General features: G+C 53.4%; 4 protein-coding genes across 5 annotated transcripts in view; 1 reads left to right on the top strand and 3 right to left on the bottom strand.

Moving 5' to 3' along the window:
* The window catches only part of LOC121167230 (keratin, type II cuticular Hb1-like), a 5,837-nt gene extending 5,833 nt beyond the window's left edge, over positions 1-4 (bottom strand). The window contains exon 1 of the mRNA XM_040996635.1: positions 1-4. This exon is cut by the window's left edge and continues 362 nt beyond it. Within this exon, the coding sequence (XP_040852569.1) occupies positions 1-4 (4 nt within the window).
* A 21,979-nt stretch (positions 5-21,983) lies between these two features.
* On the top strand, positions 21,984-33,865 carry LOC121167238 (keratin, type II cuticular Hb5-like). The gene is made up of 9 exons (XM_040996647.1): positions 21,984-22,421; positions 24,445-24,653; positions 26,203-26,263; positions 27,772-27,867; positions 28,762-28,926; positions 29,068-29,193; positions 30,866-31,086; positions 32,571-32,602; positions 33,714-33,865. Exons 1-9 carry the CDS (start codon positions 21,984-21,986, stop codon positions 33,863-33,865), a joined length of 1,500 nt encoding a protein of 499 aa, XP_040852581.1.
* Positions 33,866-38,242: 4,377 nt separating this feature from the next.
* On the bottom strand, positions 38,243-44,399 carry LOC121167226 (keratin, type II cuticular Hb5). Of its 2 annotated transcripts, none has more exons than XM_040996630.1 (9): positions 43,977-44,399; positions 42,482-42,690; positions 41,893-41,953; positions 41,680-41,775; positions 40,890-41,054; positions 40,475-40,600; positions 39,895-40,115; positions 39,171-39,206; positions 38,243-38,429 (listed from the first exon to the last, which is right to left on the bottom strand). In XM_040996630.1, the coding sequence occupies exons 1-9, from the start codon at positions 44,397-44,399 to the stop codon at positions 38,243-38,245; spliced, it is 1,524 nt and encodes a 507-aa protein (XP_040852564.1). The 2 variants fall into 2 exon arrangements, with proteins under 2 accessions (XP_040852564.1, XP_040852563.1); XM_040996629.1 differs by having other exon boundaries at positions 38,243-38,436; positions 39,175-39,206.
* Positions 44,400-53,250: 8,851 nt separating this feature from the next.
* Positions 53,251-59,927, bottom strand: LOC121167225 (keratin, type II cuticular Hb4-like). The gene is made up of 9 exons (XM_040996628.1): positions 59,430-59,927; positions 58,123-58,331; positions 57,486-57,546; positions 56,926-57,021; positions 56,020-56,184; positions 55,735-55,860; positions 55,114-55,334; positions 54,632-54,663; positions 53,251-53,507 (listed from the first exon to the last, which is right to left on the bottom strand). Exons 1-9 carry the CDS (start codon positions 59,925-59,927, stop codon positions 53,251-53,253), a joined length of 1,665 nt encoding a protein of 554 aa, XP_040852562.1.
* Positions 59,928-68,333: the final 8,406 nt, after the last annotated feature.

Genomic DNA, 68,333 nt, shown 5'->3' with positions numbered 1-68,333 from the left:
TCATGGTGATGGTTGGGAGATGCCCGGACTGTAGTGAGAAGGCGGCAGAGGCTGGAGCCGAGGGCTTGTGCTCGCTGAGCTGTGCAGCAGGCCCTTATATGCCCCGGGAGCCGCTGGCAGTTAAAGAGGTGGCAAAGAGGCAGGAGCTGTATTTTATGGGCTTGGCATCAGCCCGGCCACTTAAGCGGCAACCTAGCTTGCATCCTCGGTGTGGCTGCGTCAGCAATCGCTGGCCACGAGCCCCGTTTCATCTTCAAAGCCCTTTACAAGCTTCCTCCTCGTGCAGCCCCTCCCGTGGGCACTGGTGTGAGAAAAGGGCTGCAGGTGGCATGGGTCAGATGCTAGGCTCTGAGTGGCAGTGACCTGGGTGGAGCCTGTTTCCAGATCCTTCTTCTAGAAGCTGGGATGAGGTCCCTGGACCCCCAGCCTGCTTCCAGGGCGAAGAAATGTGTGACCTGCCCCTTTCAGGGAGTGGGCTGTGCCCAGCACAGCTCCTTCTTCAGAATGATCTCACTTTTCCTGTCATGAAGTTCATGGGCCAGTGGGAAGCAGGATGGGTTTATTTAGTGCAAAACCTTTTGAGATTTATTTTTATTTGAAAGGCAGTTATAAAGAGAGGAGGACACACACACACACACACACACACACAGATTTTTTTCCACCTGCTGGTTCACTCCCCCAGATAGCCACAATGGTCAGAGCTGTACTGATCTGAAGCCAGGAGCCAGGGGCTTCTTCTGGGTCTCCCACATGGTTGCAGGGACCCAAGCATTTGAGCCATTCTCTGCTGTTTCCCAGGCCATGAGCAAGGAGCTGGATGAGAAGTGGGGCAGCTGGGACATGAACTGGCACCCATTTAGGATGTTGGTGTTACAGGCAGAAGCTTAGCTCACTGTGTCATGGTGCCTGCTCCAGCAAACCTTTGGACTACAGACCACATTTTCCATGGCCTTTCCTATCTGTAAGGTGCCCTTCCTCAGTGCCAAAGCCAGTTCCTTCTGTTCTATTCCAGAGTCTGTCTGGACAGAGCACCATCTCTAGCCTGGGGCAACTCCTCATGTAGGACACTTGCTAGGATCAGGAAAAACAGAGTGAGCGAGTTTAGGACAGAGGCAGGGCTGCTTGTCACGTTTCTGACTGTCATGGTTGGCTAGACACCCTAGAAATCAGGGAAGGCTTCTTGGAGGAGGGTGGGGGATCTGGGAGAGAGGAGTGTTGCACTGAGAGCAGTCCAGCTCTGAGTTAGGGAATAGGCTGTGTCTGTTCACTCACACATCCCCCCAGGAAGTACTGACCCAGGCCTGCCTGTGGATGCGCTGAATGGTGCTAGGTCCTGGGAACTCCTCAGAGACCTGGGGAGGTTGGAGGCAGGAAAGCATGGCAAGCACCTGGGTGGGTGCGGGGTGGCACTCTGCCATTTGGCCAGTGACGGAGGGGAGGAGAAGGGGCAGGAGTTGGGAAGGCCCTGTGGTTTCTAGGCTGAGGGCTTGTGTACTGGTGGGGAGGAGGGCAGGGGTAGTACTTTTGGCTTCTGCTTCTGCAGGGGAATCTCAGCAAAGGTCTTAAAAAATAAAGATTAATTAATTTATTTGAATCTCAGAGTGATGGAAGGGAGGGAGAGAGAGAGAATCTTTGATCTGCTGGTTCACTCTCCAACTGGCCGAAGCCAGGAGCTAGAAACTCCACCTGGGTCTTCCAGGTGGCTGCAAGGGCCCAAGAACTTGAGCCATCTTCTGCTGTTTTCCCAGGGACATCAGAATGGAGCCAGCTTGGTAGCGGGGTAGGCAGAATTTCAACTAGTACTCTAATATGGCAAGTTCCTGGGGCCACACACAACAAAGACTTGGTATGTGTGTGCCCACCAGTGAAAACGGAGAGCATTGTCCAGAGGTGCAGCCACCGGGGTCCTGAAACAGCACCACTTCCTTCCTTTCCCGGACCCCCTTGCTACGTGTGAGGGGTGGGTGCTCCTGTGGCTGCTCCTGGTGCTGAGCTCTGTGCATCCTTTTTGGGCCAGGGTGAGTGACAGCTTCAATGGCGGGACTGAGGGAGCCCACCAGGAGGTACTGAGCTTGGCCAACACTAGGGGGCATAGGCTTTTATGAGCCTCTGTGGTGGGGATGACGCTTGGATGTGTGGTGCCCGACCCAACCACCACCCAGCGCTGGCTAAAAATAGCCCTTTCCACACCCTCTGCAGCCTCACCTTTTGCTCTCCCTGGTGACTTCTGTGGGTGGGGAGGGGTGTGTCCTGCAGTGGGACCTTCGGTGACAGTGGAAGGACCATCTTCTGTAGGAGTTTAGGGGTGCAGCAGGTGCCACTGGGGGATTCAGTGGCAGAGCCCCACCCACCATGCACTTTGCATTAAGTTTCTGGGTCTCTGCACTCCTGTCTGGGCCGCAGGTGTGGCACAGGGACTTCAGGGTGGCGAGGGGGCAGTTACCACATACCTGGGAAGTTTGGGGGTGGCTAATTGGTTGAGTAACTGATCTGGGTTGGGGATGGGGAGGGCTGGTCCTTGTTGCTAAACCTTTGCCAGTTCAGACGTATGTCAGACATCGCAGAAAGAGCCGGTGTCTGCTTCTTCTTGTCTCAGTCCTTTCTGGAAGGTTCTGGGTGTGCTGCGGGTATGGTGTAAGTTCAGGGTCATGCGTGAAAACCATCCTCTGCAAGTGTTCCCATCACTGCATCTCTGTCCCCCAACCAGGTTCATCTGTCTCAACTCAGTGACCTTGGTGTAGGGCTGAGTGCAGACCCACACCGTGGCTTGGGGGAACTGTTAGGATAGGAGCCGGTGGCTGCATGGACCCCAGAGACACAAAGCCACGGTGTGAAGGCCAGCATGACCCCCTCTCTTCTTCTATTTCCTGTATCCTTACTTGTGTAGTTGGAACAGCAGAGCCACATCTGGCTGGGCAGGGGGAGGGATGCTACCTTGCTTTCTGTCCCCCGCACCCTCCCCAGCCCCTGTGACTCTGTACAAACACCATGGCTGGGTGTGGGTGCTAGGTGGCTGGCACCCAGTGTCCCAGGCCAGTAGGGATGTCTAAGGTGTCAGGAAACAGCCACCAACTTTACAAGGCCCCTGCGGTCACTCCAGGAAGCCCTAATTAGAGCAGCTGTTTGCAAATGGGCCAGAACAAAGAGAGATGGACAGGAAGCTGACAAAGGGCCAGCCTCAGCCACCTTCCACCCACTGGCTCCCGCCCTGACCACAGACCCATAAAGGCTCGGCCCGAGCCCAGGGCTGCTGTATTAGCTGAGCCCAGCACCCTGAGCCACACTGCCATGGGGGACTGGCAGAGTCCTGGCTGCCAGGGATGACTGTTGGCCCTGTTGGCCAGGGAACCTGACTCTTACCTACTGCCACAGGCCAGGAATGGGCCTTCTTTCTTACCATGTAGGGCTGCCTGTCTGGTTGCTAAGGGTTACTCTGACTTTTGTCATTTCATCTTGCCTTTCAAATTTATGGGCCTCAGGATTTTAAAATTGTTTATTCAGGCCTGGTGCGATGACTCAATTGGCTTATGCTCCCTTGCACACACTGGCATCCCATATGGGTGCTGCTTTGTGTCCCTGCTGCTCCACGTTCCATCTAGCTCCTGGATTATGGTCTCGGAAAGCAGTGGAAATAGACCAAATCCTTGGTTCCCAGCACCCACATGGGTGACCCGGAGGAAGCTTCTGGCTCCTGGCTTCAGACCTGTTTACCTCTGGCCTTTGTGACCATTTGGGAAGTGAACCAGCAGATGGAAGATCTTTCTGTCTCTCCTCTCTTTACATTTGCCTTTCCAATAAAAATAAATAAATCTTGAAGAAACTTATTTGTTCACCCATTACATAATTGATTTGAGAGACAGAGAGTGCTCCCACCTGCTGGTTTACTCCCCCACTTAGCTGCACAGTCAGGGCTGGGCCAGGCAGAAGCCAGAATAACTTGGAAGGCAGCCCAGTTCTCCCAGGGGAGTGGCCAGGCCTTGTCTACTGAAGCCATCCTGGCTGCCTTGGATCTGTGTTAGTAGGAAGCTGGGGTCAGGAGCCCAGGGACCCCAATGGGAGTTGTAGGGGGTACTTAACTGCTAGGTTTGACAACCACTCACTTGGTGAGTTTCTGATAAAGGAATGTGTGATGAACCCCAGTCATGCATTTTTGGGCATGTCAGCACATGTAGCTTCAAAATGCATTTCTGGAAGTGTGGAGTTGCTGGGTCCTAGGGCACAGTCTGGGACCTGGCTATGTACCTGTGCAAGGCCCAGCTGGCTGTGGACATCATGTGTACAGTGCAGGAAGGTGGCAGGCAGGGCTGAGTTCTCTGTAGTGGAATTGGAAGATTTGGAAGTCAGGACCCCAGGAGAGGGTAGTTCACCTCCACTAACTCTCGGTATTTTATGATGGGATCCCCAAGCTTCGGTGAAGGCAAGCTGGGTGGGTGCCCACCGGGGCTCCAGCACTGAGAAGGCTGGTGGGCCCTGGCTTCTTCCCACAGACACCACACGAGGGGTCCTGTGCCTTATCTCATCCTTAACCTCCCCACCCTGGTGCTTCTGGCTTTGCCTTCCGTGGCAGAGCTCACAGTACAACCAGGCTGACAGCTTGGATGTTCTAGTTCAGCGTCATGTAGTCCCTTAGTAGCATGGTATCTGGTAGAAGCTAGCAATGGCGGAGTGTCTTTGTGGGGGCGACCACACAGTGAGAAGTTGGGCTCAGCTGGTGTTTTCAATAATCTATTCTCTCGGGAACTGCCTCCTGAGAGTATTACCCCAAGGACCTCCCACCAGAACCCCCACCCCAGATGCAATCATTTCTCCTTCAAGTCTTCACCCTTAATTCATCAATTCCTTTTTTTTTTTTCTCTAAAAGATTTATTTGTTTTTTTGGAAAGGCAAATTTACAGAGAGAAGGAGAGACAGAGAAAGACCCTCCCTCCCATCTACAGATTCACTCCCCAAATGACTGCAATGGCTGGAATTGAGCTGATCCAAAGCCAGGAGCCAAGAGCTTCTTCTTTTGGGTCTCCTACATGGGTGCAGGGTCCCAAGGCTCTGGGCTGTCCTTTACTGCTTTCCCGGGCTATAAGCTGAGAGCTGGAGGGGAAGTGGAGCAGCTGGGACACAAAACTGGCCCCCATATGGAATCTGGGCATTTGCAAGATGAGGATTTGGCCATTGAGCCATTGTGCCAGGCCCAATTAATCAATCCTTAACCTAAAGCTTCAGAATTTAGATGCTGGCATGAGTCTGGGATCCCATCCTGCTCCACCCGTAACAGCAGTAAGGTATACCTCGCCCAGGATGGCAGGGGTGGAGCTGCCCATGGGCCCAAGGAGTTAGAAGCTCTTCAGGGGAAGTCCAGCCCATGCCAGGCTCGGAAGGAGTTTGTGAAGGTCTGAGGGTGGAGATGGGAAGGCGCAGGATTGCACACTGGGCATGGATGTGCCTCAATGCTGAACTTGAGGCACGCTCCAGTGAGCAGGACAAAGGTGACCACCTGTAGAGCCGTGTTGTGAGACGCTGCAATTCCTGGCTAGGTGTTGGGAGAGGAGAGCTAGAATGGGCTCTGCTGTCAGTCAGTGTAGCAGCTGCAGAGAAAGCCCAATGCAGGCATGGCGTGTAGCTTAATGGCAAGATACTCATTTCCCACATGCAGCTGCCTAGGTTCGAATCCTGGCTGTAACTCCTGACTCATGCACACCCTAGGAGGCTGTATGGATGGCTACTCAGAGGGAGGCTCAGATTGAGATTGTGGCTCCCAGCTTTGGCCCTGTCCTGGTCTCTGGAGGTATTTGGGGAGTGAGCCAGTAGGTATAGGAGAGCTCTCTTTCTCTACCTGGTTAAGAAATGAATGGAAATTAAAGAATGAAAGCAAAAAGAAGAAAATCAAAATCCAATATTATCCACTTATAAACTCTAGAAAGTTGAGTGGTGTTCCTAGCTACTAGAGTCACTTACAAAAAGCCAAAAGTGCTTTTTAAAAAAGTTAATAACAATCAGCAAGGAAGCAAATTGAAGATCACATCCTTAGGACAAACAAACGAACAACAACAACAAAAAAGGGATGTATTCATAATACTTACGCAATACCCTAGGAGCATGCTGTCTGTCGGGGACCCTGGGATGACATTGGGTGGCCATTCCCCATCTCTGGGTGCTGAGGCAGTTGGGTTGCCAGGAGCAGCCCTCTTCCCTTCTCTCCACACTTTCCCCAGATACAACAAGAAGGAGGGAGATTGGAAGCAGCTGTCTCATCCACTCCCTCCCACCAAATTCCTCGACCATCCTAATTGGTGGTCCACGTGGGCATGGGTCCTTCCAAACTATGTAAACATTACGAAAATAAAATGAATTTATTCTTGAAAACAGAAAAAAAATAATGTAAAAGTTCCATGAAAAAGGAGATAAGAAAACCTTGTTAAACAACATTGTATCACATTCAGGAATACGGCCACCTCATGTCTTGAAGATATAAATTCCCTGAAGTGAATTTGTAGGTTCGAAGTGCCATTCCAATTCCAGCTGGACTGAGTTCTTGGCTTCCAGCCTCAGCCTTGGCCGAGATGTGCATTTGGAGGGTAGAGCAGGAAGCCCAGGAGGAAGCTAAGCGAGGGTCTGTGTGGGCAGATCACAAAAGTGACCACAGACAGGTGTGGCTTGTCCAGGCACCTTAGAGAGATGTAGGTCAAAAGCATGGGGGAGAGCTCTAAGCATGCATGCGTTTATTATCTTTTGTTTAAAGGAAAACAGAGCGAGTTATCCCATTCACTGGTTGATCCTCTCAATGTCCACAATACTTAGGGCTGCAGTCAGGAACAAGGGACACAGCCCAGGTCTCCCACATGGGTGGCAGGAGCCCAGTCACTTGAGCCATGGCTATTGCCTCCCATGATGCACATTAGCAGGAAGCTGAAATGAAAAACAGAGCTGGGACTCACACCTAGGCACTCTGATATGGGTGTGGATGCATCAACAAGTAGACCAGATGCCTGCGCCCTGCAAGTAGTCTTCCTACCACCCAAATGGCAAAGGCCAGGGAGGCAACATCAACTACTGACAGGGAGGGAGAGGAAAGGGGAAGGGCACCTGGCGCGCTGTGGGAGAGTGGGGCTAGTGTCTCCCGGTGACATAGCTACACGGTGTACACGGTGTGGCTGTGAACACAGGCTGCACAGCTCCTGGCCCAGCAGCTACTCCTGGGAGGGAAGCAACACAGCACGCAGGCAAGGGGTCAGACTAGTGACTATGGCCTGATATGAAGCAGAGTAAGTTGGAGGCCAGCAAGGTGACCCCAGATGGCACGGTCAGGGATATAAGGTGGGGAGTGCAAACTGAGCAGGGTACAGAAGGTAGACAGGTCAAAATGGGTAGATGCACTTTAAGAACAGGTGAAACCCAGGGACAGGCTATTTCGGTTTAGTACCTGGCCCTGGCTCTAGCTCCTTGTTAATGCAGAGCATGGGTGGTGGGGAGGCAGCAGGGATGGCTCAAGTGGTTAGGTTTCTTGTCATCCCTGTGGAGACCCGGTTGGAGTTCTTGGTTCCAGCCCAGCCCAGCTGTTGTGGGCATTTGAGAAATGACAGCATATAGAATCTATCTCTCTTTCTCCATTCCTCGCACACACACTCATGAACAAATAAACAACAGTTTTGTTTTTAAAAGAAGATTTATCTGTTTTTATTGGAAAGGCAGATTTACAGAGGGAAGGAGAGACAGAAAAAGACCTACCCGCTGATTCACTTCCCAAGTAGACGCAACGGCTGGAGCTGAGCCGATTCAAAGCCAGGAGCCAGGAGCTTCTTCTGGGTCTTCCACGTGAGTGCAGGGTTCCAAGGCTTTGAGCTGTCATCCACTGCTTTCCCAGGCCCTAAGCAGGGAGCGGGATGGAAGTGGAGCATCCGGAATGTGAAGCAGCACCCAATGGGATCCTGGCACATGCAAAGTGAGGGATTAGCCACTGAACTATCGAGAACAAGGTGTGTATGCCATGGAACACTCTGGAACTGCTGCTACAATCTTTATACCCTTAAGGACTCTGGCATTTGTGTTCTGGCAGGGGCCACTGGGAGTAAGAGAGGAGGGAGAAGTGGAGGGGACACAGGAAGACAGTGCTGGACTCAGCTCTCTGCAACAATGTGAAGATGAAAGCAAGTGGAGAAACAAGAAGTGAACTAAAGTGTCCAAGGGCTGCTGAGAACGGCGGGGTGGGGATGTGGGGGTGCCTTCAGCTATCTCCCCTGAGCCCTGGGTGCCTGGGAACATGTACCCTGGAAGTCTGGGAATGAAGCTTGTCAAGGAATGGGGGTGAGTTGGCAGGTGGGCAGGAGAGTGGGGCCAAGTTAACATAAGGAGGGTGGTGGCTGAGGGCCAACCAGGGTAAGCCAGGAAGAGCCAAGGTATTGAACAACCTGGGACGGGCGTGGGGTGGGGGGAAATTTCTTGCAGGAAAAGGGCTTTGCCAGATGGCAGCTTGGGATACCTACTGACGGCAGGCAAGGGCACCCTCCAGTGGCAACCCTGGGGAGCTGTGACTGCAGCCCAGGGTTGGGTCTGTGAAATGGGATGTACAGTTGGCAGAGCGCCCGGAAGAAGGCAGGAAAGGGATAATTACAAGTGTTTAGGGCCAACTTTGCTTCCTGTTTGTCCGCTGAAACTCCTTGGCAACACTTCTACTGCAGAGGGGGAGTCTAGAGAGTGCCATGTCCCTCCTGCCACCTGCCCCTCCAGTCTGTGTCGTTCACCAAGGGCAGGGGACTGTAGCCACATCTGGCTCAGGCATGCAGTAGGTCCCCGTGTCAGATTCGGAGCTGGGTCCTTGCCATGTGGCATGATTGGTTCATCTCTATCCTCTGGCTTATCCTTCTGGCTTATCCAGTCTGACCCCCTATAGACTTTCTCAGCAGCTCACAGTCAGCCTCTTCCATTCGCAGCCCACGCGGATCCTGGACTTACAGCCAGACTGCTCTGCCCAGGACATCTGCGTGTTGTGCAGGTCTCAGAACTTGAGTGGGTGTACAGTAACCCAGTGGACTTGTCCTGGCCTGCAGGGACCCCTGGCAGCAGGGAGGGGGTTCTGACTAGTCATGCTTCCTCCTGTGGGGCGGGGAAGGGAGGCAGCATGGCCCGCTCTGGACTCCATGGGGCTGCGAGTATTGTGAGCCTCTCATTCCACATGTCCACCTTGCTTTCAGGACTGTCAGCGTGTACTGTGTTGGGGCAGGGACTGTCACAGGCTCAGGGGCTGCCTCTGCTATTGGCTGCTGGCCCTTCCTGGGGTGGTCAGCTCCCCCAGAGGTCCCCTACACTGCGCTGGCTCATGGCATTTGCGCCCACTTCACCTGCAGTGGAGTTTGGGGGTGTTACTGGCAAATCTGTGATCCTTCCCATCCCCATCTCAGCTGTTCCCCAGGACTGCCTGGGTCTGTGACTGCAAACAAGGGGGTGTGTGGCTGGGTCTAAGAGTGCTCTGTTAGATTGAGGAGTGGGGTGGGCACAATGTTATGTGCTCAGTTCTGGGCCTTGGCAGGGAAACTGAGGCCACACACAGGAAACCGCCCCTTGTTCTCACGTGGCTCACTGGGATCACGTGGGTCCCCTGGCTTATGGGCTGTGTGCCTCACAAGTTGTCTCTCTAGCGATCTAAGAGCTGCCACCTGCCTTGCTCTCAAGAGGCAAGATACCCAGAGTCGCTCCCTGCTATAGTTTTGACCTTCCTCTCCTTATGCTCCCCCATCCACATTGCGTATATGGGGTACTGGACCCTCTCATTCACTTGCTCGTGGTGTAGGAGGTGGGGTCCTTGGGAGGTGATTGGGAGAGAAGGGTGGGACCCTGTGATGCTGGTGGTAGTGGAAGGGAGACCAGGGCTAGCTGGCTTGCTCGCCGTGTGATGCCCTCCACCAAGCAGAGGCTAAGTGCTTGCTACCTGTCAGATATTTGCGGCCTGCAGCATCAGCAGCCGTGTTACCTTCTGTTCTTCACACATGCCCAGGTGTGGCCGTGTGTGCAAGTGTGCACTGGGAATGTGTTTGCCCCTGCAGCCAGTTGAGGTCTCCTCTCTGTGGGCGGCTACGCACCGCACCACACACTGTGCCCCTCGGAAACATGGCTTCCGTCTCCCACCCTGTTCCCCTGTCCACGTTTTGTCCTGGTTGGAGGTTCTTCTGCTCTCTCCTGTCTTAGCTGGTCTCAGTTCAGAAGCTTGTTAGAAGCAGGAGTCTAATTGACAGCAGCGACACTCTACAGATCTTGAATCAGGAAGGCCAGGGGTGTGGCACTTCATTGTACATGTGTAGTCTGACCCCAAACCTTTCTGTGTGGATGGCATATTTCTTGGGGTGACATTGGCTTCCAGTGCATTATGCACGGTGCGGTAGATTGAGTGATGCAGCGACCCAGGGGCTACAGTGCAGCCTCGATAGGCCTCAGGATCCATTCTGGTGCCAACCCCTTCTGTTACAAGGTGGAAGAAGGCTCAGAGAGGGTGCACATGGCTGTCCTAATGCACAACCAGCTCAAGGCCAAGATGGAGCCAGAGCCCCAAGTTCCTGTTTATTTCTTTAGTTGAGAGGGATAGGGGCAAGGGTGATCCCTTCTGTTGGTTCATGTTCCAAATGGCTGGGACTAGGAACCCCATCTGGGTCTCTGATGCAGGAGTCTGGGACCTGACTACTTGAGCCATCAGGGCTGCCTTGCAGGAAAGCTGGGGTTGGGAACTGGAGCCAGGGATTGAGTGTAGGCACTCAAAGTGGGATGCGGGGGTAGCAGACCCTAACTGGGACTAAGTCCACCCAGAGGTTGTTCTTTGAGGAGTTGCTGGAAGGTAGCAGCAATGTTTCAAGTAGCTGGGGGCCCTGGCACCCATGTGGGAGACTGGAGCTGAGTTCCCAGCCCTCAGACTTGGCCCGGGATGTTGCAGTATTTGAGTGAGTGGCCCAGTAGATGAGAACTCTGATTATCTCCTCCTTTTTTTTTTGTATCTTTTTGCATCCCCAATAAATAGACAAAAATTTCTAAGAAGGGATACATTTATTTTGGTGCAAAAAGTATAAATCTATGCATTTTTCCATGAGGTTTTGGAAGATCTTTTGCTTATCTTTGGAGAGTGTCGTCAGCCTGCCCACTGAACGTGTCTTGGTCTCCTCTGTCCCAGGCCCAGGGCAGGGTGGCCTTTTCTTGTCCTTTTACTGTGACGTTTTCTGGGGAAGTGATGTGGTCTGTTCCAGTCATGACTGTGTAATGCCACGGTTATGTGGGCACATGTACGGCCTGTGGGATGTCCTTGGCCAGCTCTGTCCCTTTGCTATAACAGCTAGACACGTGCTAGGGAGTGGGTCCTCTGCCAGGTTGCCCCAGTGTTCTGGGTAGGTTTAGGAAGGAACAGGACACTCAGGCAAACACAGTTATTCCCTGTCCACACAGCTCAAAACTGATCCGGATTGGTGATGAGGCTGTTGGAGGGCCTAGCGTCAAGTCCCAACTCCACTTTCAACTCCAGCTTTCTTGTAATGCAGACCCTGAGAGGTGGTGGCGATGGCTTAACAACTGAGTCCCTGACACCCACATGGGTGACCTAGATGGGGTTCCTGTGCCCCAGTTTTGACTTAGCTAAGGAGAGTTAACTAGCAGCAGGAGATCTCTGTTTGTCTTTGTGCGGCTTGGACTGTTTGTTGATGAAACATGGCCCAACACCCTGTCACACTTGGAGAACATTGGCTGATCACATTCTGTGCTTGGCAGGCCCGTGACAAGGGCAGTGCTTTCTTGTTTTCTCCATCTTGCTTTCCCATGGGCTTTGCTGAACTGGGCGTGTCCAGGACTGAGCTCTGGTACCCACACACAGATATGAAACCTGGACGTCTATTCTGCCTGTTTAGAGTACAGCACCCTTGGGCCCCTTGCACTGGGCGTCAACTCGAAAGCCGTCATTCAAGACGTCAACATGCTCTTTGCCATTTCTTGTATTCCTTTCCCCTTTTCTTTCCGTCTTCTCTGTTCCAGCCTTCTCAATGTCATTGCCATTCCTCTTTCTGTGTCATGGTGCAGCTTTGCTAACTGGAGTGTCCATGTTGTGTACTCACAACCTGTCTGTATCCTACTGCTTTGCTGATCTGGTCTCCGTTCAGCTACCCACCCACTATTTCACCCATCACCGTCATCCCCAGCCTACCCACTCCCACGTGTCCTTATCACATGGCACTGTTTCTTTGTTGGCAGTAAAAGAAAGTCTCGGCTTTCTGGCCCCAGCCCTGCCTGTGTTTGTGACCCCACTTTGTGTCACCTGTATTCTGGCCACTTTTCATTGGCTACCATCCCTGGATTGGGGTGCCTGCTCTTGCCTCCACTCTTTGAAACACAGTTTATTGGGAACTTTATTTTTGGTTCAAGGGCCATTTCCTTTGAATGGAGCCAGAGTCTTTGTATATCTCTACTGAGAGGACCCAACGCTTAGCACATTGTATATAAGGTATCTGATTTTCTGACTGAGCTAGTGGACTGTACGCCACCTTGGGGCAGGAACTGGCTATTGCCCACCTCGGGGTCACTACCATCCAGCATGTACAGACACTAATAGACATTGGATAAGGATGGGCAAGTGCATGAGCCAAGCCCAAGATCCTAGGACGAGAGGCAAAGATGGGCCTTCGGTGGCCGCAGCCGATGTGGTCTTCCAACTGAAGGATTTGGCCAGGCATTGTCCCTTTGCCTTTGGGAACTGAACGGATCACAGGATCCAAGCCGAGCTCTTCTCGGGATGTGATTCTGCTGGACACCCTCAGCCTGTTGCTGGTGTCAATGAGAAATGGGAAGCAAAGCTGAAAGGTGCATCCTCTTACCCTTCCAGTCCCTGGGGCCGAAGATCTTCCAGTTTTTTTTTTTCTTTTGATGATCTGTCTCACACTCTGCAAGGCTTCTTCTTGCAAATTAAGGGATGACAGTGTTTTTCAGAGCCAGGGGCTGTGCTGCACTGACTTGGTATGGCCATGTGGTGGAGCTGCCCTCTGGAGGGGTAAATGGACAAAGGGGAAAACACGCTTTGGTAGTATTTGAGCCCTCTGGGGTTTAGGGAATGAGATCAGGTGTGGTGGAGGCAGCAGGATGCCCCCTCTCTCCACCTCGTACAGAAAACAGGGGGTAAGTTTATGTAGACAGGTGGAAAATGAACTAAAAGTTGGTATGCTTTTATCATCAGCCAGTACCCCTAGTTCCAAACCATATCTGTGATAAGATCTTGCCAGGGTGGGCAGCCTCCGCTCACCCCTCCCTTCTTTCCTTCACCCCAGGTTGGGGGGGGCACACCGCTGGGGCTGCCATAATTGTCTCTTTGCTTAGCCACCATCCTTCTCTCCAGGGCCGGCACAGCGGTGTGCCCTTGACTGCCCAGGGTTCTTCTCTCCCTGCATCATGGCCCCTTTGGAAACATTGCATCATGAGATGCTGGCAATAGATGAGCAAGATGAGGTTAGAAATGTGTATTTGAGCTGCAAGTAACTGCAGCCAATTGGACTATCCAGGACCAAGCCAGTCTGAGCCAGCCTGGGCAGGAGACTTTGCCCAACAGGACTGCTCCCTGTGGGTACAGATGAACTACCTGACCCGGGCCTCTGACTTTGAGAACCTGATAATGAGGCCCGTTGAGCAAAGTAGACGGTCTTTCATTTGAATTAAAAAAATCTACTTTCATCTACTTGAAAGGGAGAACACACACACACACACACACACACAGATTTTTAATTACTGGTCCACTTCCCAAAAAACCCTAATCACTGGGGCCAACCCAGGCCAGTGCCAGGAGCTTCAAGTTCCACCTGGGTCTTTTGTGTGGGCATCAGGGACCCAAGCACTTGAGCCATCATCTGCTACCTGCCAGGGTGCACATTGGCAACCACCTATCCAAAGTGGGGGAACTTGGCCTTAAATTGCACCCCACTGTGGGTTGTGTGTCCCAAGCGGCAGTTTAATCCACTGCACCACCATGCCAGCCCAGCAGGAGCCACTTTTGAGGTGGAATCACCCTGGTCAAGAGCAATGCTGAGCCTTCTCTCCTGCATTTTTATACAACTTGGTACCCTGAGTGGGTGTTCTGTCTAGGGTCACTGCTCAGCTTCATGGCTGTCTCATATCCCTGCTGGCTGAAGGTCTTATGTCAATCCTGACAAGGGCCAATGGACACAGGGAATGAACCAGTAAATATGGGATGTTGACAAAGGGAGGTATGTGCCCAAGTTGTTGGGACAAAGAGTGCGACTTGGGGACAGTTCACTTGATATAGAAGAAACACTTTCAATACAAGGAGAGGAAGAGTCTCAATGAGATGAAGGCATTTGGAAGCCTTGAAATCAAGAGGTGGGTTTTTAAAAAGATGTATTTATGAAGCTGGCATGGTAGCATAACAAGTCTAGCTGCCACCTGCGACACTAACATCCTGTATGGATGCTGTGTTGTGTTCTTGCTGCTCCACTTCTGATCTAGTTCTCTGATTCAGCTCTCTGGGGAAAACAGTGAAAAATGGTCCAAATCCTTGGGCCCCTGCTGCTCATGTGGGGGACCTGGATGACGCTCCTGGCTCCTGATTTTGGCTTAGTCCTGGATGCTGTGGCCATCTGGGGAGTGAATCAGTAGTTGAAAGATTTTTCTCTGTATATCCCTTCTTTTCTGTGACTCTGACTTGCAAAATAAGTAAGCAAGCCTTTATTTATATATAATTAAAAAGGTTTATTTATTTTTATTGGAAAGGCAGATATACAGAGAGAAGGAAAGAGTGAGAAAGATCTTCTGTCTGCTGGTTCACTACCCAAGTAGCCTCAATGGTCAGAGCTGAACTGATCTGAAGCCAGGAGCCTCTTCCGGGTCTCCCATGCGGGTGCAGAGTCCCAAGGCTTTGGACCGTCCTTGACTGCTTTCCCAGGCCACAAGCAGGGACCTGGATGGGAAGTGAAGCATTTGGGACATGAATTAGAGCCCATATAGGATTCTGGCATACAAGGTAGGGATTTTAGCTCCTAGGCTACTGCACAAGGCCCATATGCAAGTCTTTTAAAAATATTTGTTTAAAAGAGAAAATGAGATAGAGAAAGAGAGAGAGGGACTGAGATACAGAGAGATCATCCATTTGCTGGTTCACATCCTAAATGGCTATAATAGCCAGGGCTGGACCAGGTTGCAACTAGGAGCCTAGAACTTCATCTTGGAGCTCCCACATGGGTGCAAGGCCCTGTCTTGTGGACCTTCTTCCTTTGCTTTCCCTGGTGCATTAGCAGGAAGCTGGATTGGATCTAGAGCAGCCCAGACTCGAACTGACACTCCGATATGGGATGCTGGCCTTGTGGGTGGCAGCTAAATCTGCTCAACCACAACATTAGCCCTGGAAGGTATTGTTTCAATGAGGATAAAAGGAAAGCGATAAAGGAGTTGATCCACACAGAAATAACCATCCTAGTCACAGATGGAGATGATGCTTTTATGATTTTAATGTGGCAGAGTGAAGTTTCATTTACTGGATCACCCACCAGACACCCGTATATGGATGCTAAGAGCAGAGAACCTGTGATTCTTTTAAAAAAGATTTATTAATATTTATTTAAAAAGCAGATTCATACAGAGTGGCACGGAGTGGTGTGGGGAGGGCTCAAATTTCTAAGTGCTGGGCCCGGCACAGTGGCTCAAATGACTAATACACCCTCTTCAATCACTGAAACCCCATGTGAGTGCAGTTTCGTCTCTCTCTTTCTTAAATACACACACACACACACAGCTGCACATGGACTTTTGGGTTAGAAACAAGACAAAGGAAGAACCAAGTGTTCTCACTTTGCCACAGACCCAGGCAACAAGTCCACTTGCCCACGGACGCTGGCACCGGGTCCACCAGGGGATACCAGATTCTGACACTAAGCTTGCCAGTTTGTGGATCCAGATACCAGGCTCACGTGCCTGTAAACCTTGGCATTGGCCTTCCTGCCTAAAGATTTTGGAGTCAAATCTGCCACTCACCATGGGAGGAGGGTATGGGGAGGGGTTGGGGGAATCCCAGAGCCTATGAGACAGTGTCACATAATGCAATGTAACCAATATATATATATAAACCAGACATCTTGGAGTTGAAGAACATACTGACTGAAGTAAAACACTCAGTGGAGAGCTACAGCAGCCAATTTGGTCAAGTAGGAAAAGTAGCAAGCTTGTAACGAGCCTGTCCATGAAGTACTATAACAAAACACCCAAGAGAAGCTATTCCTGCAGTTTGGGGGTTCGTTTTGAACCATGGTTTTGGAGGTTCACAGTCCCAGCCCCAGTTGTGTGCCTGACTGTCTGATGAGACCAGAAGGTCGTGGCAGAGACAAGTGGTGGGGGGACTGCAAAGTGAGCTGGAAAGCAGAATGAGTGGCTGATGTGTCCTGTGCTCTTGTAGGGAATGGCTGCTGTGTCCTGTCTTCTTGCAGGAACTCCCTCCCATGGACACGCCCCCAGCCACCTGTGACTTCTCTCTGGGCCAGGTCCATGGGCAGCATGATTGGATTAACATTCCACTCTCTTAGTCCCATTGGCTAATGATTTTGAGCTCTAACCGTCTCTGTAAGTTCAGGACCCAGAGCCTTCTCAAACTGGGGCAGGGAGGATCGCAAAGGAAAAAGAAAAACACAATATTAGGAACACTTGTTGTATTCAAGGGACGCCATCAGTAGCAAGCCCATACATGCATTATGGTAGTTCCAGAAGAAGAGGAAAAAGGAAATGGGAGAAAGTAGAAGACATAAAATAAGAATGGCTGGAAACTCTCAAGCATGAGGCAGGGGGAGAAAACAAACTTTCAGGTGGATGACACCAAAGTACTCCCTAACAGTAAAATCTGCAGTAATCCGCAGGGAGGCAGAGTGTGGTGGAATCATCAACAGGGACAGGTAAGGCTAAAAGTGGCCAGATATCAGTAATTCTTCGTATACAAGAAAATGCCCACCTCCTCCCCAAAACCTGGTGAGTCAAAAAAGAGGAAGGTGATAGGTTCAAAGTATGGAAAGACAAAATCTCAACCAAGAGTACTATATCCAGCAAAACTGACCAGGAAGAGCTAAAGTGAGCTCTTCAAGTTGAACACCAAAGGACATGACCAGCAATGGGAGCACACAGGAAGGTGCGAATATTCCCAGAGAGTGAGTGATAGTGCATCAACAAATACAGGATACACAGTATTAGATAGTAATAGTGCATAGATGAATATAGGATACCGTGTTGCTGTGGCCATGGTGCATAAGTCATGTTGTACTCTAGAACAGCAGTTAAAAAACATGAGAAGTAACCATGATCTCAAAAAGTGGGCAATGAATCCATAGTATAAATACGAGTAATTCTGGAGGTCGCTGGTACAGGCATGGTCTCCAGCACTGATCTGTGGTCCCCACAGCTGCCTCTGTGGTGGTCTAAAGGAGTTGGGTGTTGCCAGTGGTACCTAGGAATGCAACTGGACCTGGGGTAACTGCACTGGATCAAGTTTCTGGAGTGGCCAGATTTCAGAGGCCACAAGTGCCCAAAATGCACGTGCCCAATGTAGGGTGAGGTAAGGGCCCAGAAGGTAAGGACAGCAGGACACTTGGGTTCTGGATGGGGATGAGGGGTGAGACAGGGAGGGCAGGATGCATGGAATGGGGGTCTGCAGTGTCCCTGCTGTCCCCTCCTTGAGGCTCCAACTGTCCCTTAGCCCTGCTGTCCTCCCATGCTGGCTCTGAGGCTGGCAGCATCCACATTGGAAAGGAGTTCTGGAACTGAGACCCCTGCCTCATGTGAGGCCCAGATGCGCCTATCCCACTCCCAGGCCTTCCATGCCCGGTGTTTCTCAGATGAGTCCTGGATGTGGTGATTTTCACGAGCCCTGATTGTGTCTGACCTCGCCGCTACCCCATCACAGATCATACCAGGTTGGCCTCCTCATATACCCCTTTGATAACACACTGAGCTCAGAAGTCCAGTATGCTATGCGCAGCCTTCCCAACCTATGAGCATACCGCGGTGGAAGCGTTTCTCTATGATATACCCACACAGCGACTTGTCCGACAATTCCTGAGCTTGAGTTTGCTAAAGGACTTAAGGACCCTGTGGCCATTGTCATAGTCTAGCAGGTGAAGCATAGGATGTTGGGAGACCCGATGAAGCTCCTGGCTTGGCCTGGCTGTTGTGGCCAGCTAGGGAGTGAACCAGCAGATGGAAGCTTCTCTCTTTCTTTGTCTCTCTTTCTCTCTCTCTAACTCTGCCTTTCAGAAAAAGAAATTCTTAAAGGGATAGGAAGAAGGCCTACAATTTCTTCCCCATGTATCTTAAGTCATTACCTGATGCCCTCCAAGCTGAAGCCAAGTTTTAAGTAAATGTTAGTGAAATTAGTTTTATTTTTAAAAACAAAAGCCTAGGCTAGTGGATTGAGTAGCCTTTGAGGCTTATTTAAGTTGTCCTTTGTTTCAGTTGGGTGAAAGAGGACTTCTGAAAGTAAAACTTGTTGTAGTTGGGTCGTTGATGAGCCCCTAATGTGCACTGATTGTTGTCAATCATGTGAAGACGGTTTTAATTGTGAATTTGTGTATTTGTGTAATGTAATCAACATGATAATGTAAATTTTAAAAGGAATGTGAATTTGTGTGTAGCAACTGATTCTGTGTGCGCAGAAGGCAAGCACACATTTGAATATACATTCACCGTTTTTAAAACCTTTTGCCTCTGTCTTACTGGCAATCCAAAGCAGCTTTATTTTCTGATGAAGACATTTCTTTCACAATAACAAACCCATGGAATGTCTGAATGTATAAGCAAGAACTTGCTATGCATCTATTGATGTTCAGAACCCCTCTATAGTCAGAAAATCTCCTGTTTTCACCATTCTTGTTAACTTCACGTTGATGGAAACTTCTAATTTTCACTCCGATTTGGACTGTGCTCACTGATTTTGTGAGTGAGGGGATATATAATGGAAGTGTAGCAGAGGTGGATGCATTCAGATATGGAGACAAAGTGCTGTGTATATCTCTATGCATACAGACCAGAGATGGACTCCCAGTGAAAGAATTGAAACTATCCTAACAGTAAGATGATGGACTCCCTGACAATGTCCATGCCTACATTGTTGGGAAACACTTCAACAACAACATGATGGACTTGTGACTGTTCATGAAGGACATCCACTGTAAAACTAGAGGGGAAATCAATGTGTGGGGGAGGGGCCTGGGGAAAGGGGGAGGCCTGTTGATCTCCATATACAGTGCTGAGAACACATGAAAGGACATGCATCTGTTTGTGGCCGTGTCAAGGTCACTATCTGTCTGTCTGTTCATCCAGCATCTATGTATGTGCCATTCACGCACACACTCAACCGTCTGTTGGTTCACCCATTTACTCATCCTTATGTCTGCCATTCATTCATGAATTCTTCCATCTGCCCGTCCATTCATCCATCCCTTCACCCACCCACCCATCAATATATCTGCCATTTGTCCATACATCCATGCATTTATCCAACCATCCACCCATCTCCCTGTACATCCGCCCATCCACGTATATCTCTCATCCATCCATTCATCTATCATCTATCCATCTGTCCCTCAATCATCCAGCCATCCATCCCTCTCTCCAGCCATCCATCCCTCCATCAATTTATCCCTCCCTTCACCATGTCATGTCACCTCACCTCCTCAAAACCTTGCCCCACACGACCTCCTCTGGTCGCCCTACCGAATTCTACCCTACACGTCTCCCAGCTCTCCTGATTTTCCCGTGTCGACTTATTTTCTTGCTTTGTGTATCACCATCGCTTGTAATATTTACTTGTTTGCTTAATCCTGCCTTTCTCCCCCCTGACCTGTTGTCTTTGCATGGTTTGCTGATACATTCTGAGCTTGTGGAAAGTGCAGGCAGATAGCAGGTATTCAGTAAAATTCTAGCTGCAGGGGCCTCCTCCGGAGCACCGGATGTGGATTTGGTTTTGCTTCCTCAGCTAGGGCGATCCCTGGAGAGCAGCCTGCCCGCTCTGGCTTCTCAGTTCTTTTCCTGCCATGTAGGGCTCGTGTGGCACTTGTGCCACTGTGAGAGGCTAGCTGAATATGTGGCCACAGAAACATGTGTTATGGCCTTTGGAGTGGGCAGCTCCCAGGCTTCCTGCTGACTCGGGACATATTTAGAGCTCAGTACCCTACATGCAGAAGCAAAAGCATCATCTCACACCTGTGCTCCATGGGGCGCCTAGGTTCTACTTGTTCTTTTTCTATCTATCTATCTATCTATCTATCGAGGGGGAGAGACAGAGAGGAAGATCTTCCGTCCAATGATTCACTCCCCAAGTGACCGCAATGGCTGATGCTAAGCCAATCTGAAGCCAGGAGACATGAGCAACTTCTGGGTCTCCCACACAGGTGCAGGGTTACAAGGCTTTGGGCAGTCCTCGAATGCTTTCCCAGGCCACAAGTAGGGAGTTGGATGGAAAATGGGACCACCTGGATTAGAACAGGTGACCATATGGGATCCTGGCTCGTTCAAGGTGAGGACTTTAGTCGCTGCTCGGTCACTGGGCTGGGCCCTGGGTCCTTTCAATCTCACCTCTCCAGTCCCTCTTATACTCACTGCTACAGTCCCCACTGGACTGAGATATATGTGAACATGAATGTGTCCATGTGCATGTGCACAAGCGTGTGTGTGTGTGTGTGTGTGTGTGTGTGAGAGAGAGAGAGAGAGAGAGAGAGAGAGAGAGAGATTGAGAGAGAGGAGACCCTCACTCTCTTGCTGTATTTTTTCTTTCCTTGTGTTTCTTCTTCAAGCCTATCTCTTGGAGAGAGAATTCTGGAGACTAACGTGTTCACTCTGGCTCCATGTATGGACCAAGGGCTGTGTGCATGGCTGGTTTCATCACAGTGATGCTCCAAGGGCCAGGTGCTGTCCCACTGCTTCTCACCTCTAACCTGCTCTGGTGTGTCCCAAGTGTCTTGCAAGATGAGTGGGGAGCAAGGACGAGTAGCCCCTGGCCTTGGCTGCAAGGAGGATGTGTCTCATGGATTCACAGTATATTACAGTGGCTGGTGACTCCATGCCTGCCCCCCTGGTCCTGCCTGGATCTCCCCACCAAATCTGGTACCTGGCTTTGGACTGGCTCTGCTGTGACCCTCCTAGCAAGCCAGCCGCACACCCCTATCTCTCCCTGGCAGGGGCCTGTCCTTGTCCTGCCTGGATTCAGCGAAACCTGGATTCTTTAAGGACAAACTGTCTATGTCATTTCTTCTCTCTGCGTGTGGCATTTCAGTCGTTACCTGCCATGGGAAGCTACGTCCTCCCAGGCACAGCTCCCTCAGCTCCCTCGGGCTGGCACAGAGTGGAGGGCCGGTAGAAAACCTGCAGGCCAGGTCCAGTTTCTGTTGTGAGTTGCCATTCAATGTGTCTGAGGCTTTTCCCCAGGCCCTAACAGGTGCTTGTCACCACAGTGGGGTGGAAAAAAGGGCACACAGATAGGCTTTCTGTCTTTAAGGGAGCAGCACAACCACTGACCCGGGCTAAGGTGAGGATGTCACAGGGCAAGGCTTGATGGGGGTCATGCACATGGGACCTAGGGCCCTTCTGTCTCCAGAATGTACAAGGTCAAGTCCCAGCCTGCCTGAGGGTGATGATCCCTTTGCTTTTCATAAGGGTTCATGGGCATGGTTTGGGGGCTTAATAGCTGGGTGCAGGCCTGAGGTCCAGGTGGCAATGGGCAGGTACCCTATGATGCAAGATCTCCTTGACCTGCCCATTAACAGGTTCAAGTTTCAGCTTTCCTCTCCATCTGGCTTTGTCTCGAGGTTGGGGTGGGGGGTGAAAGGGTGAGTGGAGAGTGAAGGGGAGCGGGGTGAGTCTCACGCTCATAAATGGTGTTAATGACTTCCTCCTGCCTTTCATGTTGCCAGATGGGGGCCTGTCCTTGCCCTGATAAAAGGCAGGAGCACTGATGGGTCCCCGCACGACACTTGTCACTCACCAATCCTCGAAGCCGCATGGCCAGCCGCTCCTTCTGCGTTAATCCTGGTGGTGGCGGCAGCATGGTCAGGAACTTCAGCTCCTACTCGGCCGTGGTGGTGCCCAAACCAGGGGCTCATGGCTGCCTCAATGTTGGGACTTTTCATAGCAGCTCCCCTGGGTTGCTTGGCTATAGGCACCTTGGGGTGTTTGGCAGCCGGAGCCTGTGTGCGGCGGGGTCGCCGAGGATGGCTGGGAGTTGCAAACGGCCCCTCCACCATAGCAGGGGCAGCTTTGGTTACCGAGCAGGGGGTCTCGGTGGGTCCGGCACCCTCTGCATTACTGCCGTCACGGTCAATGAGAGCCTGCTGACACCCCTCAACCTGGGCATCGACCCCAATGCGCAGTGTGTGAAGCGTGAAGAGAAGGAACAGATCAAGTGTTTGAACAACAAGTTTGCTGCCTTCATTCACAAGGTGGGCTTGGGGCTCTGGCTTAGAAGGGGCAAAGAGCTTGGAACCTGATGACTGCTCAGGTTCAAGTTCTCTTGTTACTGAGCTGGAGAACACAGCTGACTTGGTCCTGGTTTTCTGATGTTGCTATGTCGGGTGATGGCCGAAGCTTGCCTATGTCAGGGGTTGTCTGTGGGCCCACCTTGGGGACCTTCCTTGCCCAGCAACAGCAGTTGGGCACTTGTGTGTGAGATGCCCTCTGGGCTTCCTTGGAGAGGGTCTGGCAGCCCTGGGGAGAAGTCAGGGGTTCCTTTGCCCCTTGTCCTTGGAGAGGATGATGAGGGAAGGCTGTGGGTTCTGGGAACTTCTGCCTGAGGCACCCTCCATTTCCAACAGTGCTGCAGCGAGCTGAGAGCTTTAATGGGGTCCTGGAAGAGGCTACTGAACTTCACTCTTTTGATGTTGCTGTCCCTGACTCCTTTCGTTTAGGCATAGCTCTGGTGTCCTTTGACCCAAGGATGATGTACCCTCCGAGGGCTTATAGTCTTTTTTTGGGGGGGAGGATTGAGTCCAAAGGCAGATGGGCTTGTCTCCCAGGGCTGTGTGTTGGGGCTCTGCCCAGGAACTGGGTCAGGAACACAGGAGCCAGGTTCCTGGTGGGTGGGCGAGTGCTAGATTCTCAGACCATGCTGCCCTTAGAAACAGACATGTCCACCAGCCACAGCACTGCACATCTGTCCCCAATCAACTGTAGGCTGTGCATGTGGGTGCTCAGTGCTTAGGAACACCCCGGAGACATGTGGGGAGGGGTTACCATGCAAACACCTGTGTGCTGTGCCTGGGAGCTGCATCTGCCTTGAGAGGGGTTTTTTCTCAATAGGCCCCAAAGCACAGTGAGGGTTTCAGATACACAGATTCCGAGGCATCTTGGCACTTGGCTTTGGAACGCTGCTGTCAGAGTTGAGAGATGCACATACTGCACCTGCAGTTGTCCCCTCCCCCATGGGTGCTGGTGGCCACCTGCCAGGCTCCAGCATCCTTCTTTCCCTGTGGGCATGCTCCTGGTTGTAACTATACGGATGTGGTGAGTTAGATCCTGCAGTAATCTGTGGCTGGGGTTGCCCCTGTCTGGCCTGAGGGTCTACACTCAAGGCAGACACCGTTTGGGTAACTGGGGTTTGGGCTTCTCTTGTGGCCAGCATGGACAATTGAGAGGTTTGGTTTGTTCTCCTCTTTGGAGTTGGCTTATGTTGTCTAGAGCTTAAGGCTTGAGAAGAAAGAAATATTGCCTACTTTAGAGCTGGAGACCACAGGGGCTTGGTAGCCATGGGAATGAATCCGAACGAGACACCAGCCTCCGCAGAGGAGAACCAGGGGTCGTGGCTCACCTGCAAGCCACCCACTTGACTTCGCCAGAGCTTCTGATTTGTCCTTAAGGTTGGAGAGACCCAGACTCAGGCCTGTAATCAATCAGTGATCATATTCTAGCAACAGGTCAGGTGTTCATAAAACAACACACAGGGCTGAACAAAGTGGGCCTGTAGGCCTGCTAGGGGAGCCTGGGAACTCCAGTGTGTCCCGGCTATTGTGTGCCTGCAGCCTTGGTTGTACGGTAGCTGAGAGAGAGGGAGGGAGGCAAAGAGGCCTGGTTGGTGGCAAGGTTGGGAAGTGAGAGATCTTGGGGTATCCCCTCTGAATTCCAGAGCTGCAGAGTCAGAGTGTGAGATACCAAATGGGGGTATCGTTTTCGATAGCTGCTGTACTGATACCCACGGACCTAGCTGTTCACAACAGCTTAATCTGACTGGCTGTGAGGCTAACACCAGGGGGTTGGCAAGGCTGCAGGTGCTACTGGAGGCTTTCAGGGGAGAAACTGCTTCCAGGGACTCTGGGGCTTTGAGCAGAATAGAGTGCCCTCTCTTCCTTTGCTGGCTGGCTGCGGGGGTGTTCTTAACTTCTAGAAGATGCCACAGTGCTTAACTCACCTACCCTTTTTCCTCCATCCTGGGCTCCCCTGGAACCTTTTTTTTCCCACCTTAAATGACAGGTCTGCTTCCTGGAGCAACAGAACAAGCTGTTAGAGACCAAGCTGCAGTTTTACCAGAACCGCCGGTGCTGTCAGAACGACCTAGAACAGCTGTTTGAAGGCTACATCGAGTCACTGCGGCGGGAGGCCGAGTGCCTGGAGGCTGACAGTGGGCGGCTGTCCTCGGAGCTCAACCATGCACAAGGAGTGCTGGAGGGCTACAAGAAGAAGTGAGTGTGGTTGGGTTGGGAGGGTGGCTATATTGGATAGGATAGACCTTAGGTTTGTGGAGGTGGAGGTGGCCGAAGGCCAAAGGGACCATGACTCACTACCTATTGAATGGTTCTGCAATTGGCTCCTGGGAAGAAGTGGTGAGAATAACTTGCTCTCTGGGAGGGCTGGGACAGTCATACCAATCCCAGACTCACATAGAGACACACAGAGAGAAACCAAGAACCAAATACAACAGGGAGAACAGACCCCAGTAGAATGAATGGGCAGGGAAAGCTCTGGAAGAGGTGTCTTAGGGAAGCCCTGGTCAATGCCGTACGCCACACAAAGTTTTCTGATGAGCTCTGGATTCCTTCTTTATTTTCTCTACAGATCACCAGGCTCTCTGTAGGCTTCCACTATGCAAACATTGGCTTAAATTCTTTGCATTGGCCTGGTTGGTGGGGTCTGGCCATGACCTGGTCTACACTCTTTCCCTTGCAGAGAGAGCTCAGGGTGATTTTGGCATTACCCTCGTTCCAACTCTGATCTGGGGACATCAGTCTTACTCTTTGGTTGCACGCGGAAGTGGGTCTTCTCTTTCCCTGGGGGTGAAGCAAATTGCAGACATGGGTTCTCAATGTGCAAGTGTCAATTTCTGCATCCTACTCTGGGACTGTGGGGGCTGGTAATTAGAGAGCGAGAGTTTACCGCAGATGGAATTACCCTGTAGTTACAGACTTGTAAAAACTGTGCTCTGGGAATTCTGGATCATCTCATTGGTGGGGGTAGGGCCACTCATCATTTAGGGGAGAAAGGCTGGGGAACTGCCTCCGTGCTGTGGTTTGCTTTCTGGAATGTTGGATGTTGGGAGATGGGAAATTGAACCTCACAGCGCCTGTCTTCCTGGGGCTTCATGTTCTGCAGCTTTCAAGCCGAAAGGCCACACCTGCTGCATTTTGTTGCATCTGGGTCGAGTCATCCTTTGATGCCCAATGCATGAATGGAATCTAGGGACCCCTGTGGATATCAAAATGCACACATGGCTCAAGTTCCTTATCCAAGATGGTAGAGTCTTTACAAGGAACTCAAGGCATCTTATCGCATACTTTGAATCATCCCTGTTCGGCTTATAACACCCAGTACCGTGTAATCAACAGCTGTGAGCACAGCTGTTAGACTCCATTGTCTAGGCAGTGATATTCTGAAAGCCTGTACATGTTCAGTGCAGATGCATTTTCCATTCTTGATTGGTTTACTCAATGGGCTCAGCACAAGTGGGGCTTGAACTCACAGATGTGGAGGGCTGGCCATGCTTAGCGTCCTCCCGCAGTGCCCACCGGATGACTCTACCTAAGAATAAAGTGGGCAAATTACTGGTCTCAGGTGTTGCAGTAACTTGCAGCCAAGACGGACAGATGCCAGTGAGGTGACCCCAGTAGCCAGGAAATCTACAAAGGCACCCAGAAACTGAAGGGAAATCCAGGGACTTTGGCTGACGTGGGTTCAGGCTGGACAGTCCCCCCCATATCCTGGAGCTGCTGTTTTACTCATGTGCTCTCTGCTTAGGTTTGAAGAAGAACTGACCTCCCGGGCCACAGCAGAGAACGAGTTTGTGACACTAAAGAAGGTGAGGGGAAGGAGGCCGCCTGCAGGGCATCCTCCTATGGATCCATCATCAGTCCACTTGCTGGTGGCACTAAGAGCCCAAGCAGGTGAAGGTGGGCTGGTTTGGCTGGGAGAAGCCAGAGTGTGTTGAAAAGAAACCCTCCTGGAGATGCCTTCTGACTCCAGCTACCTCCCTGGTCAGTGGAAATGTCCACTTCTGAAGTTGCTTTGGCCTCATGTGGATATTGGCTCTCCCCACTGTCCCAGATGGCTGGAGGGCCCTTGGTGCTCGGCTTGCTAATGAGGTTGTCAGCATGGTCTCCTTGTGGTGAAACTGGAGGGGTTGGGGAAAACCTGTTAGCAATGTCCCTCTTGTTGCATACATGTCAGTGCTATTCAACAAACACCTCATGGTCACCTAGCGGTTCAGATGTCCTGGTGCCTGGGTTCAATCCCACTCTTGGCTCCTGGCTCTAACCTCCTACTGATGCACACTCTGGAGGCAGCAGTGATGGCTCAAGGAGTTGTGTCATTGTTGTGCCTCCCTCTCCACCCCCAAGCATGAGAGACCCACTTTGGTTCAGGCCCAAAACCAGCCGTTGTGGGCCTTCGGAGAATGAAACAATGGATGAGAGCTCTGTCTGTCCTGGTGTTTCGTTCCTTCTCTACAGTAAATAAATATTAGAAACAAAGCAGGACAAATAGGGTGCTTATCATCTGCTTTTTTTTTTTTTTTAACTGGAGGACTCTCCTGCCATGGAAAGATGGGTTGCCACAAATCAGCCAGTAGAAGCGTGACCTCCATCACAGGGAGTAGAACTCCTCTTTGGGCGGGGGTTTGCCTAGAGGGATCAGATCTCTTTTCCCTTCCTTTCCCTAGGTGGTCCCACTGATGTTTCTGGTGTGGAGGTAGTGTTAGAAGCAAGAGAGCCAACCACCCTGTCCCTCTTGGAATGACCTGGAGGATTAAGGGCGAGAAGTACAAGGGTATTTTGTTACTAGAATGAACTGCCCAAGACGCCTACATCACAGAGAAAAGAGGTTTATTTTTGGCTTGTTGCTCTGGAAGTTCACAGCCAACGCTCAGTCGGCCCCACTGGTTGGGTCTCTTGTACAGCCCCGTTGTTGGCAGTCATGGTGCAGAGCGGAGCACTGCACAACCAGAGGCAGGGTGTGCTGTGCCTATCTGTCCACCCGCGGTCTTTCTTTCTCCCCTAATAAAGCACCAGATTCAGTTGTGGAGGCTTCACCCTAATGACTGTCTCAATCCCTTTCCAGGGACCTGCCCATTCAACAACACCATTAGATCGATTCCACCCTCTTGGTTCTGTTAGCTTACGGTCTTGTGGTTGAAACTCTTCCATTATGCATTTGGGGTCCGAATCCTGTGCACACCTGAGCAATCGCTGGGCCTTGGCAAGTGCAGACTGGATGAGCAGTGTCAGGTCTGAGGCAGAGAGCTGGGCCGGGATACGGTGGCAGGGGGTAAGGCTCACTCCCCTTCTCTCCGGTGTTGCTTGTCTCTGTCAGGATGTTGATGCGGCCTATCTGCGCAAGGCGGACCTGGAGGCCAATGTGGAGGCGCTGAGGGAGGAGATCAGCTTCCTGCGGCGCGTCTATGAGGAGGTAGCTCTCTCCCCACTTCTGGAAGAGCAAGCAAAGGAGGAGGTGGAGGAGCATGTTGGCTGCACCCTGGCCAGCTTCTGGGTTCCAGGGGGATAGCTGTGCTTCCCACTCCTATGAGTAGACGGGGGTTTTCTCTTGCTCAGGCTTCCTTTCAAGCAGGAAGTAGCACGGCAGTTGAAACACCAGTTGCATATTAGAGAACGTGGGCTTGGGTCTCTGCTCTGCCTCCTGACTCCAGCTGCCTGCTGGTGGCAGACTGGGGTGCAGCTGTGCTAATTGTAGGAGTTGGGTTCCTGGCAGCCCCAAATGGGAGTCCTACGTTGAGTACCCAAGGCTCCTGATTTTGGCCTGGCCCAACCCTGGTGGCTAAGGGGATTTGGGCAGTGAACCAGAGGATAGGAGCTCTCTGTGCCTATCCAATGATGGTGATGTTGATAAGGAAGTGGGTGATACCCTTCCTTAGGTGATCTGAAAGTCTGTGATTCATTCCTTGACTACACAGAAAGACCTAAAATGGAGCTATGACAGATAATTTATGACTGTGAATAATGTGAAAACCTAACGAGTTCATCCAGGACTCTAACTACAGTTCCAGCTAGCATGGAGAACTCAGACCCCCCGTGGGATGACCCAGTGTGTGCCCGTATATGCAGATAGGCCTTGCTTATGTGGGCATTTGTCAGGAATATTCCCATTCTGACTCCTTTTCTGCATGCCATGATCCTGTGCCAGGTTTTCCTTGGAAAGTTGCATGCCTTCACTTTCCCCAGACTTCTTGTTGTCTAATTTCCTTGCTAAGGTGCCCAGTTCGGGGACCTGGTTTGGAGATCACCTGCAGAGTGAGGGGTATGGGTGTGGGATATGGAGCTGAGCATGCTGCTTGCCCTCCTGCAGGAAATCTTCCTTCTCCACTCACACATCTCTGACACCTCGGTGGTGGTGAAGATGGACAACAGCCGGGAGTTCAACATGGATGCTGTGGTGGCTGATATCAAGGCTCAATATGACGAGATTGCCAGACGCAGCCGGGCTGAGGCCGAGTCCTGGTACCAGACCAAGGTGACCTGGAGGATTGGGCAAGGAGGAGAGTAGTGGACCTGGGGAGTCCCTGGGGGCTACAGTTGAGACCCCAGGCAGAGTGTGGCTTGTGCAGGGCAGCCTTGCCGTCCAGCCAGTTAGCACTTGCCTCCCAACCCACAGTGTGAGGAGATGAAGGCCACAGTGACCCAGCAGAGCGAGAGCCTCCGCAGAACCAAAGAGGAGATCAACGAGCTGAACCGCCTGATCCAGAGGCTGACAGCCGATCTGGAGAATGCCAAGCAGCAGGTGTGTGTCTAGGAGGTGGGCTGGGGGAGTATGCTGACCTCATTGGGGGTCCTGCCACCACCCACCCAACTTGTGTCCCGTCCAACCGCAGAAGCTGTGAGCTGCTGGAGAACATCCACCTGACTCTTCTGTCCCAGCACCTGTTCTGACCATGCTTTCAAACCCCTATGGAGCTTGCATCTAATTGCTATCTAATTATCACTTCTTCAGTTCTTCGGTGATAGCGAATGCCTCCTCATAGAGTCACTAGCCATATGGAGGACTGTCACCCCTTCTAAAGAATTGCCTGTTCCTGTCACCTGCCCGTTTTCTATTGTGAGCCCTTCCTGCTTCAATGGTGACACGCAGCATTTCCTGGTCCATTCAGTCCAGATCATCACCCATGGTCAGTTATCCACATCGTGATCACTCTTCTTTCAATCTTGTCTATTGGCTTTGCTTGGTGGCCTTTTTAAAAAGATTCGTTTATTTTAATTTGAAAGGTAGACTTGTAACAGAGAGAGAAGATACAGTTGAGAATGAATGAGAGTATGCTGGTTGATTCCCCAGATGGCCATATCGGCCTGAGCTGGGAAAGTTCGAAGCTGGGGGCCAGGAGCTTTTTCTGGGTTTCCCACGTGGGTGCAGGGGCCATCCTCTGCTGCTTTCCCAGACTTTAGCAGGAAGCTGTGTTGGAAGTGGAGCAACTGAGACTAGAACCAGTGTCTGTGTGGGATACTGACATCACAGGCAGAGGCTTACTCTGCTTAACCAAGGCACTGGCCCAATTTGCTGTTCTTTATTGATTCATCTCTTTAACCCACATGTGGCCAAGTCTGTCAGTTCTGTGTTTCATGACTGATGCTCAGGAAGTTTCAAGATACAAAAAGCAATCACTTATATCTTTGTTCTCTAATAGTTTTGTGTTTTTTTTCCCCTCACATTTAGGTCTCTAACTCATCTGAACTTTATTTTTTGTGCACACACTAAGTAGGGTTTTAATTTTGCTTTGTCCACAAGATATAGAATGTTTTGCACACTGACCCTGCCCATTTGTGACCTGCCTCTGCGGCAGTGCTGAGTCTTGACCCTTGCCTGGCTCAGTTTGCTTGCTCTCCCTTCTGTGCTGCAGTTCTTGGCTGCTCTACGGAGTGCCACCCAAGTAACACGATATGGGTCGTAGCTGAGGGCATAAAGCACAATAGTTTGCAGACAAAAAATTTTATTTAATTCAGAGCTATGGCATAGCAACTTAAGTTACTACCTGCAATGCCAGCATCTCATTTGGGTTTAGAGAATTGAGAGAGAGAGAAAGAGAGAGAGAGAATCTTTCATCTGCTCATGCATTCCCAAATGACCATAGTGGCTAGGATTGGGTCAGGCTGAAGCCAGGAGCCCGGAATTCCTTCTGGGTCTCCCACGTGGCGAGCAGGACCTGAGTGCTATCTTCTGCTGCCTTTAAATGCATTAGCAAGGAAGCTGGATCAAAAGCAGAGCAGTCGGGACTCGAACCAGTACCCAAATGGGATGCTGGCATTGCAGGTGGCTCACTATGCCATAGCTCTGACTGTGGGACATTCAAAAAGGCAGTTTCAAACACTACCCATTCTCAATAGAAGTGGAACAATGACTTGATAGGGTATCTCCTGCCACATTAATTTCAAATTCCTTCCCTTACCCACCTTCCTCACAGCGCGCCAAGCTGGAGGCTGCTGTGGCTGAGGCCGAGCAGCAGGGCGAGGCCGTCCTGAGCGACGCCCGCTGCAAGCTGGCAGGGCTGGAGGAGGCCCTGCAGAAGGCCAAGCAGGACATGGCCTGCCTGCTCAAGGAGTACCAGGAGGTGATGAACTCCAAGCTGGGCCTGGACATTGAGATTGCCACCTACCGCCGCCTGCTGGAGGGCGAGGAGCACAGGTGAAGACATAGGCACGGTGGGGGAAGGGGGACCTCAGCTCTGCCTTCAGAAACAGTGGGCACATCCTCCAGGCAGAGGATGATCAGGCCGGGCAAGATCCTAGCCTCACCACATTTTCCAGACAGCAAAACAGAGTCCCAGAGAGGAGAGCAAGGGCTTGTATGTAGATCCATTCAGGGCCACTTGACTTGGGAAGCACATGAACAGAATCCCGCTGACCCTGGTGCCTAGTGGCGAGATGCAGCAGTGCAGGGTACTTGCCTCGCAGGTGACAAGGACAGATGCAAAAGGAACCAGCAGGTGGCTGTCAGGAGGCTGCTTGGAGAAGGAGCAGAAGAGTAGAGGGTGGGACTGGGGCAAGCATCTGAGGCTGTGCTGCCAGCTTGAGCCAAGAGATGCGGACAGCGGGGTGAGCATGGTGAGAAACATCATGGATTTAGGACAGAGGGCTGGGGTGGTGTATGGTGGCTGCACTGTCCCCAGCTAGGTGCCATTGGAGGGACCTGGCTGGGCTGGGGAGTGGTGCATGGAGGTGAAGAGCCCAGGTTGCCAGCCAGATTTTCTGGGTTCAAGTCCCAGTTTTGCCATTTCTTAGCAATGGGACCTCTTTAAAAATAGGGTGTGTTTTTCTTTAAAAATATTAGTTTTATTAATTTGAGAAGCAGAGAGAAAGAGAGAGAGAGAGATCCTCCATCTACTGTTCACTCTTCAAATAGCTACAATGTCTACATCTGAGCCAATCCAAAGGCAGGAGCTTCTTTTGGGTCTCTCATTCTGGGTACAGGGTCTTGAAGAGAGTCATGTTCTGCTGTATTCCCAGGCCACAAGCAGGAAACTGGAAGGGAAGTGGAGCAGCCAGGCCATGAACCAGCACCCATAAGGGAAGCTAGTGTTGCAAGCTTCCAGTTACGCACCAACACCAGCCCCACCAAGGGGACCTCTTTACTAACTGAGTATCCTTAGCCATAACCCCGAGGTAGCCAGAACCCCACATCTTCAGTCTGTTGGGAGGGGTGCATGAGTTTTTACTGGATGTGGTGAGCAGGATGGAGGATATTGTCACGGTGAGAATACACTGGGGTCCGTGACTTAACCATTTGTTGTCTTTACGATGGTGTGAAATATGGGAAATATTCAAGAGGAGATGAGCTCTGAATCACTCATTTGGAGCTTTTCTCTGGGTGGCCCCAGGCACTCCCATCTTCTCTTAAGGGACTGGGTGTGACCCAGCCAGAACCCGCATGCCCTGCCATGTGTTCTGCCCTGCTCAGCTAGGTTGGTTAAGTCCATGAGGTTCCAAAGGCACTGAGTGCCCTTGTGGATCCTGCCATCTGACACAACCCTGTCCCTTTGGGACCCACCAGCAAGGCCAAGCCTCAGGACACTGCATGCCCCAGGCATAAAGCCAGCTGCTGCCACTGTTGCCTCCTCCTGATGCCCAGGGACCTGGTTCTGAACTTCACCTCCTTTCTCTTCCCTGCAGGTTATGTGAAGGCCTTGGCTCCGTCAACATCTGTAAGTTGGGTTCTTGTGCATCTGGCTTTCTCAGTGTCAGTCATCTCAGCATCAGCTGCCATCCACCTGGGGTCTGGGCTCTGTCTTTGGGGTGCTGAGAGAGTGGACACCAGAATCAAAGTCTCTGGGATGTGTACAAATGCTTGGCCCCAAATCCTGGGCTCCTAAATGGATGCATCCAGGACTTTCATGGAACTTGTGTGGTGGGTTATGACCCCCTCATTTGTTAAAGATTGAACCAGTCAGTGACACACAGAACATGGCTCAGATCGTCCCAAGTTTTCAGTTAAATGCTTTTTTTCTTTTGTACTCACTTGCGACTTCTACAGGCAACTTGAGTCCCTTTTTCTTGAGTCACGGTGGGATGCACAGTCCTGGGGCTAGATGCCTGCTTCTGACTCACCTGCTCCTCTCTCTGTCCCATGCACCATAGTTCTAGGTGATTTCTTCTAATGGGATCCAGAAGTGTTTGCTCGGAGGTGGTGCAAACCACACATCCAAGCATTAGTCTGCCCCAAGTGTCCGGTTTGTTAACCATACTCCTGTAAGAAGAATGTGGTAATGGGTTTGGGATAGCCTCTACTTTTTCTCTCTCTCTTTAAAAGATTATTTTATTTTAAAAGTGGATATCAGAGGGACAGAGAGAGAGAGAGAGAGAGAGAGAGAGAGAGAAGAGGAATAAAAGGAGTACACACACACACACACACACACACACACACTACACATATCTTCCATCTGCTGGTTCGCTCCTCAAATGGCAAGGGTGGGGGGGGCCAGGTCAAAGCCCGAAGCCCAGAACTCCACCTGGATCTTCCATATGAGTGCAGGGGTGCAAGCACTTGGGCCATCTGCTGCTATCTTTCCAGGTGCATTAACAGATAGCTGGATTGGAAATGGAGCAACCAGGACTTGAACTAGTGCTTCCATGGGATGCTGGCATCACAGGCAGTGGTTTAACGCACTGCCTCCAACCCTATAGTTTAAAAAAAAGACTCATGTTTCTGTTCCCTGAAAGCACCAAAGGAATGAATGAGTGATTGGTTCTAAAAGATTCTGTTTCATGTTATACCTGGAACAGTAGAGCATGCTAACCTGGTGTTTTCGTCTACAGGTGTGAGCCGTTCCCAGGGAGGTGTGGTCTGCGGGGACCTCAGTCCCACCATCACGCGTGGCCTTGGGGGTTTGACCATCAGCCCTGGAGCTCTGTGCCCCCTCTCTGTCACAGGGGCCTACTCCAGTGCCAAGTCTGTGCGGTTCACGTGAGGAGGGCAGGCACTCTAGATGGAGTGGGTCTGCTGGGAACCGCTATGGGGCATGAGGGGAGGTTTTGCTCCTGCAGGCCCACCTTAATGCCAGGAGTTCCTTTTCATAGGGGATGCAGAACTAACTGTCCAGTTTCCTTCTTACTGTCACCAGGAGTGATACTTGTAGTGTCACCTGGCTCTGCCAGGGAAGCCAGGGAGAAGGCTGACAACTGTGGGGGCATCTTTGAGCTTTGTCCAGGATGGGAGAGGCTGCAACTGTCGCCTCTGCATTAAGGGAGCTGATGGTGAGGGTGGGCCAGGAGCTCCCAAGAGCTCCCCCCATGTTTGGGATCTGACAATTTCTGTGTTCCCCAAGCCCTCCCAGCTGCTTGGAGGCCAGGCCTGACGGATTGACGGATTCGTTGTTTGGAATTGCATGATGCTGGCCTAATTCCTCCTGCATGGCTCCTGCTTTCTTTTCACGAGTCTGATAGATTAAATGTGAATAGCCAAAGGCTTTCTCCTGTCCACCCAGTAAATATGGCAGGCCTCCATCATGGTGTTCTTCATTTTTCTGAAGTTGTATTCACTGGCCCAGGAGTGGGCACTGCGTGGGGCTGTGCTCGTTGCTTAGCTGTTTGGAGAGGATAGAGGGAAGGTGACATAGCAGAGCTCCCGGGAGCCTAAGTAGACACATCTCCCCTTGTCCTTGCTTCTAGAGGAGTGAACATAGAACTCCCAAACCTGAGTCCACCCCCCAGACATGCAGAGGAAGTCAGTCGCTGACATGCTGGGGTGGGGTGGAAGAAAGGAGGCATTTGTCAAGTGCACAGCTTGCTGCCCAGGCTCCCTACGGAGGAGCGAAGATTGTTCTAGATTGAAATTGGAACTGAAAGGTGCATGATTGGCTCTTGTCCAAGTTCCTTTGTGACCGAGGTCAGTGGTACTAATGGCGTTCCTATGATGGGTCAGCAATGATATGCTCTTGAGGGAATTTTTAGGGTGGCCAAGTGGTTACCTTCTTCCCCCAGACCTGGGATTCTCCGAAAGAGACTTCTTGCAGACAACACCGGCCAGCGGGGTTGTATCTGCTGGAGAAGCGAATGAGTTGTATGTGGTTGTGAGAGCCACTGCTGGATTTGCACCTGGGGCCAGCTGTACCATTCTCTCAATTCAGCAGGTGCCTTTGGATGTGCGGTTAATCCTGAAGGACAGTCGAGGACACCGTGGACTAAGGTGGAGGTCCAAGAGGCTGCATTTTAACCTCCACATTTAGGACGTGTATGTTGGGGTTCTGTTTCAACTTCATGATGAGGCAGTGAAGATAGCACCCCAGATTTAAAATCCAGACCCCCAGCCTTGGGGCAGACAGAGGCAGCTGAATGGTGCTTTCTGTCTCTGGCCACTTTCCTGAGTCCTTGTGAAGCTTTCTGCTATGGGCCCAGGGGCGCCGTGGTTCAAGGAGTCAGAGACAAGCTTAGACTTTCCCTTGCGTCCTTGACTTGAGTGTGGGGAAGTGAAAGGATCATAGATGCACACACAGAAAAGCAGATGTGTTTATCAATGTGCACAGATGCATGGGGGCCACACACAAAGGACGAGGCTCAGAGAACATTCCAGATGGCTGAAGTTGATCTAGTGTTTTGAGCCACAGAAAGAAATAGGGGCTGGAGGATTCTGACTAAGGCTAGGTAAACCAGGTTTTAAGAGGCTGCTGAGGGACAAGGACTGGAAACTGAGCTGTCTGGTAAAGCGTAGGAAGTCTGCCAGGGAATCTGAGAGCTGAGAGAGGGTGGCCGGGGGAGACATATTAATCCCGAGGCTGTTTCTTGGCTCGGCTTGCTAAAGCATTGTATGTTGGGATCTCATTCTCTGAGTGTCAGTGCAAGGCCATGGCCCAGGGTGACCATGCCTCTCTTAGGAGTGCAATGAGGGCTGCCCTTGCTTCCTGGCCACACTGCATTCTGGGAGCCACCACATTTGAACAGGGATGTAAAACCAGCATCAATGCGGGCTTTGAGGAGGCACAGGAGGGAGTCACATGGGGCACTCAACACCCGAGAGGGCAGAAGATGTGATGGAGATCATGAGGTTGGCCTAGGGAGGGCAACTGTGTTGCTTTTCTTCAAAAATTAATCTATGAATTACTTGATTTTCATTTTATTTGAAAGGAGAAGTGGGATAGAGGGATTTTCCATATCTGGCTCACTCCCCAAACGCCCCCAACAGCTGGGGTTGAGCCAGGCTGCAGTTGAGCGCCTGGAGTGCCATCCAGAACCCCCCAATGGGCTCGCAGGGGCCCAAGCATCTGAGCCACCCCTGCCGCCTGCCAGGCTGATCATGGGCAGGAAGCTGGATCAGAGGGGGAGCAGGCATGCCCACCTGGCCAGTGAGCATCCTCAGCAGTGTTCTACAGGTGCGTTGAACATCATTGCCTCTCGTGAAATGATTGCCACCCCATGCCTCACCGTTTCTGAACTTGGCATGGTTTGCAGGGTTCATGAAGATTTGTTTAACAATTAAATCCCAGCAGCATGTGTGTGGGCCTGAATGGTGAGGCTGCAGAGCCATAGTCCCTGGGCTCTCACCTCCCTCCATGGTCTCACTTGCCCTCGGCTTTCCTTCCCCTCTGAATTGCACACCGCCTGACCTCCCCTTCAGCTGCCTCCCTAGTTGCATGCCTGTCCTTGGAGGACTATGGCCTTGGTCTTCCAGAGGGATGGGCTCACACATCAGGGGAGGCTTCATGACCCCCAGGAGCCTTGGAACAGTTTGCTTTGGGTTTTTGTCACTGATTGTAAAAAGGGATAGGTTCACGTATATGCACGTATGTAAGTATTGCGTATATGTACCTGAGTGTGCATAAGAGGATATGTGTAAACAAGTGTGCGTGTGTGCAGGTATGCGTGTGTGGGTGTGCATGTATGCAAACATCTGCACATACATGTGGGTGTGTATGTGTGTAAGTATGTGTGCAAGCATCTCTGTGTGTACATAGGTGTGTGTGTATTTGTAAGTGTGTATGTATGTGTGCGGGTGGGTATATGCCCTCAGGAGCCACAGGCATCTCTGGCCAGCTCAGTTGGCTGCCTACTCTCGGCACGCAAAGCATGGAGATGGATTAAAACACTTCTGAATGCTCCTCAGCCCTGTGGTTTGACTCTTTAATGCACAGTCCTGTGCTCGCTGGGTTTGTGGTGCATGGCTTGCATCCATGCAGACATCCACCAGTTCTCCCCAAAGGCAGCCTCTCTTCAGCCCCTCGGCACCCCAAGGAGGCAGTAGGGCTGGAATGGGCTCACAGATTTGGGGTGCTGTCCGAGGGCTCCCGGAGACATGGCTGTGTAGGCAGGATTGGGTCTCACATGTCTGATCCTTTAGCCTCCGAGACCAGCCCTTTCTGCTTATAGCATTCCGCAGGCCTCTGCTTTACCCAACTCCCAGCCTCCTGTCCCTGAGGACAAGGTCATGGTCATCATAGGCCACTTTCCATTAAGAGCCAGCAAGCCGATCACACAAAGGGTGGGCTAAAAGGTCAGGAACTGGGGCTGTGTGAGTGGATGGTCAAGTATATTCAGATCCTGGCAGGCAGCAGGAAGGGGCGGGGCCACTGGGGACTGCAGAGGGGGTAGGGACACGGCGTTCACCAGACCACGTGGCCTTGCATCGCAGCAGCATTTATTGAAACACAGCTTGATTGAGTCAACCCAGAAGGCAAAACACTGTAGACAGCCACAAAAGAGGGGGACCCAGGCCCACCTTCCCCATCCCACCCTTCCAGAGGGCAGCCCCTGCATACGCAGGGGCAAGATGGGCGCTTCCGCAGAGGCTTTGAAATGTATAAAGGTGTTCTGAGAGTAAGACCGGCCGGAGTGCCCTGCCAGGCAACCTAGGCCAGAAGACTTTCCAGGGAAAGGGGCCTTGGCTGCAGCGCTTAACCCAGGAGTCGGCCAGAGGCACAGCGAAGTGCAAGCAAACACAGGCTGCCTAGGGGTCCCCAGTCTTCCTGGCTAGATGGGCCTGCTGGGAGGGCTCCTGGGTTGCCGTCTTAGGCTGCAGGAGGCCTGACTGGACAGTTAGGGTCCTGGCTTTCCCAGCGGAAGCTTGCATGCTGCCCGGCCTCTCTCTCTCTCTCTCTCTCTCTCTCTTTCTGGAGCCGGGCTATGGTTGGGTGAGGGGTAGGGAATTAATCTAAGTTGAAGCAGAGAGGAGAATGTAGAAGACAGCCCCCCTAATATAAGGAGGTGGAGGAGAGCGGCCCCCGGGGTCTTGTCCTCTGCAGGAACTCTGGAAGGTTCTGGAAGCAAGCACACGTCTTCCCATTCACACACCAGTCAGTGCCAGGGCGGGAGGTGCGGGTCCGCAGGGGCAGAGGCACTTGGCGGGTCATCCGGCTCTAGGCAAAACGCACAGACCGGGTACTCCCACAGCTGAAGCTGGAGGCGCGGGGTTGGCAAGGGCTGCAGGAGTCAGGTGCCATCACTGTCATGCTGCCACCCATGGCTGAGGGGCCTGACGCAATCTGGCGTCCTGGGGTGGAGCTGTAAGTGAGACCGCCACAACTGACTCCGCCGCGGGAGCTGCTGACACCTGTGGGCAGAAAGAGATGTGGGGCGTGGAGGGGTGAGGGACTGATGCTCTCACAGCTAGCTCCAAAGCCCAGGGCCTTGTAGGAGCAGTCGCCACTTTAAAGGGTTCAGTTAAACCAGGGAGACTAAGATACAGGGAAGCAAGATGGTGATGGTGGGGGGGGGAGGTCATCGATGTGGCACAGTGCGTTAAGCTGTCACATGCAGTGCCTGCATCCCATATGGGTGCTGGTTTGAGTCCCGGCTGCTCCACTCCTGCTTCAGCTCACTGCTGATGTGCCTGGGAAAGTAGTGGAGGATGGCACAAGTGCTTGGACCACTGTGCTCACGTAGAAGACCTAGAAGAAACTCCTGGCTTCTGGCTTTGGATCAGCTCAGATCCAGCCATGGCGGCTGCTTGGGGGAGTGAATCAGCGGATGGAAGATCTCCCCCTGCGTATGTGCGTATCTTTCTCACACACTCTCTCTGTCACTGTCTTTGAAGTAAATCAATAAATGTCTTAAAAAAAGAGGTGAGCCAGGAACTCTGGACCAAGGGGGATAAAAGTGGTCCACACCCAGCCCCTGTCCTGTAGCTCACTGTCACCTCCAGAGACAGGTGCCCAGCCAGGCCTTGCCCACCTCCCACAGAGGGGAGGCCAGAAGCCCTCTCTCAATTGGGAACACTTGAGGCTCAGTGGGTTCAACCCTGCCCTTTAGGAGGGTCATTTTCCTTGGGGTCTTCGGAGCAGATACTTACACACGTTCACGGAGCCCACGCCCTCGCACAGCCTGTGGGCAAAGAGCACTGTCAGTTTCAGATGCTGAGATGGATTCCCAGAGACCATGGGCTACCATGGGCCAGAGAGGGTCTTGGCGCCTGCAGGGTCTACTCCCCAACCCCGAGAGGCAGGAAGAAGTTCCCTCAAATCCGCAGGGTCTCTCTGAACTTGTAGATGAGCCCTGACCTACGGCAGCCCAGGAGGAGGACGCAGGGAGAACCTGGGGCTAAGGACTTCTGATTGGTCTATCTTGGAATGGAGTGGGCAAGCTCACAAAAAGGGTGGTGAGCTGAGTGGAATGCATCTGCACAGGGCAAAGTACTTGTTGCATGCTTGGGGGTGGGGACGGGGGGCGGGAAGGGAGAGGGGATGACTGAGTTGCCACCAGAAGCGCTTGACAGGAGCACATGCTGTGGCCGCAGGTGTGAGTCCCACTGCTGAGTAACTAGGCAGCGGTGAGAACGGAGCTGAGGCTGATCCATTAGGAAGGGAAGAGTGGTTGTTCCCCATGCCACCGGGAGGAGTCTATAAGAACGCTGTGCACAGGCCTGGGACAGCACAAGCAGTGGGCGGATGGGTGTTATTGGGAAAGCCTGGGCTGTCCCAGTGTGCTCTTGGCCACAGCTCATACTCAAGCTCAAGGTGGTTCACTCCCAAGGGACCCAGACCTCTACCGTCTAAATCCCTCCCTGCCCCACCTGTGTTCCTCGCCCTCCAGCAGGCGGCGGTAGGTGGCGATCTCAATGTCCAGGCCCAGCTTGGAGTTCATCACCTCCTGGTACTCCTTGAGCAGGCAGGCCATGTCCTGCTTGGCCTTCTGCAGGGCCTCCTCCAGCCCTGCCAGCTTGCAGCGGGCATCGCTCAGGGCCGCCTCGCCCTGCTGCTCAGCCTCAGCCACAGCAGCCTCTAGCTTGGCGCGCTGTGGAGGTAGAGGTGGGAGAGGTGAGGTCAAGGAAGGATGGGTTCAGAGGGGAAGGCCCAGCAGGGCGCACCCAAGCTGACAGAACTAGGCCACAGGGAAGAGAGGCTGGGACCTTGCCATCTGTGCAAGGAGGGAGGAGGTGAGTGGACTTGGATGGTCCTTGCACACTGGCCAGGGCAGGGGCTCGATCCCTCCTGTGAAGTTAGTGATGTGGCTCACCCCATTGCATTTACTTTGGGGTAGGGTGGAATCTCTTCCCCCTCTCTCTGGGATCCCTGCTGCCTCAGGTGCATGTCATAAGGACACATTAGGATGCCTACCTATCCTGGGAGCCTGAGACCTCCCCCTACTTTTACCTGGCACTTGGCGTTCTCCACCTCGGCCGTCAGCCTCTGGATCATGCGGTTCAGCTCGTTGATCTCCTCCTTGGTGCGACGCAGGGTCTCCCCGTGCCGGATCACCGTGGCCTTCATCTCCTCGCACTGGGGAGGAAGAGTAGGGGTCCCTGAGGCTCAGCATCCCATCAGGATGGCTCCAGGGGACCAATGCTCAGCAGGTGCACCCACACATATCAAGTACAGCCACGTACTTAGCAGGTGCACCCATACACTCAGCAGGCACACTCACACATTCATTAAGTTCCTCGCACATGGAAGTCCTGACTCCTGATGGCAGAGATGCAGCTCTTCCCTTAATATCCAGAGTTCGCAGTGGGTACCTTCCACTGTCCCCAGTGCCATGTTGAGGAGGCAGGCCCCCCTTGCCGCTCACCTTGCTGCGGTACCAGGACTCAGCCTCAGCCCGGCTGCGGCTGGCAACATCATCATACTGAGCCTTGATCTCAGCGACGACGCAGTCCATGTTGAGGTCCCGGCTATTGTCCATCTTGACAATGACCGAGGTGTCTGAGATGTGGGCCTGGAGGACGCGGATCTCCTGCGGGACCAAGGGTTGATACATTTGCATCTGGGGCCTGGTCTGGGCCCAGTCCCCGGGTGTGTGTGTGTGTGTGTGTGTGTGTATCACATGGCTCCTGTCCCCACCCCTTTTGTTCACATATGGACTCAGGCTACATCAGAGAGCCGGAAGGTACGTCTAAGATCAAACAAGCCCTTCATTTGACAAATAGTAATGTCAAGGCCCAGTGTGTTGAAGAAGGCTTGACTTGGAGATGCCCTGCAGCACCTCCTGCAGAGGGGCTGGCTTGTTCATTAACACCTCTCTTTAGGTAGAAGCCCATCACCCTGAGCCTCCTATCTCACTTCTATATGCATCCACACACCTGCACTCGCATAGTTCAGGGAATGAGCACAGCACTCCTTGCCCAGGTGCTCTCACAGAGTCCCCAGCACATGTGCACACCAGCATCCTCATGCATGCAGATATGGGCTGGGCACATACAACCCACACAGCACACATCTGTATGTTCTATCACGCACTGAAGAACACACATACAAGTGCATATATATGCACATGCATCTTCACCCCTCTCCCCTGCCTCCCCCAGGGCTCCACACCTCCCCCTGCACCTGCTCCACCTGCCAGGCAGGTGCCCCCTCACCTCCTCATAGAGGCGCTTCAGGAAGCTGGACTCCTCCACCAGGGCCTCCACATTGGCCTCCAGGTCTGACTTCCGCAGGTAGGCGCAGTCCACGTCCTGGTGGGGGGACAGGGGAGAGGGGCCGTGCGTGTGGGAGGAGCCCACAGAAGGTGTCTCCTGTCAGTGTGGGAACTGTGGTACCCTCCTGCCCCGCCTGGAGGCCAGCCCCCTCACCTTCTTCAGAACCACGAACTCGTTTTCTGCTGTGGCTCTTAGAGCCACCTCCTCTTCATATCTGGACATGGGAGAGAAAGGGTTGGAGTGTGCGAGTTGGGGCTTGAGTACTGGCCCCGCTCCTGGGCCAGCTCTTGCAGGGCTCACAAGGATAGGCTCTGCCTGTCCGGCCTCTGCTACCTCGTGTACCCAAGTCCCAGGAGCTCATGCTTGCTCCACATTACCCTCCGCCAAAGCAGCCCTTCTACCTCTAGAATGAAATTGGGACACATGTCCTGGCCCCTGCACTTCAGGGTATCCTACGTCCACAGAGGGCAGGTGCTACGCATGGTACACCGCACAGGTGATTGGGGGGAGGGCAGAGCACACAGACAGCTGCTGGCCACCCTTGGGATTATTTGCTTAAACCCTAGGAGGCCACATGGAAGGTTCAGAGCAAGGAATTGGAAGACACTGCACCCATCATTTTCCCACCAGACATCTGCCCAGGGGTCCCAGGCAACCCCCGGTAGAGGGGAGCTCAATGCAGCTGGCAAATAAGGGCTCTTTTGGCTTTCTCTGGGCCCTCTCAGCTGGCTGGCACACTCACTTCTTCTTGTAGCCTTCCAGCACCTCCTGCACATGGTTGAGCTCTGAGGACAGCCGCCCACTGTCGGCCTCCACACACTCGGCCTCCCGCCGCAGGGACTCGATGTAACCGCTGAACAGCGGCTCCAGGTTGCTCTCACAGCAGCGCTGGTTCTGGTAGAACTGCCACTTGGTCTCCAGGAGCTTGTTCTGCTGCTCCAGGAAGCGCACCTGCCAGGGAGGGATAAAGGAAAGAGTGGTTGGGGTGGGGGCATGGCAAGCCTGGTGGGCAGATGCCTGGTCCTCTCCTCCCTGTCCCCCACAGCCGTCTCTGCGTGTCCTTAGCTCTGTCCCGAGGTCCTCCTCCTCCCCAGCCTTGCCACTTTGAGCGGGAGGGTTGTTTAACCTCTCGGGGCTTGGTTTGCTCATCCCTAAAGTGGAGATAATAGAGGTAGGAGTTACGGTGGTGACTGAGGCCATTAAGATACTCCAAGGGCTTAGAACAGTCCCTAACATGCAGGGACTATTAACATAACTACCAGGTACCGCTGGTTTACTCACTGTTACAGCAAACACGTGGACTGTTTACCGGCTCTGTGGGCCTGCGCTGACGCCCACGTGTGTCTGTCCGTGTCTGAATCCGTCTCCGTCTCTATACCCACGTTTGTTCCATCCCCCCACCATCACAACCCTGGGGAGTAAGATGGCATGTGCCCTGAACTTCACATGGGGAGGGTCAGGGTGGAGTCAGCATCCCATGTCCTGCAGGTCCCTGTCCCCTGCCATCCTTGCTCGTTCACTTTGCATATCTGTCACACAGCAAAACCCTTCTACTCTAACTTGCCGTTTGGAAAATGCAGATGAGCACACCTACCCCATTGCATCTTGAGGGTTGTGAAGGAGAAAGAGACCAGAGGAAGGTCCCCAGTGCTTCACACCCCCATGCCCTGCTATCCCCGTAAACCTGAGTCTGGACCTTCTGCTCTCCTGGGAGGCGGTTTCTGGCCGTCCTGTGAAGTGTCCTCTCTCTGCCTGAACCGGGGACCCACTGCCAACCTCGCTACCTCACTCCTCCAGCCCCATCCTTCATGCGTGAGGAGGCTGCCCTCTGGTTGGCTCCCTGTTGCCACATCCTTTGTAGTCCTTGGAAAGCCAGACTGGACCAGAAGTCACCCCCACAGGCAGATGAGGCAGGTGCTTTCAGCCAAGTGGGTGATGTGCCCAGGATCTCACACTGCTGGGGTTGGGGAGGTGGCATGACCTGGGGTGGGACCCAACCACCGATATGTGCTGCTTGTCCCCGGGTCCCCTGTCCATCACTCCCCAGAGCCCCTGCAGTTGGGTATGTCAGGGACAGACCACAGACTCGATTTCCAAACCCACCCCCTAGACCTCAATCAGCTCCTTTTTTTTTTTTTTTTTAAATGAACGATGCAGAACAATCCTGCTTTCCCTCGCCAGTGTCCCCCGAGGAAGGATGGGGCCACAGTCTTGCTTGGCACTTCCAGGGCACCGACCTTGTCGATGAAGGCAGCGAACTTGCTGTTGAGACACTTGATCTGCTCCTTCTCCTCGTGCTTGACGCACTGCGCATTGGGGTCGATCTCCAGGTTGAGGGGCGTCAGCAGGCTCTCATTGACAGACACTGTGGTGATGCAGGGCGCGCTGGGCCCGCACACGCCGCCCGAGCGGTAGCCGAAGCTGCGCCCACAGGAGCCGGCGCGGAAGCCCCCGACGGCCATGCGGGGCCCTCCACCTGAGCCCAGGTTACACAGGCTGCGGCTGCTGAAGCCAGTCAGCCCCCGGTAGCAGGATACCCCCCTGTAGGGGGCGGCGCTGATGCAGCAGCGATTGCCAGTTTTGGGGGCCACTGCGGAGCAGGAGCTGAAGTTCCTGGTGACCCCGCATCCTGAACTGATCCTGTAGGAGCGACAGGACATAGCGGTGTTGGGAGGAACGGCGTGCGTGGAGGCTGCGAGGCTGCGAGGCTGCGAGGCTACGGGTGCGAGGCGTGGGGAAATCTGTGCTTCTCTGATCCTGCCTGCTCCTTTTATTGGTGGGGAGAGCTGGGCTTGGCGGCATAAAAGCAGCGAAAAGCCATTTTATGTTGTTTATTGGCTTGGGGAGTTTGCCAGCAACTCCCTAGAGACTCCTGTTAAAGGTGAGCTCAGCGGCGACTCCAGGGCCCCCGAGAAGTGGTGGGGATGTTATTAGGGACCGTGTTTGCACTTTTCATCTTCAAAGCTCGTTTACATATGTTAGGTCATTAAGCCTCCTCTCTCTCTCTCTCTCTCTCTCTCTCTCTCTCTCTCTGGGACTTGGCCTCAACCCACACCCACTTCCGACAGAGTTGAACTCACGAGTAGTCTGGGGGTGGCTGGGTTGGGGATCTGGGCAAGAGACTGTCCTCTTAAGGGCAGGGTGGGAGCAACCCGGGATCTTTGCCACCTGCCTGGCTCTCAGTGGGACCGAGTGTGCCTCACTGGTGATGGATCAGACGGGGCCCACGGTGCGGCCTGGCAGGTGGCTGGGGACCATGGGAGTCATTCTGACCATAACTCCCTGCCCCCCCTCCCTCCCCACCTCCTACCAGAGGGCTGGAGCAAAATGTTCTCTTGGAACCTTCTGGATTCCAGCCCAACAGGCCCTGTTCCAGGGCGTTCACTTTTCAACCAGTCAAAATGCAAGCCGCTTGACTCCTCGTGGCTGCGGTAATGACCGCTTGCGAGGCTCCTCTTGAACCACTTTCTTCCATGTGGTCACCAGGATGGGTGAACCTGGTCCCAGGACAGCCTGGTGGCTGTAAACCTGCCCTGGGCACCTTCTGCTTCAAGAGGAAACGTGCTCCCAGCAGCCCCTTTGTCCCAAGAGCAAGACGGCCTGCCCCCCCAGTGGTCCCTGGCTGAGGAGTAGCCTGAGGCTGCTGGACACAGAAACAGGGCCTCTTGGGGATCTGCAGCCACTGTGACTTCCAGCTGCTGGAGGCTACGGGAGCCTCTTGCATTGACCATCCCTGCTCCCCTGTGTGACCTGGGCCACTTATTAGGATAATGACTGCTATTCGTGCCCTGTTTCCTGAGCACCAACCTTGGGACCTGGTGCTCTGCCCCCAGGGAGGTCAGCTGCACTCCCACGTGCCAGACCTCATGGTCTTCCTCCTCCAGGCAGCCCCCAGAACTCAGCACTGCCACAGCTGGGTCCTCCAAGAGAGGCTCTGGACTCTGTCCTGGGACTTCCCCTAGGCCCAAGAGCTGCCACCCCACAGCCCATTCCTCTTGTTCCAGGGAGACAAGGTAGCGAGACCAGGCCCGGCTGGGGCAGGGAGAATCGGGGCCCCAGCAGCTGGTTGTGGAAGATCTCTAACTCACAGGGGCCACCTGTGCCAGTGGGTCAGCAAAGGGTATTGACCTGGTTCAGGGGCAGCCTAGACCTTTCCACTAGCGTGGCCTGGGCTGGGGAGGGGAAGGGGATGTTCTCCACTTCTCTGAGTCTCCATGAATTTGAACTTGGCTTCCACCATGCGTTAAGGACCCTAGGCCCTGCTTGGAAGGGAGGGGAGGGTTGCTTCCTGCTGAAGGTGTCCCAGTCAGCCTGCACCCACAGCGTGGGCCTGCGCCTTGCTGGCCTCTGCCCCTTGCTTCCGGTGCACATTTACCACCCCCGGCCCTTTCAAGGCCGCCTTTCATGTTCACTTGCGTAAAGGCTCTGGGGGCGGAGAGAGGAGCACAGTGGGGAGATTCCCCAGGCTCCACCTTTAGTGGGGGTGGGAAAAGGGGCCCTATGGCCGGAACTCAGTGTGCACGGGGAGGGGGTGCGGAGGATGGGGGAGAGCTCAGGGCAGTGGGCTTCCGGCCCACTGGGCTGGGGTGTGCTGGTGGAGGCTGAAGGGGTGCCTCCTCTCAGCAGGGCTGCTCAACCCACCCCATCTCTCCAGGTGGATGGAAAGGGCAGAACCAGATCCACTTCCGTGTGTCTCCTTGGCAGGGTGGGGCATGAAGGCTTTGCCTTGTCCAGAAGAAACACACCGCGCTCACACACACACACACACACACACACACACTTGAGTATGCATATATTGAACATGCATACATATCTGTACATATCCCCCTTCCTCACCCCAAGCCTTCCCCTGGGCCACATCTTTGCCTAGACTGTTCCTGAACAAATAGCTGCCTCTTCCAGGAAGCCCTCCCGGGACAGGTTAGAGGGAGGCTGGGAACTCCTTTCTGGCACTGTGCCCAGGTGACTCCTGCATTTTCCTGCCACACCCTCTGGTCCTGTGTTCCCAGCCTTCACCTTCTTTGGTCTGGTTCCCACCCACCCAGCATCAGGAATGTCCATCCCAGGCTCCTTGACCTGCCCGGAATATGGAGACCACCTCATCTGAGAAGCCCTCAGGAGCTCACTGGATGGGAGAGGTTCCTTACCCCGTCTGCTCTGGAAGTTGAAGCAACTTCCAGCACCCCTCCCTATCCCCAGAATTGGGCTCTGCACTTGCCTCTGGCTTGCCCCCGGCTTTCCTGGGAGGCCTCACCTGTCATCCCTCAGCCCCTCCTTCACTCTGTCTGAGCTGGAGTGCTGGGGGGGGGGGGGTGGCTGGTTCTTTTCCACGCCAGAAGCTCACTACCTCCCTTCCTTCCCTTTTGCTCTTTGTCCAGGCATAAAATCCCCCCTACTTCCAGGAAGACTTCCTGGATTTGTCAAGAGAGGACACTGACCCCTTATCCCTGCCCGGCTCTGCCCCCCCGTCACACCCTGCCACACCTTGCCCCACCCTGCTAGTGGGCCTGCCCGGTTTCGCTCTTGTCTCAGCCTGGGCGGCCATGGTTCATCCTACCACCTTCCCTGGACAGCTGGTTCTCCTGAGTTAACCCAGATGGGGCTGTCCAAGGGGGCTGGAGTGTGGCCCTGGGGGTTGCCTCCTGGCTGTTGAACGTCACCCCACGGGCCCTGCTGGTTGGCCATCTCTCCAGCTTTTACAAGACCAGTGAGTGACTGGGAGAGCCTGTGGTTGGAGCAAGGGTAGGGGCCACAGAGAGCAGCTGGATGAGCCAAATCTAACCTCTGGGGGTGGTGGGCGGGCCTCCCCCCGCTGACCACCAGCCACTCCCACACTCTCCAAGCTCCTACCCAAGGGCTGCCATGCTTGGCCTCCCGGGGCTGACTCTTCCTCCCTGCACAGCCTCTGGTGCCGGAATCTATCCAATTTAGGATTTCAACATTCTTCACTTCTTTTCTGTTTTGGTTATAGGATCGATAAAGTCGCTGGGCTGGAGCTGGTGCGTGGCACAGTGAGGGAAGGCTGCTTCCTGTGCTGCTGCCATCCTGGCTGGAGTCCCAGCTGCTTCACAAAGCAGTCGAGAGTGGCCTAAATGCTCGAGTCCCTGCACTCCTGGCTTTGGGTAGGCCCAGCTCCAGCTGTTGCAGCCATTTGGGAAGTGGACCAGCAGATGGAGGATCTGCTGTCCGTCTCTCCAGTTTGCACACTCTTGGCTCAGCCACATGGCTTCCTTCAGGGTCTCTACTCTTATGCCACCTCTATGACCCTCCTGGTTGAAGCCACAGCGTACCCTCCCACCCCTACTTCTGCCTGCATCCAGCTTTCCTTGTTCCAATCTGTGTCTTTACCCTATGGCATTTGCCACCTTCCAACAGCCTTAGCATGGACTCTTTCTATTGGTCTATTCTGGTCATTCCCTCCTAGGATCCCAAGATAAACTGGTTGGTAGAAGTGGGGAGGGAAGGAGAGGGAGTTTATGGATGGGTCCAGGCCTCAGGCACCAGAGAGAAGCCTGGACCTCCAAGCCCCAAGGGATACCCCCTGTTGGGGACCCACAGAGTCCAGGGTCTTCGTCGGGGCTTCTGATGCTGCAGACTGGGGTTCAGGAACACAGCGGGGACTCTGAGCACTGCTGGGCAGGGGAGAGGTGAGAGACCTTGCCAAAGCTGCTCTTCATCACTGCAGTGTCTGCATGGCAGGAAACAAAAACAAAAACAAAAATAAAACTTAAGTTTCAAAAAACTCGTTGGCTCCTTGGCTGGCTGCAGCTGACTCACCATGGTGACCAGCAGAGGGCAGCAAACGCCCACAGCTGGCCAGGCAGCCCGGCAGCATGCCGGTGTCTCATGTCTCCGGCCTGTGGGTTGCTGGATGAGGCCTGGACTCTCCTGTGTCCACCTGTGGATGGTGCGAGGGTGGTCCTGGTACGGCCCTGTGATCCTCCATGCGTAATGAAAAGGCGAACACCACCACGGGGCGAGTAGCAACTATTTGTTGTGTACCCACTATATGCCAGGCTGCGAGCTCAGCACTAGCAAGTATGCCAGGAATCTATATCTCCCCTTCCACGCTTTTTTTCTTTCACCTCTTTGGGCCTCAGTTCTGTCACCGATAGTAGCACCCATCCTACAAGGTTATTAAAGGAAAAAACGAGTTGCCTGGTGAGTGTTAACCGCTGCCTGTCATTGCCTGTGGTCTCACAGCTTCATGTACAGAATCTGTGATTGAACTTGGTGCTGTCCACATCAGGGTCCATACGTGTGACCGCTGTGTGGGCCTTGGGAAAGAACTGATCTCTCTGTTCTTAAAGATTTATTTCATTTTTATTGGAAAAGCAGAGTTACAAAGAGAGGAGTGACAGAGAGATCTTGCATCCAAATGGTTCGCTCGCCAAATGTCAGTAATGACCGGAGTTGTGCCCATTGATGAGGCCAGGAGCCAGGAGCTTCCTCTAGGTCTTCCATATGGGTCCAGAGGTCCAAGGACTACGACCATCCTCACTGCCTTCCCTGGCCATAAGCAGGGAGCTGGATTTGAAGTGGAACAGCTGAGACATAAACCAGGGCCCTATAGGATTCTGGCAGCCCAGGCAGAGGTTCAGTCTACTAGGCCATGAGCCCTAAGAAATGGCCTCTTAACCATGCAGTGGCTTCTGGGTTACTGTCAGCCACCAGTCCTCCGTCACATACTTTTTAAAGAGTTCTAACTAAATATTTCACTCTTCTGGGTGTTACTGCAAATGGTGCTTCAAGATCTTTTGATTTGCAAGTGTTCATTGCAAGACTGTAGACACAGAATTAATTCCCACGTGTTGGCTTTGCCTCCCATAAGCTGGCTTAGCGCATTCACTGAAAAAAAAAGATCTAGGAATTTGTTAGGTAGAGAAGTCTGTCTCATGAAAACACTTTTGTTTCTTTCATCTCTTCTTCTTCTTGCTTTAGTACACCAGCTGTGACTGCTGAGTGACATTGGCCATGGGCAGTGTGAGTGAGCAGGTGTCCTCGTCTGATTCCCCATCTTAGAGAGGTGCCTTCAGTCTTTGTCGATGCCACGAACCAAGTGAAGGAAGCTCCCTCCCATTCCTAATTTGTTGTGAGTTTTTTTTTAAACTCAGGAATAAATATTGAATTTCCATGTTTACACACATCTATGAAGCTATTCACCTTGTTTTTGCTCTGTAGTCTGTTGATATCAAGGACTACATGAGCGAAATTTTGAAAGTTGACCCAGCCTTGCACTCCCTGGGTAAACGTTACTTGGTTATGATGTGTTATTTGCTATTGTGCTTCATTTGCCAAAACTTTGTGAAGATTTGGACATATGCATAAACATAGATACCAGCATCTACTTTTCCGCTAATACCTTTGTCTGAAAGGGTAAAGCTAATCTTATAAAAAGCAGCTGGGAAATTTTTGCAGCTCCTGTGTTTTCTGGAAGATCTCTCTTATGTACTTGGTGGAATTCACCAGTGAAGACATCTTTTTGTTAAAGGGTTTAAACTACTATCAATTCCTTTCACAGAAATAGCCATTCGGGACTCAGACTGCTCAATTTATGAGCCTCTATCCTGTTGATTTCTCTACTGGCTCATGGAAAGAACATAGGTGTATGTTCTAGAATATTCTAGAAATGTCAATTAAGTCAGGTTGGTTGATAAAGACATAAGTTGAACTGTCTTGTGCCAGGTGAGTGGGCAGGCCCACAAGCATGGGGTTTCAAGTGGGTAAAGCAGGGCTTTTTTTGTTTTCAATGAGGAATAGTGTTTGACTATTTGCATTATAGGTAATTATCAGTATGGTTTTATGCAAGCTGACCATTTTATTATTTGTTTCTTTTATTTGTCTATTTTTTTTGGTCCTTCTGCATTTTACTTTTCTAATATCCCTCTCTTACCTATTTTTGAAGTATTCTGAGAGTTATTTATTTATTTGAAAGGCAGAATTATAGAGAAAGAAAGATAGAGGGGAGGAAGCTATGTTCCAAAGAACCACTGTTTAATAACCAGAAATGGTTGCAATAATTAGAACACAACCAGGCCTAACCCAAATCCCTAATCCTCCGTTGCATCTCCCACGTGGGAGACAGGTATCCAAGCACTCAGACCATCCTCTGCTGCTTTCCAAATCTCACTAGCAGGGAGCTGGATTGGAAGCAAAGTAGCTGGGACTGGACCCATATGGGATGCTGGTGTGAGAGGTGGTGGCTTAACCCGTTATGTCACAGTGCTGGCCCTCCTGTTAGGAGTGTGTCCTGCTTGTTCATTTTGAATGCATTTGCCTTGGTCTCGTAGGACATAATCATCCCCAGTGCTTTGAAACCTTTGTGAGGTCATTCCAAGATCTGCACCCTCTGGGGTCTGGCATTTGTTGACTTTCTTTTTCCTTGTGAGAATGTTCACCGTTTCCTGATTTATTGAAGGTCAAATTCATTTTGAATTGCAGCCTGGGCAAGGTGACTGGCTTGATGGATGGACTCTGGGCCCTTGTGGGTTGAGTTTTTGTAGGAATCAGCCTCATCTGCATCCAAGTACAGGGTCAACCTCTCCTGCTGAAGGCAGCGGTGGCCACACGCGAGGTGAGAAGTGGTCACTGGGATCACGGCCAAGCTGACAATCCAATGACAATGGATGAAGTGGTCGTGGGGGCAATGTGAGAAAGAGAGTGGGATTGAAGATGACGTCACAGTTTATCAGATTTAGTTGCTGAACAATATTGCTGGGAATGTGGCAGGAGAAAGAGGAAGAAGAGGAGTGGTTTTGGGACATGGATTTGGTCTTTCATGCTTGTTGGACACACAGTGGGCCAGGGGGTGGGGGGAGTCAATGAGCTAATTTGTAAATATTTATTGATTCACTTTATTGGCAACAAAGGAAGAGAGCAGACTGGGGGAAGAGGGAGGAAGACTGGAGAAGCCTCGCAGTGGCTGTCCTGTGTGTGTGGGGGTAACTGCATAGTGAGAGATGAGCTGGGAAGTCAGGGGTGCCCAGCAGGGTCCAAGGCTGGGCCCCACACTGAGGCTGTAAGCAGCACTGAGGTTGGTGGGCCACAGGGCTGAGCAGGATGTATCAAGATGCAAGGCGTGCTCCCGGTTTTCTGGGAAGGCCTGCCTCCGGGTGAGGCTGACCGGCAGGCAGGTCCGACAGAGCTCAGGTGCCCTGGTGGGCTGTGGGTTGGGTGCTGACCACACCTTGGGGTCCCCACCCAGTGCTCTGGCGTGCCCTGGTTGCCGTAGTCACACCTCTAGCCAGAGCTCCTGACTTGTTGTGCTGTCTCCTTGGTTCTGCACATACACACAAGGCTGCTTCCTTATGTGCATGACTAACTCGTCATCCTTGCTGCTCATCCTTCTGGAAGCTTCTAGTGAGTCCAGGCTGGGCTTCTCTGTGTATTGCACTTAACAAATCATCCCTGCTTGTCTACCTCTCAGGCTTTCAGGCACAGAGAGAAGTTTCTTTGAGCATAAGGATTGGATTCTCATGGACTATTCTTTTGCTGGCACCATGCCCGGCTTGTGCCAAGTATTTGTTCCATGAGTGACTAAAAGGTGAGGGGCCAGAGGTGGAATGCTGGGGGAGGGGTGAACAGAACCCACACGCGCTGTCCGGTGTGGGTGAGGGCCAGGGGGAGGAGGAATGTGCCCAGCACTGTACCAGGAGCTAGGGGCAGGGTCAGTGTCTGGGTGGGATAGGCACCTCCGGCACAATCAGGATGCGCAGGCTGGAGGGGACAAGAAGAGTGGGGACAGGAAGTGCTTGCAGTGACCTCAGAGGACCTGGACAAGGACTGGAAGCTGGCAAATGGTGAGAAGTTGTTGAGAAGGCCTTGGCTCAACGTCTCTCCTGTGGCGAGTCCCACCCCAAGCCGGGGAGGAACTGATCCCTCTCCTTGCTCCTCTCTTCCCTTGAGGGTCCAGGACCCCTGCCCCCACCAAGTCTGTGCCAGGGGTGCTGGTGCAGTCTAGGCGCAGCCATCCTAGCTGAAGGAGAGACCAGAGTCGTTGTGAAGTTAGCTCAGCAAGTTTATTGCAAACACAGGAACACAAACAGGCAACCCAGGCCTCCAGATCAGCCCACAGCCCATAGCACAACAAGCCATTTCACATCACCAGCCACAGGGGGTGGTGTAAATCCTCCCTCTGCACCTGTTCCCACCTGCCTGAGATGGAGGGAGGGGCTGCCACACCAAAGTTAAACCAGCCACCCAGGAGAGAACCACCCAGGACATTAGCCCCTGGAGAGAAGAGCTGCCTCGGGGGTCTAAGGAACCTGTGGACGGTTCTGGAGTAGGAGAAGACAGAACCTTCTGCCAGGGAGAGGAAGAGGAGGGAGAAAGGGGGTAGAGCTGGGCCGCCCATCTGCTGCACGCACCCTCAGTCCTGGTCCCTCCGGGCCACAGACACCAAGGGAATCCCAGTGTCTTGCTTCCTAGCAGGAGGGGTGGCATGCCCTGGGGTGTAGAGACAGGAGGCTGTGAGCAAGCAGGTTCTTCTCCCAGGCTGTTGGGGCCTGGCTCTCAGTACTTGGTCCGGTGGGAAGTGGTGGTGGTGGTGGACGCGAAGCGGACGCTGGAGCTGCGGCCACTGCTGCTACGGCCACCGCTGCAGCTGCTGAAGTTGCCCTCCGTGGACTGAGGGCAGGGGACGCTGGGGGCGCAGGAAGTCAGGGCCCCACCTGACGTGGTAGTGTGCATGCTGCCTCCGCAGCTGCTGCTGCTGCCCGAGAAAGTGACCCCCGACCCGCACAGCAGGCCGCCCCGGGAGCTGCTCACAGCTGTGGGAACACAAAGCAGAAAGTGGGTTGATGCCAGGGGGAGCTGCGTCCCAGATCTGTTCTGGACGCCCCCACCTCACACCAGGCCTGGAATCTAGCTGAACCTTCCTTGCACCTGCCCCTCGGCCACTCGCTTTTGGGTCCTTCCTTCTCAGCAGACTCCTGTCTGCCAATTCAGCTTCGCTTGAGCTCGCCTCACACACCTATGGCCTACTGTCTGCTCTGCCCCTTGAGCAGAGCTGGCTCCTCAGAGCGGTACTTGGTCCAGTTGGGGTGCTGCGTGTTCACTTGTGTCTTTGTAGTGATGCATTTGAATTTGGAAACTGGCAGTGAACTTGGAGGCTGACACCCTTGAGTTAGTGTCATAGTGCTTGGAGTCGCTTTCCGCCTCCAGGTCCTGATGCAGACGCTGGGAGGCAGCCGTGGTCTCCTGCCACACAGGTGGGGCAACTGCCAGGTCCTTGGTTAGGGCCTAGCCCAGCCCTGGTTATTGTTGCAGGCATGTGGGGGGAGTGAACTAGCAAATGCAATTTCTCTCTGTCTCTCAAAAGAAACAAAATAATCTGGCTACCTCTGCGACTTCTGATGAATCATGCATGTTCCTCCCCGCCCCCCCCCCCCAGTAAATGAAACGGGCGTGGCCCTGCGGCCATTTTGCCCTCCCCTCACCCCTACCAGTGCTGCCTTGGCAGCCGCTCCTGTTCTGAAGCCCCCACTCTGCAGTGCCCAATCAGGTGCCCTGGACGTTTTGGGCACAGCCACCACTAGTTGGTCTGGCATGGGAACAGCAGCAGGTGGGAGAATTCTATCCAATCTCTCCCTTTCCTGCTGTCATAGGGTGAAAGATCTTCCCAGCACAGCCCTTGCCATCACTGAACCCCCAAAAAAGTTCTCCTGAAGGTTGTCCTTCCCTCTCAGAGTCCCCTGCCACCTAGTGGCCTCACCCCGGGGAAGGCTGGTCTCAGGATGGTCTTGGATCTCAACTAAGGAGATAGTCCCAGCCCAGGGGCTGGAGGAAGGTCCTTGCTCCCCATTCCAGCCACTGTGGAAGCCCCCCTCCTCCCCCGAGGAAATTGGAAGCGAAGAGAAACACGTGAGGGAAAAAAAGCCCCAAAATCACTCACATATGTTTACTGGTCCAACACCTTCACAGATCCTGGAGAGAGAGAGAGAGAGAGAGAGAGAGAGAGAGAGGAATCAGTTACCCAGAACACCTGCTTGTTCTCCAACAGAGCATTTTGTTAGAACTGCCCCAGGACCCGATGGCTTCATCCCCGAATGCACCTACCATGTTGACAGAGCTTGGGAAAATAACCAATTTCTCCAGCCTGCCCCAAAATGACTGAGTGAAAATACTGGAGGAAATATATTCTTATTGCTTGTTTGAACAAATAAGTCAACAAGCAGAGCCCCCTAGGCATCTGGCCAGCTCTTGCATGTGATGGCATTTGAGAGACAAGATCTGGAACCTTCTTCCAAGCCCCCAGCGAGGGCATCCCGACGGGTGTCTGCACCAGGGTGCTGTCACATCCAGAGTGGGTCAGCCCAGCGGGTAGTACCCTTCTGCTCTGACTCTGCCCCTCGTCCCGCACCCCAGAGAACTCACCGGCTCTCCTCGCCCTCCAGCAGCCGCCGGTAGGTGGCGATCTCGACGTCCAGGCCCAGCTTGGCATTCAGGAGTTCCTGGTAGTCGCGCAGCTGCCGTGCCATGTCCTGCTTGGCCTGCTGCAGGGCGGCCTCCAGCTCGGCCAGCTTGCACTTGGCATCGCTCAGGGCCGCCTCACCCTGCTGCTCGGCCTCAGCCACTGCGGCCTCCAGCTTGCAGCGCTGAGGGGTGGGGAAGGGTGCAGGTGGGCAGGGGCCGGGTGACAACCCTCCCTCCTCTTTGAGCAAAGGTGGGGTTAGAGACCCTGTCCCTTATTGGTGGGAATACAGACAGCCTCTAGGGGCTCCAGGAGGTTGTCTTCCCCAGGGACCCACAGCATGGCTTGGCTTCAATTTCCACTACTCTGCTGCCCTAGACCCTGTCAGTTCCCCACAATATTCTATCTGCTTCCCCTCTGAATCTATCCTAGACTTGTACATCTTTCTCTAGGAAGCCCTTCTGGACCAGCCCCTCCTTTCTTCTGGTTTCTGGCACTTGGCACTCTCCCCCACCTCACCAGATTCAGGGTCCTGCCTGTCCCTCCTGCTAGGGTCCACCCTGCGCCACTTGCCCTTTGCCTACCTGGGCCTTGGCGTGCTCAATCTCTGCCTTCAGCCTCTGGATCAGGCGGCTCAGGCAGTTGATCTCGTCCCGTGTGTTGCGCAGGTTATCACAGTGCTGACCGGCTGTCGTCTTCATCTCCTCATACTGGGGAAGTGGGAGGGTGCAGAGGCAGGTGTTTGGAGAGTTCAAAAGTCACTGATCTGGGGCCTTCAGACCCCCCGTGGAGCCTGCCCCTGCAGACTAAGAGTCTGCCTCCTTCCCAGGGTCGCTTGCACACAACCCTTTGCCTTCCCTGTTGCCCACCTTGGTCTGGTACCAGGCCTCAGCCTCCGCCCGGCTGCGCCTAGCCACTTCCTCGTACTGGGCCTTGACTTCGGCGATGATCCCATCCAGGTCCAGGTTCCGGCTGTTGTCCATCTGCACCACCACCGAGGTCTCTGAGATGTGGGACTGCAGCAGCTGGATTTCCTGCGGTGGAGAAGCAGCCACACAGGTGGGCTTAAAATCCCCTTGCTTGGCAGGGACTCTGTCCCGGGGTCCCCCAGAATGAGGTGTCAGGGCTAGAGAACATTGTTCATTGGCTCAGAGCAAAAAAAAAAAAAGGCCCCCAGACTGAGAGAGAGAGAGAGAGAGAGAGATTTCAGGACCCTTATTCTCTGCTTGGAGATGTAGTGCTTGAGGGAATACCAAAAGCTTGGGGACTCGGTGGATGTCATGCTAGGCTTCCCGGGGGGTCTGGAGGACACGGCCCCTTTTATCAGGCTGTCTGGAGTGGCTCTGCTGGACACGGTCCGTGAACTTTGGAAGATGCCCCTCTAGGCCTTCCTGTGTTCCAGGTGCTTCACAGAGCTGGGGTTGGGAGCCGCTTGCAAGACAAGCGCTCCACGGGGCACCTTGGCCGCTGTGTCAGCCAGAGCTGCAGATTGGTCACAGAGCCAACAGATCACCAGTAGAGACAAACAGGGTTTGTTGGTGTGGATCATCAGGTCAACCACGAGAACAAGTTTCTGCTTCCTGGAAGATTCGAGAATCTTCTCTATGAAGAGGCATGAGTCAGGCTCCAGAGAAACCACCTTCTGTACTCGTGGGTGTCTTGGCATGGAGAGTGCGCAGATTGGAGGGGGAGGAAAGACGCATGATACTGTGGGCTGGTAAATACGCCAGCTCAGACTCAGCCCTTAGGAGTCCCGGCTAAGCTCCCTGCCTCACCTCTGCATACAAGGCCTTCAGAAAGTCAAGTTCTCGTGTTAGGGCATCCAAATTGGCCTCCAGGTCAGACTTGCACAGGAAAGCCGTGTCCACATCCTGCATTGAAGAGAGAAGAACAAGCTTTCCATGCTCTGCCGAGCTTTCCCACCTGTGCAGGAGCTGGGGACCAGTGGGTCAAGCATGCTAGCTCCATTGGAGCCCAATCTGATGGGCTTTTGTGATGGGTGGTGATGTCTTGGAGTGGTAGCCAAGCTTGGTGACATTGCTTTCTTGTGCCTCCTATGACATGAAAACTCCCCCAGCATCTGCTGGCCACTTTAAAATGCTATGGAGAGGCAAGGGACTTGAGATGGGGGCCTTGTCGGATCTGCTCTCATGTGACCTGATCCCAAACCAACCTAGGCCAAATTGGAACTTGGAGGGGTACCCTGTGGTGGTCTTGGAGAGCTTCACCACTGCTGTGTGAGCAGGTGTTTCAGGTGCCTGGGCGGCTTCCCGGGGGGTCTGGAGGACACGGCCAGTGGGGTAGAAGTTGGCTTATATCTGGTACCACCCCTTACCTTTTTCAGAGCCACAAAGTCATTCTCGGCGTTGGCTCGACATACCACCTCCTCTTCATACCTGCAGTGGAAAGCCGGATTGGGATGAAGAGGGTGAGTGTGCCTGAAACCAGAGCCTGTCACTCCCAATTCCCACTTCCCAGCCCACTTCACAAGATCCTGGAGTTCCATCCAGAAGCCTTGTCCCCTGCCACCCTCCCTGTTGCTCTCAGTTCTGTTCCCTCTGAGATGGCTGTGAGGAGCCACGGTCCCTTCAGTTTCTCCAGATCCATTTCACTCTCTCAGCTGGCATTCAGGGCTCTGGAAATCTGGACCCTTGCTGGGCTCCTCTGTTACAAGTGAATCGGGGTCATTGTAATTGAATGTGAAGGAAGCAGCTAGGTCCAGACTGTAGGCTGAACATTATTCTCTTCAAAAAGGCAATGCCGGGCATCCATCATGCCCAATTCCAAGTCTCCTTGTTTATGTACAGTGCATCTCCCATCCCCACCCTCACCCCTTCTGCTCCCAGGCTGGGCACTGGAACCAGCAGCATTCAAGTGGGGTCCTTTGAGCAACTCTGTTTCAGCTTGGCTGTGGCTCTGGGGCTGGCCCGCTCAGGCTTGTCCTGGGCCTGTGCAGTCCACACATCACTTACTTCTTCTTGAGGCCCTCCAGGATGTCTTGCATGTGGTTCCTCTCTGCCTGGAGCCGGGCCTGATCGCTCACTAGGCTGTCTAGCTCCCGGCGCAGATTGGCGATGTGGTTCTCAAACAGCGGCTCCAGGTTGCTCCTAGCACACTTTTGCTCTTGCAGGAAGCTCCACTTGGTCTCCAGGAGCTTGTTCTGCTGCTCCAGGAACCGCACCTGAATCCACACGGACAAAGACACGGTAGCTGACCACTCAGCATGGCAGCCCATGGCATGGCCAGTTCTCTGGATGGCTAGTGGTGATGGCCAATGAAATGTAAATGGCATCCTGCTCTCTAACCCTGCAGAAGCCGGGACGATAGACCTGTGGCTCCTGCTCACCTTTGGCCGGGTTTAGTCACAGGTGGGAACTTTTAGGCAAAGTGCCTTTGTGGTGCGTCCCCATGTACTCCTCATCCCAAGAATAGGGTGAGCCAGGGATATCAGAAAGATGGACAGATTGAATCTGCTACATCTGGGGTTTGCCACCCCTGGCAGAGAAAGAGGGGTGGAGGAAAGGCTCTTGGGGTGGGATATGGTCCCAGCAGGTGGGACTTCTTGGCTAGAAAGTCACCATCTTGGATATGCCCTTGGCACAGTAGAAGAAGCTACAGCTTGCGGCAGCAGCCAGAGGTGTGCCTTGGACAAGGTGGTGTGAGGGAGGTTGTGTGTTGTTAGATGAGCCGTGTCCTGGTTCCTCCGCACCAGCTTAGGAGCCACAGTGGCTGTCCCCTGTCACGTCCTTCAATTGGAACAACCTGGTGATCTGAGACCCTGGGGAGTATGGATTTTTTTTTTTTTTTAATGCAGAAATGACTCAACTTCATTCTTTACTTTCCTAAGCTCAAATGGGACAGGCTGTGCAAATTCAGATATCTTAGAAACCTCCCCAGGGCCATGAAGCCAACCTTGAACTTCATATCAGCAAGCCCCAAGTCTTAATGCTCCTGGCCTTCCTGGGAGCTGCTTGCAAGTCATCACATGGCAAGCTTTAGTTCGTCAGGTGCCCTCAGATGTGTGTGTGTGTGTGTGTGTGTGTGTGTGTCGGGGGGGTAGGGGGTGGGGGGATGCTCCTCCTCTCCCCAGCTGAAAGCTAGCACCCCAGTCAGTCCTGGCACGTGGCCATTTCCCTGCATGAGAGGAAGCCAGAGGGCACAGCATGATGGCACCGGTAGATGCCCGAAGGAGCTCCTTTCCGAGGAAGAGCCCCCTCCCTCCCACCGAGCCTTTCTCCTCTCCCATCTCAGGCCCAGAGACCCAGCCCCGACAACCTACCTTGTCAATGAAGGAGGCGAACTTGTTGTTGAGACACTTGATCTGCTCCTTCTCGTCTTTCTTCACCTTCTGGGCATTGGGGTCGATCTCCAGGTTGAGGGGCGTCAGCAGGCTCTGATTAACAGTCACAGCAGTGATCGATGGGGCAGCTGGGCCTCCCATTCCTCCGACTCTGTAACCAAATCCAGGGCCACCAAAGCCACAGCCAAGGCCATTACCAGCCCGGAACCCCAGACCGAGACCTCTGCCATTGCCACAGCCAAAGCTAGCTCCACAGCGGCTGGTAAGGGGGCCTGCGGCTGCCATCCGGGGAACGTGTGACCCAAAGTTGGTGACGCTCCGACTAGCAAAGCCTGTGGACCCCCGACAGCTAGATCCACTTCTACAGGAGACCGAGCTGGACCGGAAGCGGCTCGGGTTCTGGGGCGTCATGGCTGAGCAAGAGCTGAAGTTGGTTAGCCGGCGGCCAGAGCTGACTTGGTAGGAGCGGCAGGACATGGCGGCCTCCTGGGTTGCGAGTCAAGGGGGTGACTGCGGAGTGGGGTGAGCTGTAGCTGAGAGTCCCTCTGAGGCTGGTGGGTTCCACTCACCCCTTTTATGTGTGTGGGGAATCTGAGGGCTGGCCCCATAAAAATGAGAAAAGCCATTGGAAGGCATTTACGAGCTTGGGTAGTTTAGCAGAAACTCTTCATGCCTATAACCCCGAGAACCATGAGCTAAGTTGGACACACCTATCCTCACTGGAGTAAGAATTATACTATCCAACCTATAAACATTAAAAACACATCAACACAAGACCATTATAGTCCCATTTCTGCCCCATAAGTCCACCACAATTACCATAATGGGGACATTAAGTTGCTTTGGTCATAAACCCAATGGGGGTTTTAAATTTTTGGTCACTGTTAACCACCAGAAAGTTAGGATGATAACAGTTCCAGTTAAGAGGCTTACAAGGAATGTGGTTGTAAGGAGATGAAGGGGCTGTGTGTGCAGTAGGGGAGATAACACCTGAACAGCCCTGAATTAGAAATGGCACAGAGCGAATGCAGCAGGAGGTATGCCTGCAGGAGGGTCTAGCCCTGGAGGAGATGTGTGCGGTGCCTTGTCCTTCCTCCAAGACACGCTTTGGCTGTCTACACGAGGGCTGGATGCACGGTGGAGTTTAGTGGGGCTTGTGTAGGCACAGCTCTGATCCGAGACACTACGGGAGCTTCATTTGTTCATTCATTCCTCCAGCATTGGTCCTGCAGAGGGCAGAAGCGAAAGGCTATTCTCCATCTTCATGGCAGGACTTCTGCCAGCCAACATTTTCTCGCTAGGACTTCTGCCAGCCAACATTTTCAGGGCGTGACCTGAGGCCCAGGTACGCCGGTGAGATGCCCGCTCATCTGTGCGAGAAGCCCATCATGTGAGCCTGAACCCCTGCCCCATATGCTGTGCCCTACTCTGCCAGGTTCCTTGGCTTGACAGTGAATCTTTGGTGAGAGGGAGGCACCCAGCAACCAGCATGTGGACGGAAGTTGGACAGGTGGACAGAAGATGACCGGGTGACATTACGATGCTTATCCACTTTGCAGTCATTTTCAGACTCAGAGACCAGCTGTTGTCCACCCTGCCCGTGCGAGTGCGTGGGATGTGGTTTGGCCTGTGTCCTGACTGTGTGCTCCTTGGGGGAATGTGTGGGATTCTGCTTGGAAGCGATGAGTGCTTGTGACAGTGCTGGGTCCCCATATACTCACTCCGTTACTGAGATCACACTGTCTCATGATTTAGAGGATTCCTCTCGGTCATGGCCAAGGCCCAGGGCCTGCCCTGACCACGCACATTCGTCAATCCCTGTCTCTATTTGGAGATCAGAAAGGTGTCTCAAGCTTGTTTTCTGCAGACCTAGTCATCAGCTGTAGCTCTTGGAGGAAGCAAAAAAAGATGGTCAAGAATAGCTCTTCTCCATGTCACCCCTGGCCCGCACTGCGCCATGTTCAGTGGCCTTGTCGTTGGCCTTGGGTCTCCCTGAACTTATCAGGGGGATTGGATGTGGCTTACCACACCCTTCCCCTGACACGTTCTTTTCATTTCCAGACCCCACACTGTCTCCATTCCTTGCCTCTCATTCCTGTCTGCTTGTCCAGCTCCTCCTGCTATTTTCGGTCTGCAGTGTCATCAGGCTTAAGCTGGTGGCTTTTCTCATCTCTGTCTCCTTCCCATTTCCCTGGTGATGTCACACAGACTCATGACTTAAATATTCTCTATCAGTGAGTCCACTGTCAAGGCCTCTCGTCACCCCGCAGCCTCCCCTGCCCTCTGCACACCTTCGTAAATCAATGTCCTCATGTGGATAACCACAAACGCATCTTAAAGTTCATCTGACTTCTGAAATATTTCCCCCAAACATGTTCCCTTGCCAACCTTACTATCCCTGACTCAGCACAGGCCAATAAGTCTTGGGGTCATTGTTCCCCCATCCCATGATTCTATTGGTAAAAGTTAACTTCCAGATATGTCCAGATCCTAGCTACCTCACCTCGCCCACTTTTGCCACTCTGGTCAAAGCAGACCAATCTCAGGGAATACTGAGCTCTCCTTCTTGGCCCCCTCATGTCTTTCTCCATGCTACAGTCAAGCATGTGAGAGCAAATTCCCAATGCTCCAAACCCTCCAGTGGTTTCCCAGCACACTCTCAGCCACTGGCCTGGGACACCTCACTCAGGGGGTTTTGCCCTTCACCAACCTCTTCCTCCTCTCCTGACTCCCTGCTCTCTCTGTTTCAGTCACTATGGCCTCCTGCTTGGCCACTCAACAGGCATTTACTCATCGGCTGTTTTCTTTGCTGGGAAATGTTTTCCCTCCAATCCCACATGGTTGGCTCTGATCACCCTTGCAGGTAGAGGTCCATAGGTCATCTTCTCATCGCTGCCGAGAGCTCCTGGCCCCTCTTCCCTGCTACATAGCATACCTTAGCAGCTATCACCATCTGGGATCTTGTTCCTGGATTCACTGCTGCTGCCCACCTGCCCCAACTGTGGCCTGAGCTCCAGCTGGCAGTACTGTTGGGTTCTCTGTCCAGGCTCTTGCCTGGGCTTGGTAGCGAGGGGGCACATGGTACGTATGCTGTCTGGTTGAATGAATGGATGTCATACAAAGGACGAAAGAGCAGGTAGGAGCTGGGTCATCTGGCTTGACTGATATTCTTGGCAGAAATATTTAGGCTCTGGCAGCAATGACGTAGGAATTGGGAAGCTCCCTGAGGAGTCAGTCCAGTTTCCCTCCTTGGGCCTGGAGGTGGGCTGGTGGAGAAAGCTGGGGGGTCCTCCACCTCCTCACCCCCGAAGTCAGACAAAGGGGTTCCAGGAGACTGAAAAGGAAATGAGAAGGGGACAGAGCAAGCAAGGGGCAGCAGTGTGAACAAAAGACTTGATCCAGACTTTGGAGTCAGAGGGGCCAGGGCTGAGTCCTGGAGGCCTTGCCTCCCATCTTGAGCACAGCCGTGGACAGTGCGCACTGTGGAGCGTGACTGGGTTCTGCTCCGGTCACTGACAGGAAGTGGTGCTTCCTCTAAGGAACTCAGAAGCAGTGGGTCAATGTAGCCAGGGTCAGGTTAGTCTGTGTTTGGTGCTCACAGTCATTTCAAAGCAGGGATCAGATTCAGATACTACTTTCACAGGCCTCGGGGACAGCTCTTGGCTTTTCCCAACCTCAGTTTCCACATGGGAAATGTGTGGTTATCCCTGCTTTCCTGGGCGACAATGACTCCATGAGGACATGTCCATAGGTGGGGGTGGGGGTGATGTTGAATGGCACCTGCTCCTGTACTCCACACTCCCTCCCTTGTCCTCTGTGGCTTCTTTCGTGTCCTCTGCTCATCACACCCCCCTTCTCACGGACACCCCTGTCCTATTCCTGCACCCCGCCTTCTTCCCAATGTAGCAGTTGGCCAAGGTGCTGGGACGTGGGAGAGCCCAGCTGCCTCGTGCCCTGACTCGGCCCCAGGGGTGGGGGTAATCGGGGACCAGTCAAGCAGAACCCTCTCTGCTTCGGGATGAGCTGTCAGCATCAGCCCTTGACAAATCCGAGGCCTTGTTTCGCCCGGTGGTTCCCAGCGCTCCAGCCGTTGTTTAGGGGGAGGGCAGGTGGCGGCAGCAGCAAGGCTGGAATGGAGAATTCTGGCGACTCTGAGCTGAAGGTTTTGCTGCCACCACGGTTTCTTTGCCCCATCATAAGTCAGTCTGGGTGTAACCTCGGCTATCTATGCTCTGAGCCCTGCCCCCAGGGCCTCCGGGCGGTTTAGTGCTGACGGCTGGCTCAGGCTGATGCCATCTGTGGGCTGGAGAGGATGGCAGGAGGGAGGGGTTCCCTGGCCAGCCCGACCCTGTCCCGGCTGGCTGGGCACGGTCCGTTTCGGGAATCCTGGGCATGCCGTGGCTGGGTGTGTGTTGGGGTGGGGGAACAGGACAAGAGGGAAAGCCCAAGTGCTTGAGAAAACTTGGTAGGAAGCTGCTTGCGTCAGGGAGCTGCCCGCCAGCCTGGGGATGAGTTGGTGCTGGCGGGAGGCATGCTGGCTGGAAGAGGAAGTTTCATGCTGAGACCTGTCTCTGTGGGCAAGGAAGCGGGGGAGTCCCTTAGAGAAGGAGCCAGGGCGGGGAGGGCTGTTGAGACCCCCTGGCCGGGGATCTGCACTCTCACCGGCTGACAAACACTCAGAGGGAGTTGGTGTGGCTTCTCCCAGGGTGGGGACGCAGCGTCGCTCCCCTCTGGATTGCTCCCCCACCCCTGTCCTCCAGGAAGGCCGGGGTTTTCCTCTCACTTGCCCACGCGGCTGTCAGCTATCCAGGGCGAGAAGGCTGCTCCCAGTGGGCGTGCAGCTCGGCTGCTCTCTGTAAGCTGTTGCTGATGTTGCATAGAGGCGCTGGTGGGTGGGTGCCTGGAAGCTGGGGCAGTCCTCTTTCCGCCACCACATCTGGAGACTGCCAGCTCCCCTGGCATGGGTGGGGGAGGGGGAGGCATCCGATGGGGGATACACAGAATCCAACACTTCCCACCCCCATTCAGTGCTGCTCCAAGGAAGTTTTGCGTTCATGTGGGTGGCTCTATCCTCATCAAAGCCCAGTGGTGGCGCCAAGGGGGAAGCGGGGCAAAGGGACAAAGACATAGAGAAGGGAAATGTTGCTTAAGGGACTGGAGGGAGCTGAGGCATTGCTCTCCGCCAGCCAGGCATCAGCCACTCTCAGGGACTGTCGTCGTGCCATGGGGATACCCATTCCCACCTGCACAGAAGTCAGAAGCCAGCTCTGGGACATCTGGGGTTTAAACCAGGGTCAAATCTGCCACAGGCCAATTCCCAAGCCCCACAGACTCTTAATAGCCAATTTGTGGGGTGAGGGTGATGGTGTAGGTACAGGGTGCATAAAGGTTTGTGGCTGCCATCAGGTGTCCTGGGGAAGACAGGGGGAGCCCCAGAGTGTGCCCTGCTTTGTCCAAACAGCTAGGAGTCAAATTCTCTCCAGAGCGCCCCCATTCCTCCCAGCCCGGCAGGAGGCCAGCAGAGCCACAGCCAGGGGGCGCGCTTGTCCCGCGGGCTGCCTGGCTGCCTGCTGTGCCCTGGAGGTGGCAGGGGAGAGGGGAGAGGAGCTGTTGGGGCATACTGGGTTTGGGGGTGGGGGGGTTGGAGGGCACTTCTGAGGGGCATAGACCTCTGAGCATTACGCCTGCCCCTTGCTGCTGCGGGCAGTGAGCAACGCTTGGTGGATGGCTAGGAACACCTTGTCCTCCCGAACAGAGCTCCTGGGGATGGGGATGGCTGGCACCCCAGAGGGGTGGCCACCTCACAGGGAGCATGAACGGGCATCGGCCTCCCATCTCCTTTACCCCATCCCTCACAAGGGTAGTTTTGGGCCTTGGGTGTGATAGAGGTGGGTGGACCCTTCAGGAATCGCTGATTCTACAGCGCCCCCACAGTTTCCCCAGCTCTAAGTTATCCAAGCCGGGAGCCTTCAGCCCCAAGGCCAAAACCAGAGTGAGGCGGCACCTGTACCTGCACCTGGGCCCCCTCTGCCCTGCCCTGCCCCTCCAGCGCGGGGATGTTTGTCGGGGTTCTGGGCATATGCTGGGTGGGACAGCCTGGAAAGAGGCCCTTCGCAGCTCCTTCCCCACTGTCCTGCTTCGTCTCGGGCAATAAGGTTCAGGGGCTGCTCCTCTGGGGGAGCTTTGGGAGATCTGAGACTGAAGTGGGACCTGCACCCTCCGCCCCTTGCAGTCTCCTGCACTGGCATCTGCACAGTTGTCATTGCTGCTGGAGTTTCATGTTCCAGGTCTGGAGTGCCTATGTGGTGTGAACTTGAGCCAGAACTCCCCCTTCTTCCTTTATGGGTGATTGATTTTCAAGGCAAAGTGAGAAAGAGATGGAGAATCAGTGTGAGATAGAAGGAGATTCCATCTGTGGATGCGCTCTCCAAATGGTTACAACAGCTAAGGCTGGACCAGGACAAAGCCAGGAGCCAAGCACTTCGTCTGGGTCCCCCTCGTGGGGGCACCTGAGCCATCCTCTGCTGCTTTCCCAGGAGCGTTAACAGGGAGCTGGATCAGAAGTGGAGCAGCCAGGACTGGAAGCAGCATTCTGATGTGGGGTGCAGGCATTGCAGACAGAGGCTTTACCTGCTGTCACAACCCAGCATCCTTGACTTTCTAAACAACCTAACAATGCCACCATTTGTATCAGCACCCACTTTGGTCCTTTAAAATGCATGATCAGGCCTGGTGTGACAGCCTAGCAGCTAAAGTTCTTGCCTTGAATGCTCCAGGATCCCGTATGGGTGCCGATTCTAATCCCAGCAGCTCCACTTCCCATCCAGCTCCCTGCTTGCGTCCTGGGAAAGCAGTCGAGGAAGGCCCAAAGCCTTGGGACCCTGAGTGGGAGACCAGGAAGAGCTCCTGGCTTCAGATTGGCTCAGTACCAGCAATTGCGGCTGCTTGGGGAGTGAATCAGCGGGCAGAAGATCTTTCTTTCTGTCTCTCCTCCTCTCTATATATCTGCCTTTCTAATAAAAATAAATAAATAAATATTTTTAAAAAATGCACGATCCTGGGGATTTCAATGTATTGACAAGTGCAATCAACAACAGCATTCTCTTTTGAAGCATCTTCGTCACTTGAAAGAGAAAGAAGCCCTAGCCATGATCCCCACCATTTCCTTTCCGCCCCACCATCTCACCTCTGCCCCGGCCCACCATCCCCTCCCGACCCACTATCCGCCCCACCATCCCCCAACCTGGCCCACCATTCCCCACCCTCCCGCCAGGTTCAAGTCTGCTTTGCTTTGGATCCCAGCTTCCTGTGTGCTCACGTTCACTGTGGAAGGCAGCACGTGATGGTCCAGGACCCTGCTGCTCACATGGAGGACCCTGACCGAGTTCTGGCTCTTGACTTTGAGCCCTGGCTCCTGGCTTCAGTCACTTCCTCCACCAGGGACTCGGGGAGTGAGCCAGCAGAGCAGAATGCTCTGTCCCTCGAATACTCGAGTGGAAGTTTCGAATGTGAGATGTTGGACTATGTTGCCTGAGAGTCTGCAGCAATGGGCTTCCTTGTAGTCTTTGTTCCTACACCTGCTTCTAGGCGGCTCTCCCTGTCCTTTTTCCCAGAAGTCATTGGGGTTGCCCTTCCCAATGCTCTCCTCTCCCTCACACCCCCATGTGTGAGTCTGCTGTGAGGCTGAGAGTCCCTGCTTGCTCATTTCTGTATCTTGAGCCCAGGTCATGGGGCAGGGCATAGCACAAGTGCTCTGCGTGGGTTGTGGGCGAGGAGAGCAACATCCTGGCTCTCAGGGGTCCGTGCAGGTTGCATGGAGACCCCCCTCAGCGGTTTCAGGAATCAGTAAGGCAGCATGGAATTCAAATCTCATCTCCAGGTGTTTTTTTTTTTTTTCTTAAAGAAGTATTTATACACTTGAAAGGCAGAGTTACAGAGAGGGGAGAGAAACTAAGAGAGAGAGAAATTTTCCATCCACTGGTTCGTTTCCCACATGCCTGTAACAGCTAGGACTGGGCCAGGCCCAAGTCAGGAGCAGAGAACTTAATCCAAGTCTCTTAGTTGGGTGGCAGGGATTCAACTAATTGAGCCATCATTGATGCTTCTGCAGATGTGTCTTAGCAGCTGGCTGGATGGGAAAGGGAGGTGGCCCTTGAACTCAGACACTCCCATAGGGGATTGCGAAAAGCCTCTGGTGCTTCCCAGATACCTGCCCCGGCCTCTGTTCTCTGGCACGCAGCTGATATGACAGCTAGGCAGTGATGCAAAGACCCCGAGCATGGTCTGCGTGCAGTCTTATCTATTCCACAGGCCCCTTTAGATACCATATGATAGGCACTTTTCTACCTTGTATCCCAGCCTTTGCTGCCAATCCCAAACCTCCTGGTCCCAAAGGCTGCGCACAGGTCACCCCTCAGCTTTCCTACAACCCAGACAGAGCAGGATGAGTAATTCCATCCCACTTGTCTGTCAGCTGAGTCAGTTTATTGGGAAGAGAGAGAGAGAGAGAGAGGCCCAGAGCTTGGGCCAGCAAACTCGAATCCCCGGGTGGGTGGTGGGGGCAGGGATGGAGCTCAGCAGGGGTGGGGGCTCCTGGGAGATGGGGTCAGCCCAGCACCAGTTCCTATTCCCTCTCCCAGCCCCAGGGCCAGAACCCCCAAGTCTGCCTTCACATCAGACATTACAGCAAGAAGGGGCAGGAGCCACAGCCATGTACCCAAGTGGGACGTAGGTGGGGTCAGTGTCAGCTGTTGATGGTCAGTCTGTCCAGTCAGCACTCTGTGTCCGCCAAGCCCTTTGTTCCAGATGCATCCCAGCCATCATGTGCTGACATGCATAATTTGTTTCACCCATTAGAGCTCAACAGCTCTAAGCCAGGATCCC

Source organism: Ochotona curzoniae, unplaced genomic scaffold (genome assembly GCF_017591425.1).
Source record: "Ochotona curzoniae isolate NIBS_2020 unplaced genomic scaffold, NIBS_Ocur_1.0 patch35, whole genome shotgun sequence".
NCBI lineage: Eukaryota > Metazoa > Chordata > Mammalia > Lagomorpha > Ochotonidae > Ochotona > Ochotona curzoniae.
This window is presented reverse-complemented; position numbering and strand designations above follow the sequence as displayed.

Coding starts and splice junctions, on each gene's coding strand:
- LOC121167238 (XM_040996647.1), top strand. CDS start 21,984: ATGGCCAGCCGCTCCTTCTGCGTTAATCCTGGTGGTGGCGGCAGCATG. Junction 24,654..26,202: donor CTGGAGGGCTACAAGAAGAA/GTGAGTGTGGTT, acceptor CTCTCTGCTTAG/GTTTGAAGAAGAACTGACCT. Junction 32,603..33,713: donor CCTTGGCTCCGTCAACATCT/GTAAGTTGGGTT, acceptor TTTCGTCTACAG/GTGTGAGCCGTTCCCAGGGA.
- LOC121167226 (XM_040996629.1), bottom strand. CDS start 44,399: ATGTCCTGTCGCTCCTACAGGATCAGTTCAGGATGCGGGGTCACCAGG. Junction 41,055..41,679: donor TGAAGCGCCTCTATGAGGAG/GTGAGGGGGCAC, acceptor TTGGTCCCGCAG/GAGATCCGCGTCCTCCAGGC. Junction 39,207..39,894: donor CTGGAGGGCGAGGAACACAG/GTGGGGCAGGGA, acceptor CTTTGCCCACAG/GCTGTGCGAGGGCGTGGGCT.
- LOC121167225 (XM_040996628.1), bottom strand. CDS start 59,927: ATGTCCTGCCGCTCCTACCAAGTCAGCTCTGGCCGCCGGCTAACCAAC. Junction 55,335..55,734: donor TTGAGCACGCCAAGGCCCAG/GTAGGCAAAGGG, acceptor CCCACCCCTCAG/CGCTGCAAGCTGGAGGCCGC. Junction 54,664..55,113: donor CTGGAGGGCGAGGAGAGCCG/GTGAGTTCTCTG, acceptor CTCTCTCTCCAG/GATCTGTGAAGGTGTTGGAC.